Genomic DNA, 72089 nt, shown 5'->3' with positions numbered 1-72089 from the left:
AATCCTGGATGGGAAAGGACCATGGGCTCAAGCAGGGGATTATCGCCGCCCGCAATGGGAAATAGAAGAGTCGAGAGCTGAGTGGCACTGGTACGAAGAGAGGGAGTGCAACGAGCCCGAGAGGCAGCCCCAAAACATTTTTTTTTGGGGGGGGGGGCACACGGGGAGTGTGGCGGAACCAGGAAGGAATTCTGGGCCAACTCCCCGTGCTTACAGAAGGCAACGTAGTACTGGTCAGGCACCGTGTTATGCAGTACAGCGCACGGTGTCCCCAGTACGCGTGGAGAGCCCGGTGCGTTACATCCCAGCTCCTAACATCTGCCGGGGGAGATTGGGCATTGAGCCAGGACGGGTTGTGCAGGCCGTGCGCTCTAGACCTCCAGTGTGTCTTCACAGCCCGGTTTATCCTGTGCCTCCTCCTCGGACCAGGCCTCCAGTGGGTCTCCCCATCCTAGTTAAGCCTGTGCCTCCTCCACGGACCAGGCTTCCAGTGGGTCTCCCCATCCTGGTCAGTCCTGTGCCTGCTCCACGGACCAGGCCTCCAGTGGGTCTCCCCATCCTGGTCTCTCCTGTGCCGCCTCCTAGGACTAGGCCTCCAGTGGGTCTCGCCAGTCCAGAGCCACCAGAGCTGCCCGCCAGTCCGGAGCCGCCAGAGCCGCCCGCCAGTCCGGAGCCGCCAGAGCCGCCCACCAGTCCGGAGCCGCCAAAGCCACCCGCCAGTCCGGAGCCGCCAGAGCCGCCCGCCAGTCAGGAGCCACCAGAGCCACCCGCCAGTCAGGAGCCGCCCGCCTGTCCGGAGCCGCCAGAGCCGCCCGCCTGTCCGGAGCCGCCAGAGCCGCCCGCCTGTCCGGAGCCGCCAGAGCCGCCCGCCTGTCCAGAGCCGCCCACCTGTCCAGAGCAGTCAGAGCCGCCCGCCAGCCCGGTGAGTCCTGCGCCTAGGGCCAGGCCTCTTACATGTCTCCTCAGCCTGGTGAATCCTGGGTCATTGCCGCCGGAGCCGCCAGGGACGCCCGCCAGCCAGGGGCGCAGCCATCACCGCCCGCCAGCCGGGCGCAACCAGGGTCACCTGCCAGCCGGGCGTAACCATCACCACCCGCCAGCCGGGCGCAACCAGGGTCGCCTGCCAGCCGGGCGCAGCCATCGCCGCCCGCCAGCCGGGCGCAGTCAGGGTCACTCACCAGACCTTCGGCGCGGCCAGGTGCGCCACCTAAGAGGGCGACGCCGAGGGTGGAGCAGAGGCGACGTCCCGCACCTGAGCCGCCACCGTAAGAAGGCCCACCCGGACCCTCCCCTTCAGTGTCAGGTTTTGCGGCCGGAGTCCGCACCTTGGGGGGGGGGGGGGGGGGGGGGTTACTGTAACGCCCTGGCCATAGAGAGGGTTTTTTTGTTCTTTATTTTATGTTAGGCCAGGGTGTTACATTGGGTGGGCGTTCTATGTTCGTTTTCTAGGTTTTTTGTATTTCTTTGTTTTGGGCCGTGTGTGGCTCCCAATCAGGCACAGCTGAAGTTCGTTGTTGCTGATTGGGAGTCACACATAAGGAGCATGTTTTTCCTTTGGGTTTTGTGGGTAATTGTTTCTGTTTAGTGTTTTGCACCTGACAGGACTGTTTGGCTGTCGGTTTTCTTGTTTTGTTTTGTGTAGTGTGTAGTAAATTAAACTTCTATGATGAACACTAACTCCGCTGCGTATTGGTCCACTTTCTCAGATGATGACATCTCTGTTTCTTCTGACGACAAAGACAGCCGTTACAGTTCCTCAATAAATCTACACACAATACCCCATAACAACATCACAATACCCCATAATAGCATCACAATACCCAATGATGACAAAGCAAAAAGCAGGTTTTTAGACATTTTATTTACCTTTATTTACAAAAGTATTCAGACCCTTTGCTATGAGACTCTAAATTGAGCTCGGGTGCATCCTGTTTCCATGGATCATCCTTGAGATGTTTCTACAACTTGATTGGAGTCCACCTGTGGTAAAATCAATTTATTGGACATGATTTGGAAAGGCACCCACCTGTCTATATAAGGTCCCACAGTTGACAGTACACGTCAGAGCAATAACCAAGCCATGAGGAACAAGGAATTGTCCTTAGAGCTCAGAGACATGATTGTGTCGAGGCACAGATCTGGGGAAAGGTACCAAAACATTTATGTAACATTGAAGGTCCCCAAGAACAAAGTGGCCTCCATCATTCTTAAAAGGAAGAAGTTTGAACCACCAAGACTCTTCCTAGAGCTGGCCGCCCTGCCAAACTGAGCAACCGGGTGAGAAGGGCCTTGGCAAGGGAGGTGACCAAGAACCCGATGGTCACTCTGACAGAGCTCCAGAGTTCCTCTGTGGAGATGGGAGAACCTTTCAGAAGGACAACCATCTCTGCAGCACTCCACCAATCAGGCCTTTATGGTAGAGTGGCCAGACGGAAGACACTCCTCATTAAAAGGCACATGACAGCCCACTTGGAGTTTGCCTAAAGGCACCTAAAGGACTCTCAGACCATGAGAAACAAGATTCTCTCGTCTGATGAAACCAAGATTGAACTCTTTGGCCTGGATGCCAAGCGTCACGTCTGGAGGAAACCTGGCACCTTCCCTACGGTGAAGCATGGTGGTGGCAGCATCATGCTGTGGCAATGTTTTTCAGTGGCAGGGACTGGGAGACTAGTCAGAATGGAGGGAAAGATGAACGGAGCAAAGTGCAGAGAGATCCTTGATGAAAACCTGCTGTTGAGCACTCAGCACACAGCCAAGCCAACGCAGTAGTGGCTTCAGGACAAGCCTCTGAATGTCCTTGAGTGGCCCAGCCAGAGCCCGGACTTGAACCCGATCGAACATCTCTGGTGAGACCTGAAAATAACCGTGCGGCAACACTCCCCATCCAACCTGACAGAGTTTGAGAGGATCTGCAGAAAATATCTAGGCTACATTCAAATTAAACTCATAAAACTACAAAGCTCAGCACTAAATCACAATAGCATGCATGGTATGGTGTACTTTGAAAAGTTTGAATGAAAGACTCATGACTGACAACTAAAACAGTTATTTCAATCATTTAGATTTTTTTGCTGAAATAACTTGGTCCATTGTTGAATTGTGTCATGGGATCAAATCAAATCAAATTTATTTATATAGCCCTTCGTACATCAGCTGAAATCTCAAAGTGCTGTACAGAAACCCAGCCTAAAACCCCAAACAGCAAGCAATGCATGTGAAAGAAGCACGGTGGCTGGGAAAAACTCCCTAGGAAAAACTCCTGAGAAAGGCCAAAAACCTAGGAAGAAACCTAGAGAGGAACCAGGCTATGAGGGGTGGCCAGTCCTCTTCTGGCTGTGCCAGGTGGATATTATAACAGAACATGGTCAAGATGTTAAAATGTTCGTAAATGACCAGCATGGTCAAATAATAATAATCATAGTAGTTGTCGAGGGTGCAACAAGCACGTCCGGTGAACAGGTCAGGGTTCCGTAGCCGCAGGCAGAACAGTTGAAACTGGAGCAGCAGCATGGCCAGGTGGACTGGGGACAGCAAGGAGTCATCATGCCAGGTAGTCCTGAGGCATGGTCCTAGGGCTCAGGTCCTCCGAGAGAAAGAAAGAAAGACAGAATTAGAGAGAGCATATTTACATTCACACAGGACACCGAATTAGACAAGAGAGTACTCCAGATGTAACAGACTGACCCTAGCCCCCCGACACATAAACTACTGCAGCATAAATACTGGAGGCTGAGACAGGAGGGATCAGAAGACACTGTGGCCCCATCCGATGATACCCCCGGACAGGGCCAAACAGGCAGGATATAACCCCACCCACTTTGCCAAAGCACAGCCCCCACACCACTAGAGGGATATCTACAACCATCAACTTACCGTCCGAAGACAAGGCCGAGTATAGCCCACAAAGATCTCCGCCACGGCACAACCCAAGGGGGGGCGCCAACCCAGACAGGAAGACCACGTCAGTGGCTCAACCTACTCAAGTGCCGCACCCCTCCCATGGACGGCATGGAAGAACACCAGTAAGTCAGTGACTCAGCCCCTGTAAAAGGGTTAGAGGCAGAGAATCCCAGTGGGAAGAGGGGAACCGACAAGGCAGAGACAGCAAGGGCGGTTCGTTGCTCCAGCCTTTCCGTTCACCTTCACACTCCTGGGCCAGACTATACTTAATCATAGGACCTACTGAAGAGATAAGTCTTCAGTAAAGACTTAAAGGTTGAGACTGAGTCTGCGTCTCTCACATGGGTAGGCAGACCATTCCATAAAAATGGAGCTCTATAGGAGAAAGCCCTACCTCCAGCCGTTTGCTTAGAAATTCTAGGGACAATTAGGAGGCCTGCGTCTTGTGACCGTAGCGTACGTGTAGGTATGTACGGCAGGACCAAATCGGAAAGATAGGTAGGAGCAAGCCCATGTAATGCTTTGTAGGTTAGCAGTAAAACCTTGAAATCAGCCCTTGCCTTAACAGGAAGCCAGTGTAGGGAGGCTAGCACTGGAGTAATATGATCACATTTTTTGGTTCTAGTCAGGATTCTAGCAGCCGTATTTAGCACTAACTGAAGTTTGTTTAGTGCTTTATCCGGGTAGCCGGAAAGTAGAGCATTGCAGTAGTCGAGCCTAAAAGTAACAAAAGCATGGATTAATTTTTCTGCGTCATTTTTGGACAGAAAGTTTCTGATTTTTGCAATGTTACGTAGATGGAAAAAAGCTGTCCTTGAAGCAGTCTTGATATGTTCTTCAAAAGAGAGATCAGGGTCCAGAGTAACGCCGAGGTCCTTCACAGTTTTATTTGAGACGACTGTACAACCATCCAGATTAATTGTCAGATTCAACAGAAGATCTCTTTGTTTCTTGGGACCTAGGACAAGCATCTCTGTTTTGTCCGAGTTTAAAAGTAGAAAATTTGCAGCCATCCACTTCCTTATGTCTGAAACACAGGCTTCTAGCGAGGGCAATTTTGGGGCTTCACCATGTTTCATTGAAATGTACAGCTGTGTGTCGTCCGCATAGCAGTGAAATTTAACATTATGTTTTCGAATGACATCCCCAAGAGGTAAAATATATAGTGAAAACAATAGTGGTCCTAGAACGGAACCTTGAGGAACACCGAAATTTACAATTGATTTGTCAGAGGACGAACCATTCACAGAGACAAACTGATATCTTTCCGACAGATAAGATCTAAACCAGGCCAGAACTTGTCCATGTAGACCAATTTGGGTTTCCAATCTCTCCAAAAGAATGTGGTGATCGATGGTATCAAAAGCGGCACTAAGATCTAGGAGCATGAGGACAGATGCAGAGCCTCGGTCTGACGTCATTAAAAGGTCATTTACCACCTTCACAAGTGCAGTCTCAGTGCTATGATGGGGTCTAAAACCAGACTGAAGCGTTTCGTATACATTGTTTGTCTTCAGGAAGGCAGTGAGTTGCTGCGCAACAACTTTTTCTAAAATTTTTGAGAGGAATGGAAGATTCGATATAGGCCGATAGTTTTTTATAATTTCTGGGTCAAGATTCGGCTTTTTCAAGAGAGGCTTTATTACTGCCACTTTTAGTGAGCTTGGTACACATCCGGTGGATAGAGAGCCGTTTATTATGTTCAACATAGGAGGGCCAAGCACAGGAAGCAGCTCTTTCAGTAGTTTAGTTGGAATAGGGTCCAGTATGCAGCTTGAGGGTTTGGAGGCCATGATTATTTTCATCATTATGTCAAGAGATATAGTACTAAAACACTTTAGTATCTCCCTTGATCCTAGGTCCTGGCAGAGTTGTGCAGACTCAGGACAATGGAGCCCTGGAGGAATACCCAGATTTAAAGAGGAGTCCGTAATTTGCTTTCTAATGATCATGATCTTTTCCTCAAAGAAGTTCATAAATTTATTACTGCTGAAGTGAAAGCCATCCTCCATTTGCGAATGCTGCTTTTTAGTTAGCTTTGCGACAGTGTCAAAAAGAAATTTCGGATTGTTCTTATTTTCCTCAATTAAGTTGGAAAAATAGGATGATCGTGCAGCAGTGAGGGCTCTTCGATACTGCACGGTACTGTCTTTCCAAGCTAGTCGGAAGACTTCCAGTTTAGTGTGGCGCCATTTCCGTTCCAATTTTCTGGAAGCTTGTTCCAATGTTTTTAATTTTTAGGGGTGCAACTGCATCTAGGGTATTGCGCAAGGTTAAATTGAGTTCCTCGGTTAGGTGGTTAACTGATTCTTGTCCTCTGACGTCCTTGGGTAGGCAGAGGGAGTCTGGAAGGGCATCAAGGAATCTTTGGGTTGTCTGAGAATTTATAGCACGACTTTTAATCTTCCTTGGTTGGAGTCTGAGCAGATTATTTGTTGCAATTGTAAACGCAATAAAATGGTGGTCCGATAATCCAGGATTATGAGGAAAAACATTAAGATCCACAACATTTATTCCATGGGACAAAACTAGGTCCAGAGTATGACTGTGGCAGTGAGTAGGTCCAGAGACATGTTGGACAAAACCCACTGAGTCGATGATGGCTCCGAAAGCCTTTTGGAGTGGGTCTGTGGACTTTTCCATGTGAATGTTAAAGTCACCAAAAATTAGAATATTATCTGCTATGACTACAAGATCCGATAGGAATTCAGGGAACTCAGTAAGGAACACTGCATATGGCCCAGGAGGCCTGTAAACAGTAGCTATAAAAAGTGATTGAGTAGGCTGCATAGATTTCATGACTAGAAGCTCAAAAGACGAAAACGTCATTGTTTTTTTTTTGTAAATTGAAATTTGCTATCGTAAATGTTAGCAACACCTCCGCCTTTGCCGGATGCACGGGGGGTATGGTCACTAGTGTAACCAGGGGGTGAGGCCTCATTTAACACAGTAAATTCATCAGGCTTAAGCCATGTTTCAGTCAGGCCAATCACATCAAGATTATGATCAGTGATTAGTTCATTGACTATAACTGCCTTGGAAGTGAGGGATCTAACATTAAGTAACCCAATTTTGAGATGTGAAGTATCACAATCTCTTTCAATAATGGCAGGAATGGAGGAGGTCTTTATACTAGTAAGATTACTGAAGCGAACACCGCCATTTTTAATTTTGCCCAACTCGCGGAAAAAGAAGATTATGAGAAGATTGCTTTACTGTCTATCATTATCACAGCGGTCTAAGGCACTGCATTTCAGTGCAAGAGGCGTCACTGCAGTCGCTGGTCCGAATCCCGGCTGTATCACATCCGGCCGTGATTGGGAGTCCCATAGGGCCCAGCGTCGTCCGGGTTTAGCCGGGGTAGGCCGTCATTGTAAATAAGAATTTGTTCTGAACTGACTAGTTAAATAAAGGATAAATAAATACAAGTCGTCACTTTGTTTATCCTTCTGGAGACACAGTCAGCTGCTCTGCAGTGCTCCAGGAGCAGTTTGAAGGGCCTTCCTCAAGGGCACAACAACATGAGATGGTATCTGACTTATCATCATTATTGGGCCTTTACAGTACCAGAACCTGGCAGCAAATTGGGCCTTTACAGTACATGAACCTGGCAGCAAATTGGGCCTTTACAGTACCAGAACCTGGCAGCAAATTGTGCCTTTACAGTACCAGAACATGGCAGCAAATTGCTATTACCAATATTACCTCTCTCGGTTTCCCCCAAGCAGTACAAGCCTGGAGACGTTAATCGCCGAACACACACACACACGCAGTCACACACAGACCTCTCTTTAGGAACTTCGCATTAGACCCCCTAACCACACAGTGACTCAGAACAACCCACAGACTAGACACACCTCTACTGAAGTTATTGCTATAGAAATACAACTGTTAGAATGGAAAATCCTTGTTCAAGCAATGTACTGTAACAAATTGATGTCAATTTACAGCATTTGTTTTTACCAGTTCTATATTACAGTACAGTTCTGTAAAGAACAATGCATTATGGGGGTTCAATGGCATTCTACTAGGTGGCTGATTGCCTTGTTTCAGAGGATCTTTTACCCATTCTAGGAAATCTGTTTCTATACCTTTCCCAATATGAAGCTGGGTCAAAACCCCAATCAGTTGGTTATTAGAGCACGTGTTGATTGAAGAGTTCCCCGGGCCTTTTCCATTCGGTCTAAACAAGTGAATAGATGCTTCATTGTCCAAGACCCCATTAAGACATGAAAATGAACCAGAGGATATGAGTCAGGTATTAATCATATGGTACGGTTAGTAGAGATGGATGTTGTCATAGGCCAGGGAATTTACATGATCGCTTTAATTAGAAGAAAACATACCTCTGTCTGTGTGTGTGTGTGTGTGTGACTGCGTGTGTGTGTGTCTGTGTGTGTAAACTGCAGGTGGTCTAATCTAGCTCATGTAGGTAGTCGTGCTTGGTTTTAGTCATTTTCAGTCATTTAGTAGTCTCTCTTTCGAACACACTCGACACACACACACGCACACACGCACACACACACACACACACACACACACACACACACACACACACACACACACACACACACACACTTGTATGCTTCCCTGTCATTATATTTGCCCTTTTAGAGATGCTGGGAGCAGGACATACATGAAAACAAATCTATAAAACAGTCAAGGTCCTTCAACTAACATATCATTCAGTCATGTTTAATCTAACTAACCATATTGAGTTGGATGCTGAGCATTGTTCAGTCTGTCAGTGACCTCACAAAGCAGGGCTGTTGTTTGGGATCGTTTAGAACAGGGATTGTTTAGAACAGGGATTGTTTACTTGTTTAGAACAGGGATTGTTTAGAACAGGGATTGTTTAGAACAGGGATTGTATAGTTGTTTAGAACAGGAATTGTTTAATTGTTTAGAACAGAGATTGTTTAGAACTGGAATTGTTTAGTTGTTTAGAATAGGGATTGTTTAGAACAGGGATTATTTAGAACAGGGATTGTTTAGAACAAATACTCAGCAGTCTCTTAGTAATGCAACATGCAGGATTGAGATATCACTCCAGACTGGTCAATTCAAACAACATATTCATTGGATATCATTCCAAAAGGAAGAGACATTATGGATGAGAACAATTATGTTAAGTTGTTAATTGGGATGCAGGAATAAGCAGTTAATACAGTGTGTAAGTTTTTATGTTTCTATAGGCAATTGTTGTTTGTCCATTGTGGATCTGTATCTATTTTAATTGGGAAATGAATTGATTCCTCCATTAGTATGATTCTGTCAATCAATCTGCATGCTGCAACAAAAAAGAAAAATCAGGAAAACTGATTTCACAAGACCAATTCCACACACACACGCACGCACGCACACACACTCACACACCAACACACACACCCACACCTCAGTCAACTCAATGCTCGTGATCAGAAACTAAGGGTCTGGTTGGACTGAAAAGGAAGGTATTCTTATTTAACCATATGAGCAGGATAATGATGTTTGTTTTGGCTCAATCGGGTTAGAGATGAAAGAATACTGTGGAGAGTATATGGGGGCCCACGAGGAGGGAAGGAGGGAGAGAGAGAGAAGGGAGCGGGAGCGGGAGCCAGGAGGAGGGAAGGAGGGAGAGAGAGAGAGAAGGGAGCGGGGGCCAGAAGGAGGGAAGGAAGGAGGGAGGGAGAGAAGAAGAAGGAGGGAAGGGAGCAGGGGCCAGAAGGAGGGAAGGAAGGAGGGAGAGAAGAAGGAGGGAAGGGAGCGGGGGCCAGAAAGAGGGAAGGAGGGAGAGAGAGAAGAAGAAGGAGGGAAGGGAGCAAGGAGAGAAGGCGGAGAGAAAGGAAATGAGAGGACAGATGGAGGGCCGGAGGTGAGGGGGGTGCAGGAGGTGAGGGGGGTGCAGGAGGGTGTATGAGCTACAGTGAAGGGGCCAGTAGCCCATAGAGGGGGTGGACTTGGTCTCTATGGAAACGGCTTAGGCCTACACTGTGCCGCAGAGGCTTCTACACAGAGAGAGGGTGCCTAGTCCTGTAAGACAAGTCAAAAAATAAAAAATAAAAAAAATAGCTGTGTTCTTTTAAAACGACACAGATGCTCCTCATCTGGAATCACATCTACGGTCTAGTCAGTTTATTGCTCACACCGTCTATGAAAATGGAAGACATTATTTTGCGAACAGACATGTGTTTGGAAGTTTTAAGTGGACTTTCACAAGACAGCTCCTGCTTGTGTACATGTGCCCCCCTGGTCAACAATTTCTATGTGTTTTAATAGAAGCCACATTTAAAAGGTTAAACCCGGTGCCAGAGAATTAGATATTTTCCAAATTAATTTGAAAAGTTCCCCTCTAGTCATTTCTAAAAGATAATGCCACACAAAGAGATAATATTTAACAACTCATAATGCCAAATTGCTTCACATTTTATTACCCCCTAATACATAACGTATGATTCAGTGGAAAATAACTAACTAAAGTTATAGACCAAGGTCTTATGGTAAAACTAAACTATACAGTGTAAAACTAAATCCTGTTGTTCTTACAGTATACTGGCAGCCAGTTACTTGTAAGTTACAGTAAAAAAAGTACAGTTTACAGTAATGTACTGTTAAACCAACATTTCTTTGGATTTTACGGTAACATACTGTACGCTGTCTTTCAAAACTATCTTACAAGCCTTGGAAAGTTGTTATATGGTCAACACATTGGGGTGATGTTGTAAATTACCCTCTGACAATCAGAATAACGATACATATTTGTAAAGGATGGTCAGCCTAAATCATTTCAACATTATATGTCTTCAAGCTCTTCAAAAACAAATAAAGAGCGATCAGCACAACATTCCTCCTGCACGGAGATACACAAACGGAGGAAGCAGACACGCTGTGGTGTGAAGAACCTGAACGCTTTGTTATAAGCAGAGTCAAATAAACAGAGAGACTAACAGTTACAACACGTTCAGATAAAAGATACAACCCCACAGGAATACTACAGGAAAACACTCAGGGGGGGGAAATGTGATGCTTCATTAAATAATTCAGTACCCAATGAAACACACTGGCTGGCTGCAACTCCAAACCAGGCCTGAGCACACGCAGTCTGAAACACACTGGCTGATTCCCACCAGGCCTGAGCACACCTGATTCCCTGGCTGATTCCCACCAGGCCTGAGCACACCTGATTCCCTGGCTGATTCCCACCAGGCCCATGCAGTCTGAACTGTTTTACAGGTATAGGATCACCACATCCAAGCTTTCAGTACCCCCACATCCTGTGTGTGTCTGTCAGTGTGTTGACACAGTCTTGAGGCAGGATCTACAGCTGCAATGAAACCAAGTGTATAGGGGTATGGCTGATGCCTGGGTTGGACCAGGATTAAGCTGATGACAGTCCAGTTGAGTTTCTCCCCAAGTAACTCTCTCTAAAACCAGCCATGGAAAGAGTCTCTCTCTCCCTCTCTCCTCTCTCTCTCGCTCCCTCTGTGTTTAGTCAGTCTCTTAATGGTTTAGTGAGGACAGCTCTTTCATAACCAGAGTCCTGTAAGCGTTTAGTGATGACAGCTCTTTCACAACCAGCGTCCTGTAAGCGTTTAGTGACGACAGCTCTTTCACAACCAGCGTCATGTAAGGGTTTAGTGAGGACAGCTCTTTCACAACCAGAGTCCTGTAAGGGTTTAGTGAGGACAGCTCTTTCATAACCAGAGTCCTGTAAGGGTTTAGTGAGGACAGCTCTTTCATAACCAGAGTCCTGTAAGGGTTTAGTGAGGACAGCTCTTTCACAACCAGAGTCCTGTAAGGGTTTAGTGAGGACAGCTCTTTCATAACCAGAGTCCTGTAAGGGTTTAGTGAGGACAGCTCTTTCATAACCAGAGTCCTGTAAGGGTTTAGTGAGGACAGCTCTTTCATAACCAGAGTCCTGTAAGGGTTTAGTGAGGACAGCTCTTTCATAACCAGAGTCCTGTAAGGGTTTAGTGAGGACAGCTCTTTCATAACCAGAGTCCTATAAGGGTTTAGTGAGGACAGCTCTTTCATAACCAGAGTCCTGTAAGGGTTTAGTGAGGACAGCTCTTTCATAACCAGAGTCCTGTAAGGGTTTAGTGAGGACAGCTCTTTCATAACCAGAGTCCTGTAAGGGTTTAGTGAGGACAGCTCTTTCATAACCAGAGTCCTGTAAGGGTTTAGTGAGGCCAGCTCTTTCATAACCAGAGTCCTATAAGGGTTTAGTGAGGACAGCTCTTTCATAACCAGAGTCCTATAAGGGTTTAGTGAGGACAGCTCTTTCATAACCAGAGTCCTATAAGGGTTTAGTGAGGACAGCTCTTTCATAACCAGAGTCCTGTAAGGGTTTAGTGAGGACAGCTCTTTCATAACCAGAGTCCTGTAAGGGTTTAGTGAGGACAGCTCTTTCATAACCAGAGTCCTGTAAGGGTTTAGTGAGGACAGCTCTTTCATAACCAGAGTCCTGTAAGGGTTTAGTGAGGACAGCTCTTTCATAACCAGAGTCCTATAAGGGTTTAGTGAGGACAGCTCTTTCATAACCAGAGTCCTATAAGGGTTTAGTGAGGACAGCTCTTTCATAACCAGAGTCCTATAAGGGTTTAGTGAGGACAGCTCTTTCATAACCAGAACATAATGCTTAGACGTGTGACAAACATTGTAGCATCATTTTGAATATGCAAAATGGACCCCAAAACGACTTACACTTTCATCAATGCTAACAGCCCTTTCTTAGTATTTCTCCAGTCAGCCTTGTAAAAGGTGATCACTGTGTTGTTTATGTGATGGAAAATACACAAATATTTCATCATGCCGTTGGGGTACAGCAAAACAAGTGCAGACTAGACTGAATATGACACATTGTGAAGTATTTATCATCTGTGTAAATTCCTTCCTGCCTGTGTGTGTGTGTGTTAATCAAACGGTCATTACCCCATACCAACAGAATCCCGGGGTAGCGTTCCAAATGACTCCCTACACTCTGTGGGGTTTGGCCAAAAGTAGTGCACTAAATAGGGAATAGGGTGCCATTTGGGACAAGGTTGATCTCTATTGTGCTAGTTGCTAGGTTTGGTTACTGTTGGCTCAGATGATGCATACCATGAATACTTACAGTACCTGCCTTCACACTACTCACTCAGATAGGGAGAAAAGGCTAGCACTTCTTTAAACCGTACAATTAAGCTGTTAAAAACTACATCTAAAGCCTCGCCACAGAACGAGAAGCCAAGACATCTAGTTCATTTCTATGCAAAGATCTGTTGAGATTTCATTGCGTGTCAGATTGGTCATTTCTACATGAACTGTTATTGTATTATTCTGGTTTGCCGTAGACAACATGACTTTTAATGGAACATTCTGGAACTAAAACAGTTTCTTTGATGAGAAAGGTAGTTTTCTTCAGCATCAGATTCAGCCGATAGTATGTTATTATCACGTCATAACACAACATTATCATCAATAAGAGTTCAGAAGCACATGGAAAACATGCTGGGGGGGGGAAATGCATGATGTCTTTAGGTGTAAAATGACAAGAGCCACTGCAACCATCTCGGTGAAGAACCAAGAGTTACGGTAACAAAGCAACATTTAATAAACATCATAAAATACCAAGAGACAGACATCTTTCTCTGCCTCTGGCTTTCATACATTTCAAATCAATTCATTAATTTGACATTTATTTAAAAATCAGGCCAGTCAATTAAGAACACATTCTTATTTACAAAGGCAGCCTGGAACGATTGGTTGCCTTGTATAACGATCCGAATTATATGATCTGTTAATTTACATTCTAATATAAACACACACTATTATATACAGAACAGAGCAGCAGCACTTTGGGCACTGGACATTCCTTTTGGTTGTATAAGGTGGAGATGAGACCCCACTCTCTCTGTGTATTGGACTGGTGGAGATGAGACCCCACTCTCTCTGTGTATTGGACTGGTGGAGATGAGACCCCACTCTCTCTGTGTATTGGACTGGTGGAGATGAGACCCCACTCTCTCTGTGTATTGGACTGGTGGAGATGAGACCCCAATCTCTCGGTGTATTGGACTGGTAGAGATGAGACCCCACTCTCTCTGTGTATTGGACTGGTGGAGATGAGACCCACTCTCTCTGTGTATTGGACTGGTGGAGATGAGACCCACTCTCTCTGTGTATTGGACTGGTAGAGATGAGACCCACTCTCTCTGTGTATTGGACTGGTGGAGATGAGACCCCAATCTCTCGGTGTATTGGACTGGTAGAGATGAGACCCCACTCTCTCTGTGTATTGGACTGGTAGAGATGAGACCCCACTCTCTCTGTGTATTGGACTGGTGGAGATGAGACCCACTCTCTCTGTGTATTGGACTGGTGGAGATGAGACCCACTCTCTCTGTGTATTGGACTGGTAGAGATGAGACCCACTCTCTCTGTGTATTGGACTGGTAGAGATGAGACCCCACTCTCTCTGTGTATTGGACTGGTGGAGATGAGACCCCACTCTCTCTGTGTATTGGACTGGTAGAGATGAGACCCCACTCTCTCTGTGTATTGGACTGGTGGAGATGAGACCCCACTCTGTGTATTGGACTGGTGGAGATGAGACCCCACTCTGTGTATTGGACTGGTAGAGATGAGACCCCACTCTCTCTGTGTATTGGACTGGTAGAGATGACACCCCACTCTCTCTGTGTATTGGACTGGTAGAGATGAGACACCACTCTCTCTGTGTATTGGACTGGTAGAGATGAGACCCCACTCTCTCTGTGTATTGGACTGGTAGAGATGAGACCCCACTCTCTCTGTGTATTGGACTGGTAGAGATGAGACCCCACTCTCTCTGTGTAGTGGACTGGTAGAGATGAGACCCCACCCTCTCTGTGTATTGGACTGGTAGAGATGAGACCCCACTCTCTCTGTGTATTGGACTGGTAGAGATGAGACCCACTCTCTCAATGTATTGGACTGGTAGAGATGAGACCCCACTCTCTCGGTGTATTGGACTGGTAGAGATGAGACCCCAATCTCTCGGTGTATTGGACTGGTAGAGATGAGACCCCACTCTCTCTGTGTATTGGACTGGTAGAGATGAGACCCCACTCTCTCTGTGTATTGGACTGGTAGAGATGAGACCCCACTCTCTCTGTGTATTGGACTGGTAGAGGTGAGACCCCACTCTCTCTGTGTATTGGACTGGTAGAGGTGAGACCCCACTCTCTCTGTGTATTGGACTGGTAGAGATGAGACCCCACTCTCTCTGTGTAGTGGACTGGTAGAGATGAGACCCCACTCTCTCTGTGTATTGCACTGGTAGAGGTGAGACCCCACTCTCTCTGTGTATTGGACTGGTAGAGGTGAGACCCCACTCTCTCTGTGTAGTGGACTGGTAGAGGTGAGACCCCACTCTCTCTGTGTATTGGACTGGTAGAGATGAGACCCCACTCTCTCTGTGTATTGGACTGGTAGAGGTGAGACCCCACTCTCTCTGTGTATTGGACTGGCAGGGAAGGCAGAGGCCCACCTGCTGTTCCCAAAATCGAACCATGTACGACCTGTTCACTTCCCATTATGATCTGGTACAAGACACATGGTACTAGACACTGTCTAACCCATGCTTACACCAATCCAATGTTTTTAACATGTGTGTGGGGAGGAGAGCACAAGTGCACAACTTTGGGATAAAGGAGAAATTATTGGGACGTATGGCCATTCCCTGTCAGCGTGGAACCACCGTTACAGTCTCTCAGTGCAGAGGTGGGAGGTCAGAGGTCACAGGTGGGAGGTCAGAGGTCAGGGGTTATCCTATCAGTCTATTGGCTAACTGTCCAGCTCAAAGTCTGTGTTGTCGTTGTTGTTGTGTTGTTGTGGACGAGGAGAATATTTCCTCCGGGAGAACTTCAGACACAAATCATCTCCTAACTCGTTCAGATCAAACAACACCTGGGGAGGAGGAAAATATACTGTTAGAGGGGGGGGGGAGAGAGAGAGGGAGAGGGGGAAAGAGAGGGAGAGGAGAGGGGAAGAGAGAGAGGGAGGGAGAGAGAGGGAGAGTGGGAGAGAGAGAGAGAGAGAGGGAGAGGGGGAGAGAGAGGGAGAGGGGGGAGAGCGGAGAGAGCGGACAGAGAGAAATTGAAATGAATTGAGAGAGAAGGAGGGAGAGGAAGAGAGAGACATTGAAACTAATTGAGAGAGAGAGGGGGAGAGGGAGAGGGGGAGAGAGAGAGGGAGAGCGGTAGACAGAGAGAAATTGAAATGAATTGAGAGAGGGAGAGGAAGAGAGAGAAATTGAAACTAATTGAGAGAGAGAGAGAGAGATGGGAAGAGAGGGAGAGAGAGAGGAAAGGAGAGAGGGAGGGAGAGTGGGAGAGAGAGGGGAGAGTGGGAGAGAGAGGGAGAGTGGGAGAGAGAGAGAGAGAGAGAGGAGGGAGAGGGGGGAGAGAGAGAGGGAGAGGGGGGAGAGCGGAGAGAGCGGACAGAGAGAAATTGAAATGAATTGAGAGAGAAGGAGGGAGAGGAAGAGAGAGAAATTGAAACTAATTGAGAGAGAGAGAGAGGGGGAGAGGGAGAGAGAGAGGGAGGGGGGGGAGAGCGGTAGACAGAGAGCAATTGAAATGAATTGAGAGAGAAGGAGGGAGAGGAAGAGAGAGAAATTGAAACTAATTGAGAGAGAGAGAGATGGGGAGAGGGAGAGAGAGAGGAAAGGAGAGGGGAAGAGAGAGAGGGAGGGAGAGTGGGAGAGAGAGGGAGAGTGGGAGAGAGAGAGAGGGAGAGGGGGGAGGAGAGGGAGAGGGGGGAGAGAGAGAGGGAGAGGGGGGAGAGCGGAGAGAGCGGACAGAGAGAAATTGAAATGAATTGAGAAAGAAGGAGGGAGAGGAAGAGAGAGAAATTGAAACTAATTGAGAGAGAGAGAGAGGGGGGGGAGAAAGGGAGAGAGAGAGGGAAGGAGAGGGGAAGAGAGTGAGGGAGGGAGAGTGGGAGAGAGAGGGAGAGAGGGAGAGGGAGGAGAGAGAGAGGGAGAGGGAGAGGGGGAGCGAGAGGGAGGGAGAGAGGGGCGAGAGAGAGAGAGGGAGAGGGGGGAGAGGGAGAGTGGGGAGAGAGGGAGAGAGAAATTGAAATTAATTGAGAGAGAGGGAGGGAGAGAAAGAGGGAGAGAGAGAGGGAGGGAGGGAGAGCGGTAGAGAGAGAGAAATTGAAATGAATTGAGAGAGAGGGAGAGAGAAATTGAAATTAATTGAGAGAGAGAGAGAGAGAGAGAGGGAGAGGGGGAGAGAGGGAGAGAGAAATTGAAATTAATTGAGAGAGAGGGAGGGAGAGAAAGAGGGAGAGAGAGAGGGAGGGAGAGCGGTAGACAGAGAGAAATTTAAATGAATTGAGAGAGGAAGAGAGAGAAATTGAAACTAATTGAGAGAGAGAGAGGGGGAGAGAGGGAGAGAGAGAGGGAAGGAGAGGGGAAGAGAGAGAGAAATTGAAATTAATTGAGAGAGAGAGAGAGAGAGAGGGAGAGAGAAATTGAATTTGATTGAGAGAGAGGCGGAAAGAGAGAGGGAGGAAGGGAGAGCGGTAGAGAGAGAGAAATGTAAATGAATTGAGAGAGAGAGAGGGAGAGAGAGTGGCAGAGGGGGAGAGAGGGAGAGGGAGAGAGAGAAATATAAATTAATTGAGAGGAGAGAGGGGGAGAGAGAGGGAGAGAGAAATTGAAACTAATTGAGAGAGAGGGGGGGAGAGGGGGAGAGAGGGAAGGAGAGGGGAGAGAGTGGGAGAGAGAGAGAAATTGAAATGAATTGAGTGAGCGAGAGAGGGAGAGAAATTTAAATTAATTGAGAGAGAGAGGGAGAGAGAGAGGGAGAGGGGGAGAGAGGGAGAGGGGGAGGGAGAGAGGGAGAGGGGGAGAGAGGGAGAGAGGAAGAGAGGGAGAGCGGTAGAGAGAGATATTGAAATGAATTGAAAGAGAGAGAGAGGGAGAGAAAGAGAGAGGGAGAAAGAGAAATTGAAATTCATTGAGGGAGAGAGGGAGGGAGAAATAGAAACTAATTGAGAGAGAGAGTGAGACAGAGAAATTTAAATGAATTGAGAGAGAGAATTTAATTGAGAGAGAGGGAGAGAGAGAGATGTATGTCTGTATGTATGTGTATGTGTGTGTGTGTGTGTGTGTGTGTGTGTGTGTGTGTGTGTGTGTGCGCTTACCTGGTCAAGCATGGCCTTGGTGTGTGCAGCAGACAGACAGAAGCGTGCCCGTGCCTCGGTGATGGGCGTGGCTGGGAACCCTACAACCACCACTCCTATCTTCCTCTTCAGCATGGCACGAGAGAAAGCCCTGCGACAGCAGAACACAGTCACAGCATGGCATGAAAGAAAGCCCTGCGGCAGCAGAACACAGTCACAGCATGGCACGAGAGAAAGCCCTGCGACAGCAGAACACAGTCACAGCATAGCACGAGAGAAAGCCCTGCGGCAGCAGAACACAGTCACAGCAAGGCACGAGAGAAAGCCCTGCGGCAGCAGAACACAGTCACAGCAAGGCACGAGAGAAAGCCCTGCGGCAGCAGAACACAGTCACAACATGGCACGAGAGAAAGCCCTGCGGCAGCAGAACACAGTCACGGCATGGCACGAGAGAAGGCCTGCGGCAGCAGAACAAACTCACGGCATGGCACGAGAGAATGCCCTGCGGCAGCAGAACACAGTCACAGCATGGCACGAGAGAAAGCCCTGCGGCAGCAGAACACAGTCACAGCAAGGCACGAGAGAAAGCCCTGCGGCAGCAGAACGCAGTCACATCATGGCACGAGAGAAAGCCCTGCGGCAGCAGAACACAGTCACAACATGGCACGAGAGAAAGCCCTGCGGCAGCAGAACACAGTCACAGCATGGCACGAGAGAAAGCCCTGAGGCAGCAGAACACGGTCACAGCATGGCACGAGAGAAAGCCCTGCGGCAGCAGAACACAGTGACAGCATGGCACGAGAGAAAGCCCTGCGGCAGCAGAACGCAGTCACAGCATGGCACGAGAGAAAGCACTGCGGCAGCAGAACACAGTCACAGCATGGCACGAGAGAAAGCCCTGCGGCAGCAGAACACAGTCACAGCATGGCACGAGAGAAAGCCCTGCGGCAGCAGAACACAGTGACAGCATGGCACGAGAGAAAGCCCTGCGGCAGCAGAACACAGTCACAGCATGGCACGAGAGAAAGCCCTGCGGCAGCAGAACACAGTCACAGCATGGCACGAGAGAAAGCCCTGCGGCAGCAGAACACAGTCACAGCATGGCATGAGAGAAAGCCCTGCGGCAGCAGAACACAGTCACAGCATGGCATTGTGAAAGACACGGCGCAGGGATGAATGAACGTACCAATGTATCAATCTTTGTATTTACAGTCCCTTTTACATCCCCAGCTGTCATAAAGGCCTGTTCAGTAACCTGCCTAGACCAACATGAAATACACAACTGAATGTGTTAAACAAAACCACCTTACACTATGACCCTGAACATACACTATGACCCTGAACATACAGTACAACCCTGAACATACACTACGACCCTGAACATACACTACGACCCTGAACATACACTACGACCCTGAACATACACTACGACCCTGAACATACACTACGACCCCGAACATACACTACGACCCCGAACATACACTACGACCCTGAACATACAGTATCACCCTGAACATACACTATGACCCTGAACATACACTACGACCCCGAACATACACTACGACCCCGAACATACACTACGACCCCGAACATAAAGTATCACCCTGAACATACACTATGACCCTGAACATACACTACGACCCCGAACATACACTACGACCCCGAACATACACTACGACCCCGAACATACAGTATCACCCTGAACATACACTATGACCCTGAACATACACTACGACCCCGAACATACACTACGACCCCGAACATACACTACGACCCCGAACATACACTACGACCCCGAACATAAAGTATCACCCTGAACATACACTATGACCCTGAACATACACTATGACCCTGAACATACACTATGACCCTGAACATACACTACGACCCCGAACATACACTACGACCCCGAACATACACTACGACCCTGAACATACACTACGACCCTGAACATACAGTATCACCCTGAACATACACTATGACCCTGAACATACACTATGACCCTGAACATACACTATGACCCTGAACATACACTATGACCCTGAACATACACTATGACCCTGAACATACACTATGACCCTGAACATACACTATGACCCTGAACATACACTATGACCCTGAACATATGACCTTGTTTACTACTGGTTCACATGAACAAACCACATGGCAACATTTGGTCAGCAAATTTTCTGTTATTTGTCCTTGGTGCCACTGAGTGGAATAGATGTCCACTGAGTGGAATAGATGTCCACTGAGTGGAATAGATGTCCACTGAGTGGAATAGATTTCCGCTGAGTGGAATAGATTTCCGCTGAGTGGAATAGATTTCCGCTGAGTGGAATAGATTTCCGCTGAGTGGAATAGTGAAGACATGAACCTAGTTTTCCACCAGGGTCCAGGACAGCAGCCGACCGGTGAAGCCATCATAGTAGGAAGGAAGCCCAGTATTAAAGGTCTTCCAGCTGCTCACCCGGGTTCATTGTTATCCTGCCAGAAAGCTGTTATCTTTAGATGCATCTGAAAGTGTCTGTACTGTGTGAATACGATCCTCGCCTGCTACATTTTATATGGTCACTGACTGATTCACTGAGCATCTGGACACATTAAACATGGCTGCTGTTCAAAGTCATCTTGAAAAGACACTCAATATTGACCTTTTTGCTGCTGGACTGACCACTAGTAAAATGACCACCTGCTTTCCAAAAACAAGATATAATAGTTGTATCACAATTAGTCAAAGTGAATCGATCAATTGAAACAGTGTGCAAAAGATCATGGGCAATAGCTGAGCTGTTGTAAATACATTCAGACACTGATGTAGCCTCTGGACAGACAGTAACAATACAATTCTACCATATATGCAGTTATACTGTACTGTATATGTCCACAGAAAGGCAACATAAGATAGACACACAAAAAGTGAAAGCAGATTCCACCTTGAGTTATTTTATGTGCCAGGTGATTAGTTGAAAGTGGTCTTGTCAGGGTTGTCGTGTCTCGGTCTGATGGTAGTGGTAGGTCAGACCACAGACTACATACACCCCCCCAGTGGCAAGGGTTATATTCCTAATCAAATATCTGCCATTTAGCAGACACTTTAATTCAAAGCGATTTACACCCATGCGTGCATAAATGTTTACCTACGTCTGGTCCCGGGAATCGAACCCACTACCTTGGCGTTACAAGCACCACGTTCAACCAACTGAGCTACAAAAAGGACCACGTTCTAATCTCTCCTTTCATTCCTTCACAATAAAACATAGAAATGCATGAAAAGGTACTTTTTTGATACATACATCACTTTCCCAGCATGTAGAAGAGAAGGGTTATAAATCAGTGCATTATCCCTGTAAAATAAACCGAGCAAATGAAAGTAACTTACACAACTTTTCCTGGCATGTAGAGCAGTATCGGGACCACGGGAGAATCATCGTTACCATAGATGATGAAGCCCATCTCCTGAAGGCGAGACCTGAAGTAACGTGTGTTCTCTGCTAGCTGGTGCACCCTGGCTTGACCTACAGAGACAGAGATAATATGGGGTTAGGGCCAGTTGTGATGGGTCCAACCCTGGACATAGTTAGTATGGGGTTAGGGCCAGTTGTGATGGGTCCAACCCTGGACATAGTTAGTATGGGGTTAGGGCCAGTTGTGATGGGTCCAACCCTGGACATAGTTAGTATGGGGTTAGGGCCAGTTGTGATGGGTCCAACCCTGGACATAGTTAGTATGGGGTTAGGGCTAGTGGTGAGGGGTCCAACCCTGGACATAGTTAGTATGGGGTTAGGGCTAGTGGTGAGGGGTTCAACCCTGGACATAGTTAGTATGGGGTTAGGGCTAGTGGTGAGGGGTCCAACCCTGGACATAGTTAGTATGGGGTTAGGGCTAGTGGTGAGGGGTTCAACCCTGGACATAGTTAGTATGGGGTTAGGGCTAGTTGTGAGGGGTCCAACCCTGGAGAGAGTTAGTATGGGGTTAGGGCTAGTGGTGAGGGGTCAAACCCTGGACATAGTTAGTATGGGGTTAGGGCTAGTTGTGAGGGGTTCAACCCTGGAGAGAGTTAGTATGGGGTTAGGGCTAGTGGTGAGGGGTCCAACCATGGACATAGTTAGTATGGGGTTAGGGCTAGTTGTGAGGGGTTCAACCCTGGAGAGAGTTAGTATGGGGTTAGGGCTAGTGGTGAGGGGTCCAACCCTGGAGAGAGTTAGTATGGGGTTAGGGCTAGTGGTGAGGGGTTCAACCCTGGACATAGTTAGTATGGGGTTAGGGCTAGTTGTGAGGGGTCCAACCCTGGACATAGTTAGTATGGGGTTAGGGCTAGTGGTGATGGGTCCAACCCTGGACATAGTTAGTATGGGGTTAGGGCTAGTTGTGAGGGGTTCAACCCTGGACATAGTTAGTATGGGGTTAGGGCTAGTTGTGAGGGGTTCAACCCTGGACATAGTTAGTATGGGGTTAGGGCTAGTGGTGAGGGGTTCAACCCTGGACATGGTTAGTATGGGGTTAGGGCTAGTGGTGAGGGGTCCAACCCTGGACATGGTTAGTATGGGGTTAGGGCTAGTGGTGAGGGGTCCAACCCTGGACATAGTTAGTATGGGGTTAGGGCTAGTGGTGAGGGGTTCAACCCTGGACATAGTTAGTATGGGGTTAGGGCTAGTGGTGAGGGGTCCAACCCTGGACATAGTTAGTATGGGGTTAGGGCTAGTGGTGAGGGGTTCAACCCTGGACATAGTTAGTATGGGGTTAGGGCTAGTTGTGAGGGGTTCAACCCTGGACATAGTATGGGGTTAGGGCTAGTGGTGAGGGGTTCAAGTTGGACATAGTTAGTATGGGGTTAGGGCTAGTTGTGAGGGGTTCAACCCTGGACATAGTTAGTATGGGGTTAGGGCTAGTTGTGAGGGGTTCAACCCTGGACATAGTTAGTATGGGGTTAGGGCTAGTGGTGAGGGGTTCAACCCTGGACATAGTTAGTATGGGGTTAGGGCTAGTTGTGAGGGGTTCAACCCTGGACATAGTTAGTATGGGGTTAGGGCTAGTTGTGAGGGGTTCAACCCTGGACATGGTTAGTATGGGGTTAGGGCTAGTTGTGAGGGGTTCAAGCCTGGACATAGTTAGTATGGGGTTAGGGCTAGTTGTGAGGGGTTCAACCCTGGACAGAGTTAGTATGGGGTTAGGGCTAGTGTTGAGGGGTTCAACCCTGGAGAGAGTTAGTATGGGGTTAGGGCTAGTGGTGAGGGGTCCAACCCTGGAAATAGTTAGTATGGGGTTAGGGCTAGTGGTGAGGGGTTCAACCCTGGCCCAGAGTCAGGAGAAAAACATAAGGTGTATTTATTCATTCATTTGTTATCTAGCATCCAGAATAAATCACAGTGCCGCAACCCTGGATCAGTTACGTGTTGATTTGTATGATACCTAGAATCCCAACTTTTCCCTGTCAGCCTTGGGATTCAAACCGGCAACGCTTTGGTAGCAGTTCTACCTCCCTAACCTTTAGGCTAACTGCCACCCCCAGAAGATGAGCCACTGTGGTGTACGGAACCATAATGGGGGAATAATACTTCATAGCACTGGAGCCGCAGAATACATTAAAACACTGTCTCTTCTACATTGTTTTAGTCAGGTTTAAACTGGACACTTTAATGTGCTCCACCATACCATCTGGCCAGTTAACATGAAACAGGGATGGAGAGATGGAGAGAGGGGGGAGGTGGTCACAGTGTTGGCAGATAGAACCTCTAAAGCCTCCATTCCTCAGCCACAGACCACAGCCAGGAATGCTGACCCACCAGGAATGGCCATTCGTTCGGAGTTATGAGAACCTTCCAGGAATATCCACTGTAGTGTAGTGATAGTTTAGTGTAGTGATAGTTTAGTGTAGTGATAGTGATAGTTTAGTGATCGTGATAGTTTAGTGATCGTAATAGTTTAGTGATCGTAATAGTTTAGTGATAGTTTAGTGATAGTGATAGTTTAGTGTGGTGATAGTGATAGTTTAGTGTAGTGATAGTTCAGTGTAGTGATAGTTTAGTGTAGTGATAGTTTAGTGATAGTGATAGTTTAGTGATAGTGATAGTTTAGTGTGGTGATAGTGATAGTTTAGTGTAGTGATAGTGATAGTTTAGTGTAGTGATAGTTTAGTGATAGTGATAGTTTAGTGATAGTGATAGTTTAGTGTGGTGATAGTTTAGTGTGGTGATAGTGATAGTTTAGTGTAGTGATAGTTTAGTGTAGTGATGGTTTAGTGTAGTGATAGTTTAGTGATAGTGTAGTGATAGTTTAGTGTAGTGATGGTTTAGTGTAGTGATAGTTTAGTGTAGTGATAGTTTAGTGATAGTTTAGTGTAGTGATAGTTTAGTGTAGTGTAGTGATAGTTAAAGTGTAGTGATAGTTTAGTGTAGTGATAGTTTAGTGTAGTGATAGTTTAGTGTAGTGATAGTTTAGTGTAGTGATAGTTTAGTGTAGTGATAGTGTAGTGTAGTGATAGTGTAGTGTAGTGATAGTGTAGTGATAGTGTAGTGTAGTGATATTTCGGTGTAGTGGGAACTCTCCTGGAGTATCCACCCATCTGTTCCTCAGGCCTACCCCTCCGCCTGGACTTCCAGCCTTCATAGCCGGTGATTACTGAAGAGCCCTGCTGCTCTCTCTCCCTAATGTCCACATCTCTCTAGCTCTCTCTCTCTCTCTCCCTCCCCTCGCCCCATTTCTCTCTCTCTGTCCAGCCATCTGGTTCCTACCAACCTCCTGCCATCCATCAAGGACTTTCTCCTTCAGTACATGATTACTGTACAGCATATCAATGCTTCTACACAACCTCCTCTCCAGCTCTCTGTATCCTGCTTCTGCAGCCAGTTGGTTCTGCTTAGTCCATCTGATGAAGGGAGGGCCTGGTGTACTACACACTTACACCTTGCCAAGACCAGAGACACATCACATATGGCACCCTATTCCCTATATAGGGCACTACTTTTGACCAGGACCCTATGGACCACCATTCCCTACTTAGTGCACTACTTTTGACCAGGACCTATAGGGACATGTAGGGAATAGGGTGCTATTTGGCACACACAACAGAGCTCCCTGGCCAATAGGATACAATGCATTTCCTAGAAAACAGTGATGGACCCTGGATGTGCCTCTCTGGTGCTGAGCCACAGGTGAAACACAAACAGAGCTTAAAGATATCACATCTCTTTCAAATACTTATGATCACAGACTAAATCTATAGCAGCAGTCCAACCCCGCTGGGAGAACTAATGATGTGAAGGTTTGGGGAGCCAGAAGCTAAGGGAGAGCCAGGTAAGAGCCAGCCAGGCAACTCTAGGACCAACCAGTAGGGTGTTTACCTCAGAGCTGATTGGCATTGTTTTCAAAGCAACGATAGAACAGAAGACACTTAATAACCTGCCGAAAACACAAGCCCTGTTTTGTGAACTGCTCCCTCCTGATAAAGTAAGACAAATTCTGGACATAATGTTGACCAGCAAGTGACGGTTTCATGGAAGTGCATGACTGTCCATCTTCCTCTATGGCTTGTTGTTTAAGACATACTGAAAACCACAGAGAATGAGAGAGAGCGAGAGAGAGGGATACAACTAACTATTCAGTTCAACAACTGAATGCATTCAACTGAAATGTGTCTTCCGCATTTAACCCAACCCTTCTAAATCAGAGCAAGAGAGATATAGACATATTTTGCATATCCTTCCAGTATTTGTATTCATAATTTGTCCTTTCACCCCAAAGCTGTGTAAACTTTAACCTTTAGTGTGGAGATGTCTGACTTCACCATTCCCTGGTGCGTTGGAAGAGTACACAACTGACAGGCAGGTCAGAGCTTATTTCCTTCCCAACAAACAGCTGTTTTCCTAGGCTACGTCAGACACCAAGCATCCCTCCTCCTACCTCTCAGAGCCTCCAGGGTCAGAGGACAGAGGGTTAGTCACCAGTGAATCATGTAAGCTTAACTCTGACATTTTATTTATATCTACTACACACACGACGAAAGCATTCTACCTTCCAGAGCTTGGCCTCAGGGTTGCCAGGTCAAGCTAAAATTTCTAGCTCAATGACTACTCAAAACCCACCAAAAGGCCTGAAAACTAGCACCAATATATTTTTGTTTACAGCAAGAGAGGAGTTGCCATATTTATACAATAATACTTTTTTCATTAACGTTATCGAGTCAATTATATCATAGTAACGACATTAGAAGCAGCATTTCCCTCAAAATAATCATTATTGCAAGCTACGACATAATAAAGGAATTTGAATGTATGGCAAGAGAAAAAAGTAATTTGCCCTTATTGAACCTCGCCAGATCAAATGCCCAAGGCGGTATGATATATGGCCAATATACCACGGCTAAGGGCTGTTCTTATGCATGACTCAATGCGGCCGTTAGCCGTGGTATATTGGCCATATACCGCAAACCCTAGGAGTGCCGTATTGCTATTATAAACTGGTTAACAATGAAATTACAACAGTAAAAAGTCATGTTTTGTCATACCCATGGTACAGTTGAAGTCGGAAGTTTACATACACCTTAGCCAAATACATTTAAACTCAGTTTTTCACAATTGCTGACATTTATCCTAGTAAAAATCCCTGTCTTAGGTCAGTTAAGATCACCACTTTATTTTAAGAATGTGAAATGTCAGAATAATAGTAGAGAGAATTATTTATTTCAGCTTTGATTTCTTTCATCACATTCCCAGTGGGTCAGAAGTTTATATACACTCAATCAGTATTTGGTAGCATTGCCTTTAAATTGTTTAGCTGGGGTCAAATGTTTCGGTTAGCCTTCCACAAGCTTCCCACAATAAGTTGGGTGAATTTTGTCCCATTCCTCCTGATAGAGCTGGTGTAACTGAGTCTGGTTTGTAGGCCTCCTTGCTTGCACAAGCCTTTTCAGTTCTGCCCACATATTTTCTATGGGATTGAGGTCAGGGCTTTGTGATGGCCACTCCAAAACCTTGACTTTGTTGTCCTTAAGGCATTTTGCCACAACTTTGGAAGTATGCTTGGGGTCATTGTCCATTTGGAAGACCCATTTGCGACCAAGCTTTAACTTCCTGACGGATGTCTTCAGATGTTGCTTCAATACATACACATAATTTTCATTCCTCATGATGCCATCTATTTTGTTAAGTGCACCAGTCCCTCCTGCAGCAAAGCACCACCACAACATGATGCTGCCACCTCCGTGCTTCACGGTTGGGATGGTGTTCTTCGGCTTGCAAGCCTCCCCCTTTATCCTCCAAACATAACGATGGTCATTATGGCCAAACAGTTCTATTTTTGTTTCATCAGACCAGAGGACATTTCTCCAAAAAGTATGATCTTTGTCCCCATGTGCAGTTGCAAATCGTAGTCTGTTTTTGTAGCGGAGGTTTTGTAGCAGTGGCTTCTTCCTTGCTGAGCGGCCTTTCAAGTTATGTCGATATAGGACTCGTTTAACTGTGGATATAGATACTTTTGTACCTGTTTCCTCCAGCATCTTCACAAGGTCCTTTGCTGTTGTTCTGTGATTGATATGCACTTTTTGCACCAAAGTACGTTCATCTCTAGGAGACAGAACGCGTCTCCTTCCTAAGCGGAATGGTACCATGGAATTTATACTTGTGTATTATTGTTTGTACAGATGAACGTGGTATCTTCAGGCGTTTGGAAATTGCTCCCAAGGATGAACCAGACTTGTGGAGGTCTAAAATTTTCTTTCTGAGGTCTTGGCTGATTTGTTTTGATTTTCCCATGATGTCAAGCAAAGATGCACTGAGTTTGAAGGTAGGCCTTGAAATACATCCACAGGTACACCTCCAATTGACTCAAATTATGTCAATTAGCCTAACAGAAGCTTCTAAAGCCATGACATCATTTTCTGGAATTTTCCAAGCTGTTGAAAGGCAGTCAACTTAGTGTATGTAAACTTCTGATCCACTGGAACTGTGATACAGTGAATTATAAGTGAAATAATCTGTCTGTAAACAATTGTTGGAAAAATTACTTGTGTCATGAACAAAGTAGATGTCCTAACCGACTTGCGAAAACTATAGTTTGTTAACAAGAAATTTGTGGAGTGGTTGAAAAACTAGTTTTAATGACAATCTAATTGTATGTAAACTTCCGACTTCAACTGTATATCTCCTAGGCTCTGACCATCTATATCTACTATAGACCCTGGCTCTGACCATCTATATCTACTATAGACCCTGGCTCTGACCATCTATATCTACTATAGACCCTGGCTCTGACCATCTATATCTACTAGACCCTGGATCTGACCATCTATATCTACTAGACCCTGGCTCTGACCATCTATATCTACTAGATCCTGGATCTGACCATCTATATCTACTAGACCCTGGCTCTGACCATCTACATCTACTAGACCCTGGGTCTGACCATCTATATCTACTAGACCCTGGATCTGACCATCTATATCTACTAGACCCTGGATCTGACCATCTATATCTACTAGACCCTGGCTCTGACCATCTATATCTACTAGACCCTGGCTCTGACCATCTATATCTACTAGATCCTGGATCTGACCATCTACAGAGTATGGATGGAGTTTAAGGGCATGAAAGGAACTGCAAAGGCTCAGAGACAGACACAGAGAGAGAGACAGACACAGAAAGAGAGACAGACACAGAGAGAGAGACAGACACAGAGAGAGAGAGAAAGCTGGGAACATTTCTTGGACACATGATAAGGGTTGAGGGACTAAAGGGAGGTTCTGGGAGCTTACCCACAGTGGTTCCATCCAGCCCCATGATGCATTTCATGGCTCTCAGGATCTGTTCTGTGACGGGAGGAGACATGGCCGAGGCGTACACCGCACTGTGGGAGTGGCTACGCAGGTAGTCGACCAGCTCCTAAAAAAATAGGGAGAGAGGGAGAGAAAGAAAGCGAGAGAGAGAGAGAGAAGAGAGAGAAGAGCGAGAGAGTACAGTATATAACAGAACCATGTATACTAGTACTGTATATATGTGATGGGAGGAGACGTGGCCGAGGCGTACACCACAGTGTGGGAGTGGCTACACAGGCACACACTAAAAACAAATGGTTCTAAATAGTGCCAAATAAGGGTTCTTTGGCTTCTATCCATAGCAGAACCCTTTTTGGTGCTATAAAGAACCCTTTCCTAAGGTTCTATAAAGAACCCTTTCCTAAGATTCTATAAAGAACCCTTTCCTAAGGTTCTATAAAGAACCCTTTCCTAGAACCCTTTCCTAAGGTTCTATAAAGAACCCTTTCCTAAGATTCTATAAATAACCCTTTCCTAAGGTTCTATAAATAACCCTTTCCTAAGATTCTAAAAGAACCCTTTCCTAAGATTCTATAAAGAACCCTTTCCTAAGGTTCTATAAAGAACCATTAAGGAGAATGGTTCTATAAATACCCTTCCTAAATCTTAAAGGTTCTCTGTAGATAATTTCGTACTATAGAACCATACAGGGTTTTGATTCTGTTTAACCATAATATTATATAGTTAAACTTCTGTAGGTGTTATTATTGTGTTAATAATTGTCTAGATGAATCAGGTGTGGTAGCTCTGGAACAGCTGGGGGGTCCCTGAGGAGAGAACTGAGACCCACTGCCTTAGTCAACTGTTCTCAAACGACACAAGACCATAATGTGAGTCTTTCAGAAGACACTGTCACCTACCATGGTCATATATAACATGTAACGGCATAACACAACAAGTTAAATAAACTGGTAGGACACTCTCTCGGTTGCACAAAGAGCTGTAAGCAAACCACGTCCCAAAATATTCTAATGAGCTGCCGCCCCCTACATTTTAATTATCACCCTTTTCTAATCTGTAATGGGTTCTTTGAGTCATTATGGTTCCACATAGAACCATCACCCTTCCAAAAGAACACTTGAGGAACCATCTTTTCTTAGTGTGAAGTCCACCAATTGTTGCATGAAGGAACAGTAGAGCTGAACAGTGGACAGTTCATAACAGGTAGGCCTAGTTACTTTAACACACCACTAGAGAGAGCTCATGTGACACAATGTGAGCCTGAACGCCATTTCTGACACTGTTCCACAGCCATCTGAAGACTGAATACAACAGGAAGACTTTCGGATACCAGTGCAGCAAGTGAACTAACTGTAAAAAGACCGTGGCCAAGGCAGGATTTTTAATTTTTTACCTTTATTTAACTAGGCAAGTCAGTTAAGAACAGATTGTTATTTTCAACGACGGCCTAGGAACAGTGGATTAACTGCCTTGTTCAGGGGCAGAACAACAGATTTTTACTTTATCAGCTCGGGGATTCGATCTTGCAACCTTTCGGTTACAAGTCCAACGCTCTAACCACTAGGCTACCCTGCCGCCCCAAAGGATGAGGCCTGTCATGCTCATTGTTCCTAAACGTCAACAGTAGATTAATTCAGCTAGTGGTTGACAGGACCTGGGGGGTAGGGGGAAATGAACCCTGAAACAAGCAGACATCTGGTTCTAGCTAGGGTTGGGTAAATACCTCTGCTTCAGGGCCTTGAAGGGGTTTTGCGCTAACTGAATTAAACTAGTTAAGAGAACATGTCCGAAATACAGCCCACATCTGGGGAGTGGAGTTAGGCCTGTGTCTCCACATCCTAGTCGTTTAACTACACATCTGGGGACTGGAGTTATGCCTGTCTGTCTCAGCATCCTAGTCGTTTAACTACACATCTGGGGAGTGGAGTTAGGCCTGTCTGTCTCCACATCCTAGTCGTTTAACCTGTTTGGGATAGGGGGCAGTATTTTCACGGCCGGATAAAAAACGTATCCCATTTAATCTGGTTACTACTCCTGCCCAGAAACTAGAATATGCATATAATTAGTAGATTTGGACAGAAAACACTCAAGTTTCTAAAACTGTTTGAATGGTGTCTGTGAGTATAACATAACTCATATGGCAGGCCAAAACCTGAGAAGATTCCATACAGGAAGTGCCCTGTCTGACAATTTGTCGTCCTTCTTTAGCATCTCTATCGAAAATACAGCATCTGTGCTGTAACGTGACATTTTCTAAGGCTTCCATTGGCTCTCAGAAGGCGCCATAAAGTGTAATGGGGTGTCTGCAGTCTCTGGGCTAAGTACAGCAGCTCTGTTTGTTAGTGGTCAGGCTGGGAACAGTGACACTGGAGATGCGCGTCCACGAGACTACTCAATTTTTTTCTTTCAGCCTTTGAATGAATACAACGTCGCCCGGTTGGAATATTATCGCTATTTTGCGAGAAAAATAGCATAAAAATTGATTTTAAACAGCGTTTGACATGCTTCTAAGTACGGTAATGAAATATTTTGACATTTTTTGTCACGAAATGCGCTCGCGCTTCACCCTTCGGATTGTGACCTGAACGCACGAACAAAACGGAGCTATTTGAATATAACTATGGATTATTTGGAACCAAAACAACATTTGTTGTTGAAGTAGAAGTCCTGGGAGTGCATTCTGACGAAGAACAGCAAGGTAATCAAATTTTTCTTATAGTAAATCTGAGTTTGGTGAGGGCCACACTTGGTGGGTGTCAAATTAGCTAGTCGTGATGGCCGGGCTATGTACTCAGAATATTGCAAAATGTGCTTTCGCCGAAAAGCTATTTTAAAATCTGACATCGCGATTGCATAAAGGAGTTCTGTATCTATAATTCTTAAAATAATTGTTATGTTTTTTTGTGAACGTTAATCATGAGTAATTTAGTAAATTCACCGGAAGTTTGCGGTGGGTATGCTAGTTCTGAACATCACATGCTAATGTAAAAAGCTGGTTTTTGATATAAATATGAACTTGTTTGAACAAAACATGCATGTATTGTATAACATAATGTCCTAGGAGTGTCATCTGATGAAGATCATCAAAGGTTAGTGCTGCATTTAGCTGTGGTTTGGTTTTTGTGACATATAGGCTTGCTTTGAAAATGGCTGTGTGATTATTTTTGGCAGGGTACTCTCCTGACATAATCTAATGTTTTGCTTTCACTGTAAAGCCTTTTTGAAATCGGACAATGTGGTTAGATTAATGAGAGTCTTGTCTTTAAAATGGTGTAAAATAGTTGATTGTTTGAGAAAATTGAATTGTGGTATTTTAGTTGGTTTTGTATTTTGCGCCGTGCGATGCCATTGGCTGTTGGCTAGGGGTTCTGCAGGCGGAACGGCGTTAGGCCTGTCTGTCTCCACATCCTAGTCGTTTAACTACACATCTGGGGAGTGGAGTTAGGCCTGTCTGTCTCCACATCCTAGTATTTTAACTACACATCTGGGGAGTGGAGTTAGCTTCAAAATATTTTAAAAACTTTCCAAGACGTGTTCTCCTTGCTGAACATGACCCAGGACTAATGACAAGTTCATCTAATTGACTAGGGATGCCCAGGAATGCCCACCTACCTTCTTCCCAGCAATGTATCCTCCTGCAGCCCCGAAACTCTTGGTGAATGTTCCCATCATGACGTCGATGTCTGAGGTGTCCAGACCAAACAGTTCTGTAACACCCCGACCTGTCGGCCCCACCGCCCCAATACTGTGAGCCTCGTCCAAGTACAGGTAGGCCTTGTACTTCTTCTTCAGGGCTACAATGTCCGGCAGACGCACCACAGACCCCTCCATACTAGAATAGGACACAGAGATATACACTGAGTTACATAACCTCTATTACCATCTCTCTCTCTCCCTGATTACATTACCTCTATTACCCATTTCCCTAACTGATTACATTACCTCTAATATTCCATATCTCTCTCCCTGATTAAATAACATCAAATACCCCGTCTCTGTCTCCCTGATTACATTACCTCTATTACCCCATATCTCTCTCCCTGATTACATAACCACTAATACCCCATATCTCTCTCTCTCCCCGACCACAAAAATCTGGAGTATTTCCGCACCGCCAAGTGCCAGGCAGGTGAGATAGGCCCTGCTGTTTACCCGGTTCAACTTTTCCCTCTTCTACTGGCCGGGGTCCAAGAACGTCAAGCCGTATGCCCTGTCTCGCCACTATAACCCCACGGCTACCACCCCGGAGCCCGAGACCATCCTTCCCACGACACTCAGCTGGGGTATCAGAAACAGATCCGGGAGGCCTGGGGGGGAGTGGACCCATTCCTCCAGGCTTGCCTGCCACCCTGGCCTTCGTGCAACAACGCTTTTGGTGGCCTACCATGGTCCGGACGTTGCCGCCTTTGTCGCCACCTGCACGGTCTGTGAACGGAACAAGACCCCTCAACAAGCTCCGGCTGGACTCCTCCAACCTCTGCCTGTCCCTCATCGCCCCTAGTCTCACATCTCCCTGGACTTTGTCATGGGTCTCCCCCCGTCTGATGGCAACAAGGCCATCCTGACTGTGGTGGATCGCTTTTCCAAGGCAGCCCACTTCATTCCTCTCCCCAAGTTACCCTCTGCCAAGAAGACGGCCCAGGTCATGGTGCAGCACGTCTTCCGGATCCATGGACTACCCGTGGACATGGTCTCCGACCATGGCCCTCAGTTCTCGTCCCGGTTCTGGAAGGCGTTCTGCACCCTCATTGGGTCGTCGGCCAGCCTGTCCTCCGGGTTCCACCACTAGTCCAGTCGGAGCGAGCCAACCAGGACCTTGAGGCCACCCTGCGCTGCCTGTTCTCCGCCAACCCAACCTCCTGGAGCCAGCAGCTGGTCTGTGTATTTATAGCTGTGTTCTCTGTTTGTGTGTTGCCAGTTCATTTTGTTTGTTCAAGTCAACCAGCGTTTCGTGTCTCAGCTCCTGCTTTTTCCAGTCTCTCTTTTCTCGCCCTCCTGGTTTTGACCCTTGACTGTCCTGACTCCGAGGCCGCCTGCCTGACCACTCTGCCTGCCCGCCGACCTGTACCGTTGCCCCACCTCTGGTTTTCTTACCCTTGCCTGCCTTGACCTGTCTATTGCCTGCCCCTGTTGGAATATTAAACTATTGATTATTTTGTGGTCTGCATCTGGGTCTTACCTTCATACCTGATAGTTAGCTAATCCAAGTCTATTGCTTTAAATGGCTAATTGATCATTTGAAAACCCTTTTGCAATTCTGTTAGCACAGCTGATAACTGTGGTACTGATTAAAGAAGCAATAAAACTGGCCTTCTTTAGGCTAGTTGAGTATCTGGAGCATCAGCATTTGTGGGTTTGATTACAGGCTCAAAAACAAGAAACAAAGACCTTTCTTCTGAAACAGTCTATTCTTGTTCTGAGAAATTAAGGCTATTCCATGCGAGAAATTGCCAAGAAACTGAAGATCTCGTACAACACTGTGCACTACTCCCTTCACAGAACAGTGCAAAACTGGCTCTAACCAGAATAGAAAGAGGAGTGGGAAGCCCCGATGCACAACTAAGCAGGAGGACAAGTACATTAGAGTTTCTAGTTTGAGAAACAGATGCCTCACAAGTCCTCAACTGGCAGTTTCATTAAATAGTACCCGCAAAACACCAGTCTCAACGTCAACAGTGAAGAGGCGACTCCGGGATGCTGGCCTTCTAGGCAGAGTTGCAAAGAAAAAGCCATATCTCAGATTGGCCAACAAAAATAAAAGATTAAGATGGGCAAAAGAACAGACACTAGATAGAGAAAAGAGCCGTTAAATTCTACAACCACCTAAAATGAAGCGATTCCCAAACCTTCCATAACAAAGCCATCACCTACAGAGAGTTGAACATGGAGAAGAGTCCCCTAAGCAAGCTGGTCATGGGGCTCTGTTCACAAACACAAACAGACCCCACAGAGCCCCAAGACAGCAACACAATTAGACCCAGCCAAATCATGAAAAAAACAGAGAGAGACAGAGAGAGAGAAAGAGAGAGAGACAGAGAGAAAGAGAGAGAGACAGAGAGAGAAAGACAGAGACAGACAGAGAGACAGAGAGAGAGACAGAGAGAGACAGAGAGAGAAAGAGAGAATAATAGGTGTGTGTGTGTGTGTGTGTGTGTGTACTAACCTGTAGATTCCTTCCACCATGATCAGAATCTTCTTCCAGGGCCGGTGGGTCCGAGGCTGCCCACTACACACCGCCTCCCTCAACAGACGCGCCAGGCTCTGCATGTCTTCGACACACACACACACAAATGATTCCCATTCTATTTTCCCTAACCCCTAACCCTAAAACTAACCCCTAACCCTAAAACTAACCCCTAAGCCTAAAACTAACCCCTAACCCTAAAACTAACCCCTAAGCCTAAAACTAACCCCTAACCCTAAAACTAACCCCTAACCCTAAAACTAACCCCTAACCATAAAACTAACCCCTAAGCCTAAAATAGCTTGGCAAAATATCCTCACTTCTCAGAAATGTTGTTGGTTTACTATTCTTGTGAGGACTTTTGGTACTCACAAGTATTGTAAAACGTGCACACACACACACACACACACACACACACACACACACACACACACACACACACACACACACACACACACACACACACAGAGAGGAAGAGAGATAGAGAAACAAGTCAGAAAACAATGCAACCACAAATACGCAATAGAAGAAAATTAGCACCACATAAACTACGGACTCCCCGCGGTGTTGCAACCCATAATAAGCAGGACCCGAACTACAGGGCAGGCAGATCACGTGCAGAGTACAGTGGTTAAACTGCCAGCAACACCTTCTTATGGACCAGAGTACAGTGGTTTAAACTGCCAGCAACACCTTCTTATGGACCAGAGTACAGTGTTTAAACTGCTAGCAACAGTGAAATGCTGAATACAACAGGTGTAGTAGACCTTACAGTGAAATGCTTACTACAACAGGTGTAGACCTCACAGTGAAATGCTTACTACAACAGGTGTAGACCTTACAGTGAAATGCTTACTTACAGGCTCTAACCAATAGTGCAAAAAAGGTATGAACAATAGGTAGGTAAAGAAATAAAACAACAGTAAAAAGACAGGCTATATACAGTAGCGAGGCTGTAAAAGTAGCGAGGCTATAAAAGTAGCGAGGCTAAATACAGACACCGGTTCTACCAGCAACAGTTTCTTATGGACCAGAGTCCAAGGCAACATCTTCTTATGGACCACAACAAGAAATACCAAGACAACATCTTCTTATAGACCACAACAGGAAATACCAAGACAACATCTTCTCATAGACCACAACAGGAAATACCAAGACAACATCTTCTTATAGACCAAAACAGGAAATACCAAGACAACATCTTCTTATGGACCACAACAAGAAATACCAAGACAACATCTTCTCATAGACCACAACAGGAAATACCAAGACAACATCTTCTTATAGACCACAACAGGAAATACCAAGACAACATCTTCTTATAGACCAAAACAGGAAATACCAAGACAACATCTTCTTATGGACCACAACAAGAAATACCAAGACAACATCTTCTCATAGACCACAACAGGAAATACCAAGACAACATCTTCTTATAGACCACAACAGGAAATACCAAGACAACATCTTCTTATGGACCACAACAGGAAATACCAAGACAACATCTTCTTATGGACCACAATAGGAAATACCAAGACAACATCTTCTTATGGACCGCAATAAGAAATACCAAGACAACATCTTCTTATGGACCACAACAGGAAATACCAAGACAACATCTTCTTATAGACCACAACAGGAAATACCAAGACAACATCTTCTTATAGACCAAAACAGGAAATACCAAGACAACATCTTCTTATGAACCACAACAGGAAACACCAAGACAACATGAGGCAAATGAACACCTATAATCTGCAGCAGATACAGTGGGGGAAAAAAGTATTTGATCCCCTGCTGATTTTGTACGTTTGCCCACTTACAAAGAAATTATCAGTCTATAATTTTAATAGTAGGTTTATTTGAACAGAGCGAGACAGATTAACAACAAAACAATCCAGTAAAACGCATGTCAAAAATGTTATAAAATGATTTGCATTTTAATGAGGGAAATAAGTATTTGACCCCTCTGCAAAACATGACTTAGTACTTGGTGGCAAAACCCTTGTTGGCAATCACAGAGGTCAGACATTTCTTGTAGTTGGCCACCAGGTTTGCACACATCTCAGGAGGGATTTTGTCCCACTCCTCTTTGCAGATCTTCTCCAAGTCATTAAGGTATCGAGGCTGACGTTTGGCAACTCGAACCGTCAGCTCCCTCCACAGATTTTCTATGGGATTAAGGTCTGGAGACTGGCTAGGCCACTCCAGGACCTTAATGGGCTTCTTCTTGAGCTACTCCTTTGTTGCCTTGGTTGTGTGTTTTGGGTCATTGTCATGTTGGAATACCCATCCACGACCCATTTTCAATGCCCTGACTGAGGGAAGGTGGTTCTCACCCAAGATTTGACGGTACACGGCCCCGTCCATCGTCCCTTTGATGCGGTGAAGTTGTCCTGTCCCCTTAGCAGAAAAACACCCCCAAAGCATAATGTTTCCACCTCCATGTTTGACGGTGGAGATGGTGTTCTTGGGGTCATAGGCAGCATTCCTCCTCCTCCAAACACGGCGAGTTGAGTTGATGTCAAAGAGCTCCATTTTGGTCTCATCTGACCACAACACTTTCACCCAGTTGTCCTCTGAGTCATTCAGATGTTCATTGGCAAACTTCAGACGGGCATGTATATGTATTCTTGAGCAGGGGGACCTTGCGGACGCTGCAGGATTTCAGACCTTCACGGCGTAGTGTGTTACCAATTATTTTCTTGGTGACTATGGTCCCAGCTGCCTTGTGATCGTTGACAAGATCCTCCCGTGTAGTTCTGGGCTGATTCCTCACCGTTCTCATGATCATTGCAACCCCACGAGGTGAGATCTTGCATGGAGCCCCAGGCCGAGGGAGATTGACAGTTCTTTTGTGTTTCATCCATTTGCGAATAATCGCACCAAATGTTGTCACCTTCTCACCGAGCTGCTTGGCGATGGTCTTGTAGCCCATTCCAGCCTTGTCCCTGACATCCTTGGAAAGCTCTTTGGTCTTGGCCATGGAGAGTTTGGAATCTGATTGATTGCTTCTGTGGACAGGTGTCTTTTTTTACAGGTAACAAGCTGCGGTTAGGAGCACTCCCTTTAAGAGTGTGCTCCTAATCTCAGTTCGTGACCTGTATAAAAGTCACCTGGGAGCCAGAAATCTTTCTGATTGAGTGGGGGTCAAATACTTATTTCCCTCATTAAAATGCAAATCAATTTATAACATTTCTGACATGCATTTTTCTGGATATTTTTGTTGTTATTCTGTCTCTCACTGTTCAAATAAACCTACCATAAAAATTATAGACTGATCCTTTCTTTGCCAGTGGGCAAACGTACAAAATCAGCAGGGGATCAAATACTTTTTCCCCCACTGTACTGATTCCATGTCAAAGAGCACCCTATTCCCTGTATAGTGTTCCCTGTATAGTGTTCCCTACATAGTGTTCCCTGCATAGTGTTCCCTGCATAGTGTTCCCTGCATAGTGTGGACTACATAGTGTGGACTACATAATGTTCCCTTCATTGTGTTCCCTGCATAATGTTCCCTTTATAGTGTTCCCTGTATAATGTACCCTATATAGTGTTCCTTCATAGTGTTCCCTGTATGTGTTCCCTTTATAGTGTTCCCTGTATGTGTTCCCTTTATAGTGTTCCCTGTATAGTGTTCCCTGCATAGTGTTCCCTGTATAGTGTTCCCTGTATAGTGTTCCCTACATAGTGTTCCCTGTATAGTGTTCCCTGTATAGTGTTCCCTACATAGTGGACTACATAGTGTTCCCTGTATAGTGTTCCCTACATAGTGTTCCCTGCATAGTGTTCCCTGCATAGTGTTCCCTGCATAGTGTTCCCTGCATAGTGTTCCCTGCATAGTGTTCCCTGTATAGTGTTCCCTACATAGTGTTCCCTACATAGTGTTCCCTACATAGTGGACTACGTAGTGTGGACTACATAGTGTGGACTACATAGTGTGGACTACATAGTGTTGACTACATAGTGTTCCCTACATAGTGTTCCCTACATAGTGTTCCCTACATAATGTTCCCTACATAGTGTTCCCTACATAGTGTTCCCTACATAGTGTTCCCTACATAGTGTTCCCTACATAGTGTTCCCTACATAGTGTTCCCTGTATAGTGGACTACATAGTGTTCCCTGCATAGTGGACTACATAGTGGACTGCGTAGTGTTCCCTACATAGTGTTCCCTACATAGTGTTCCCTGCATAGTGTTCCCTGCATAGTGTTCCCAGCATAGTGTTCCCTGCATAGTGTTCCCTGCATAGTGTTCCCAGCATAGTGTTCCCTGCATAGTGTTCCCTACATAGTGTTCCCTACATAGTGTTCCCTACATAGTGTTCCCTGCATAGTGTTCCCTGCATAGTGTTCCCTGCATAGTGTTCCCAGCATAGTGTTCCCTGCATAGTGTTCCCTGCATAGTGTTCCCTACATAGTGTTCCCTACATAGTGTTCCCTGCATAGTGTTCCCTGCATAGTGTTCCCTGCATAGTGTTCCCAGCATAGTGTTCCCAGCATAGTGTTCCCTGCATAGTGTTCCCTGCATAGTGTTCCCTATATAGCGTTCCCTACATAGTGTTCCCTACATAGTGGACTACAGTGTTCCCTGCATAGTGTTCCCTATATAGTGTTCCCTACATAGTGTTCCCTACATAGTGGACTACATAGTGTTCCCTGCATAGTGTTCCCTGCATAGTGTTCCCTACATAGTGTTCCCTACATAGTGTTACCTGTATAGTGTTCCCTACATAGAGAAGAATAGGAACACCGTTTCTGAGGGTGACTCAGGGGTAGTTGGGATATGAAGGAAAAAAATAAAAAATTGAAATAGGACAAATATAAGCACTGACCGTGTGAAACTACAGAGCCCTGGTCAAAACCTCGTGTGAAATAGGAAAAATATAAGCACTGACCAAATTCTTCTTATTTGCTGACTGAGCCTAGCGTAGGTCTCTGGGAAATTACCAGCAGTGGATATATAGCTGTGTTGGCAAGAGAAAGGTTGTGGGTTTAATTATACGGGGATCATACGTTGATGCACTGTAAGAGTTTTTGGCATGGTTTCTAGAAGGGATTGATACCGCAGTTAGCACAGATTTACCACTAGATGGCAGTGTTGATCAACTCTATTTGGCTAAAGTGGTAAAACTCACACTGACTACATTTACATCTATAGCAGGACTGTCCAATCCTGCTCCTGGAGGCCCATTTCTGGTTTAAATCCTCTTCTCTCAAATTAGGGGACTGATTTCAGACCTGAGACACCAGGTGAGTGCAATTAACTACCAGGTAGCAACAAAAAACAGAAGTGTTTCGGCCCTCCAGAACTAGGATTGGGCAGCCCTGACCTATAGGAAACCATGACAGCAACAAAACAAACATACATATTATTAACTACAGGCACACAGCTCAGACACCCGTGGATATCCCACAAGACATGCCACCAGAGGTCTGTTCACAGTCCCCAAGTCCAGAACAGACTATGGGAGGCACACAGTACTACATGGAACTCTATTCCACATCAGGTAACTGAATAAAGGTGAATATAAAGGTGAAGGTGACTATAAAGGTGAATATAAAGGTGAAGGTGACTATAAAGGTGAAGGTGAATATAAAGGTGAATAAAGGTGAATATAAAGGTGAAGGTGAATATAAAGGTGAATATAAAGGTGAATATAAAGGTGAAGGTGACTATAAAGGTGAAGGTGAATATAAAGGTGAATAAAGGTGAATATAAAGGTGAAGGTGAATATAAAGGTGAATATAAAGGTGAATATAAAGGTGAAGGTGAATATAAAGGTGAAGGTGAATATAAAGGTGAATAAAGGTGAATATAAAGGTGAAGGTGAATATAAAGGTGAATATAAAGGTGAATATAAAGGTGAAGGTGACTATAAAGGTGAAGGTGAATATAAAGGTGAATAAAGGTGAATATAAAGGTGAAGGTGAATATAAAGGTGAATATAAAGGTGAAGGTGAATATAAAGGTGAATATAAAGGTGAAGGTGACTATAAAGGTGAAGGTGAATATAAAGGTGAAGTTAGATAAATACCAAAAGTCATCTAAATATTAAGAACAGGTACCTGCACCACAGCCTGTTTCTCTGTATATGCGCTCTAAACTATTCAGGAACTCTCTGGAATGCCATCTCCACCCACAAGTAGGTTACACACACAGTTTACTACACACACACACACAGTTTACTACACACACAGAGACACACACACAGTTTACTACACATAGAGAGACACACAGTTTACTACACACACATAGAGAGACACACAGTTTACTACACACACAGAGAGACACACAGTTTACTACACACCCAGAGACACACACACAGTTTACTACACACACAGTTTACTACACACACAGAGAGACACACACAGTTTACTACACACCCAGAGAGACACACACAGTTTACTACACACACAGTTTACTACACACAGTTTACTACACACACAGAGAGACACACACAATTTACGACACACACAGTTTACTACACATGCAGAGACAAACACACAGAGACACACACAGTTTACTACACACACAGAGAGACACACACAGAGAGACACACACAGTTTACTACACACACAGAGAGACACACACAGTTTACTACACATACAGAGACAAACACACAGAGACACACACACACACAGTTTACTACACACACAATTTACAACACACACAGTTTACTACACATACAGAGACAAACACACAGAGAGACACACACAGTTTACTACACACAGAGAGACACACACAGAGAGACACACACAGTTTACTACACACAGAGAGACACAGTTTACGACACACACAGTTTACTACACACAGTTTACTACACACACAGAGAGAGACACAGTTTACTACACACACACACAGAGAGAGACACACAGTTTACAACACATACAGAGACAAACAGACAGAGACAGGCCACCTTCACCCTTGAGTCTAGCCTCTCAGACTAGGTGATGGGCAGGGCTGGAAATGAACACCCGCCACATGCGGGTCGATTTTGTCATTGGCGGATAAGAATGTCTATTTCACCAGCCACGTTGGCGGGTGGTCACACACAGCATTTGGGAACAGGTTGCTTTTATTTATCCGAAGACCACACTGTAGACGTTGGTCGAATTAACCTGAAAGGCTACTACTAAAAATGTGACTTTATTCTTCCTTAGTTGCATCGTTTTGTTCAAACGTTTTGGTTGTTGTTTCAATGTTAGTTTGAGTTGCAGCTAGGAAGTCATCGCAGTCGGAGATTTTCTTTCTTCATCACAGACAAGTGGAGTGTCCAAGTTACCATGGTAACGGCCTGTCCCCTTTTAAAAGGGCCAGCTGAAATGTTTGTCCCAACTAATGATTGTGTTTGATTGAGCATGGATCACTCCCCCCCCCCCAAAAAAAACATTGAGTCATTGTTCGTCTGGATTTATTTGTGTGTTTCTACATTTCCACTTTAGGAGCACATCATGTATTCCTTGTTTTTATTTACTTAGACCTGATCTATAATAAATAAACTGTATCACTCAGCATTTTGTGGCAGGCTGTTGATTCTTGATGTTCAGTTGTAGAACTATTTTATCTGTTTTTACTATTGTATCTAAATTACTCATTTGAACATACATTGGTTAAAATGGCGCAGGAGACAAAAAATAATAATTAAATTCAGCAATATACCCCCATTACTTTGTTCTACACTAAAGGAGGGGATTTATTGTTTTTGAAACAAAAAGCATGCTAATCATTTTTTTTTTTTTAATTATAATAATTATGAAGAAAAAAAATATTTGGACTGGTAAAAATCTGAGTGGCTGGTATATCTTTTATCTACCTGCCGCAGTGGGCAGTGGACCAAAACGTTTACACACCAATTCAATCACATTGTAAACATTGTGGCAAGTATAATAATTTTAAAAAGTCCCATTGCTGAAAGACTGAACTTTAACAAATGGCCACTTCAGTAGTAGACCCATGTGTCAACTGTATCGAATCTCAGCCTGTGTCTCACTCAGACAGTCTAGTGTTGGATGGACAGGGATGAGGGAGAGATATGGTAGTGGAAGGGGGGAGGGGAGGGGGAATCAGCTGGTGCCTGAGGCTTCAGCTCAGTCAGAGTCCTGGGCCCTACGGGGAGTGGTCTGCTGTGAGGCTGCTCTGAGGCCCTGAGGGCAGTTGTGAGGCCCCTTAACTAACTGGTTCTGCTTGTACCAATCAGGGCACATTACAGACAGAGGTTTTACAGCAGACGTCAGATGAGCTCATCTGTCTTGTCTACTGTACTGAGAGGGAGATGATGGCTGAGTCCTGAAAGGCATCCTGTTCCCTACAGAGCCCTGGTCAAAACAATAGGTAATAAAGTCCCAATATCAACCATGTTTCTACCCGACAACATCACGCAGCCAAACAAAGAATACATTGGACGCCTAGGGAGAGAATAGCACTGTTTTCTCTAAGAGAGTAGGTGTCTACAGTAAACCAGAATATAAGCCCAACGTGCAACAATTTCAAAGATTTTCCTACAGTTCATATCAGGAAATCAGTCAATTGAAATAAATTAATTAGGCCCCAATCCATGGATTTCACATGACTGGGCAGGGGTCGCAGCCATGGATGGCCTGGGAGGGCATAGGCCCAGCCACCGGGGAGCCAGGCCCAGCCATTCAGAATGAGTTTTCCCCCACAAAACAGAGAGAGATGCGTTTTGAGCAGAGAGATGCGTTGCGTTTCGAGCAGAGAGATGCGTTGCGTTTCGAGCAGAGAGATGCGTTGCGTTTCGAGCAGAGAGATGCGTTGCGTTTCGAGCAGAGAGATGCGTTGCGTTTCGAGCAGAGAGAGATGCGTTGCGTTTCGAGCAGAGAGAGATGCGTTGCGTTTCGAGCAGAGAGAGATGCGTTGCGTTTCGAGCAGAGAGAGATGCGTTGCGTTTCGAGCAGAGAGAGATGCGTTGCGTTTCGAGCAGAGAGAGATGCGTTTTGAGCAGAGAGAGATGCGTTGTGTTTCGAGCAGAGAGATGCGTTGCGTTTCGAGCAGAGAGATGCGTTGCTGTTTTGAGCAGAGAGATGCGGTGCGTTTCGAGCAGAGAGATTGGTTGCTGTTTTGAGCAGAGAGATGCGGTGCGTTTCGAGCAGAGAGAGATGCGTTGCGTTTCGAGCAGAGAGATGCATTGCGTTTCGAGCAGAGAGATGCGTTGCGTTTTGAGCGGAGAGATGCGGTGCGTTTTGAGCAGAGATGCGTTTTGAGCAGAGAGATGCGGTGCGTTTTGAGTACTTTAGTTTGAGAGTATGTCTACTTACTGTTGTGCTTGAACACCCAGATGGTTGCCCCTGACAACCTGGCCCCCAAGATCAGCGAGGTGTGGTTCAGCTCATCACTCAGAATCAGACAGCCCTGGAAACAAGAACAGGTAACACAGAGATAGATTAGGTGTAGTCTGTTGTCCCAGGTCTGTTGGTGCTGTATAGATTAGGTGTAGTCTGTTGGTGCTGTATAGATTAGGTGTAGTCTGTAGTCACAGGTCTGTTGGTGCTGTATAGATTAGGTGTAGTCTGTTGGTGCTGTATAGATTAGGTGTAGTCTGTAGTCCCAGGTCTGTTGGTGCTGTATAGATTAGGTGTAGTCTGTTGGTGCTGTATAGATTAGGTGTAGTCTGTTGTCCCAGGTCTGTTGGTGCTGTATAGATTAGGTGTAGTCTGTAGTCACAGGTCTGTTGGTGCTGTATAGATTAGGTGTAGTCTGTTGGTGCTGTATAGATTAGGTGTAGTCTGTAGTCCCAGGTCTGTTGGTGCTGTATAGATTAGGTGTAGTCTGTTGGTGCTGTATAGATTAGGTGTAGTCTGTAGTCCCAAGTCTGTTGGTGCTGTATAGATTAGGTGTAGTCTGTTGGTGCTGTATAGATTAGGTGTAGTCTGTAGTCCCAGGTCTGTTGGTGCTGTATAGATTAGGTGTAGTCTGTTGGTGCTGTATAGATTAGGTGTAGTCTGTTGTCCCAGGTCTGTTGGTGCTGTATAGATTAGGTGTAGTCTGTTGTCCCAGGTCTGTTGGTGCTGTATAGATTAGGTGTAGTCTGTTGTCCCAGGTCTGTTGGTGCTGTACAGATTAGGTGTAGTCTGTAGTCACAGGTCTGTTGGTGCTGTATAGATTAGGTGCAGTCTGTTGGTGCTGTATAGATTAGGTGTAGTCTGTAGTCCCAGGTCTGTTGGTGCTGTATAGATTAGGTGTAGTCTGTTGGTGCTGTATAGATTAGGTGTAGTCTGTAGTCCCAAGTCTGTTGGTGCTGTATAGATTAGGTGTAGTCTGTTGGTGCTGTATAGATTAGGTGTAGTCTGTAGTCACAGGTCTGTTGGTGCTGTATAGATTAGGTGTAGTCTGTTGGTGCTGTATAGATTAGGTGTAGTCTGTAGTCCCAAGTCTGTTGGTGCTGTATAGATTAGGTGTAGTCTGTTGGTGCTGTATAGATTAGGTGTAGTCTGTAGTCACAGGTCTGTTGGTGCTGTATAGATTAGGTGTAGGCTGTTCGTGCTGTATAGCCAACTCCTATGCATAAACAAAGATGGTAGGAATTGGCTTAAAAGCACAACAAGATCTGAGATAACAGGGTACATTACTAGATCTGCACACTCAATACAACCAACCTCAAAAACACAACCCCTGTTTATGATGTCCCTAAAGTTTCATTAAACACGAAGACAGAGAGCTGACATGGGTGAACATAAGCATTAGTTTACATATCAGGCTTCTTCAAATCAAATCAAATGTTATTTGTCACATACACATGGTAAGCAGATGTTAATGCGAATGTAGCAAAATGCTTGTGCTTCTAGTTCCGACCGTGCAGTAATACCTAACAAGTAATCTAACAATTTCACAACAACATCCTTATACACACACAAGTGTAAAGGAATGAATAACAATATGTACATAAAAATATATGAATGAGCGATGGCCAAATGGCATAGGCAAGATGCAGTAGATGGTATAGAGTACAGTATATACATATGAGATGAGTAATGTAGGGTATGTAAACATTATATGAAGTGGCATTGTTTAAAGTGGCTAGTGATCCATTTATTACATCAATTTTTCCATTATTAAAGTGGCTGGAGTTGAGTCAGTATGTTGGCAGCAGCCACTCAATGTTAGTGATGGCTGTTTAACAGTCTGATGGCCTTGAGATAGAAGCTGTTTTTCAGTCTCTCGGTTCCCGCTTTGATGCACCTGTACTGACCTCGCCTTCTGGAAGATGGCAGGGTGAACAGGCAGTGGCTCGGGTGGTTGTTGTCCTTGATGATCTTTTTGGCCTTCCTGTGACATCGGGTGGTGTAGGTGTCCTGGAGGGCAGGTAGTTTGGCCCCGGTGATGCGTTGTGCAGACCTCACTACCCTCTGGAGAGCTTTACGGTTATGGGTGGAGCAGTTACCGTACCAGGCGGTGACACAGCCCGACAGAATGCTCTCGATTGTGCATCTGTAAAAGTTTGTGAGTGTTTTTGGTGACAAGCCAAATTTCTTCAGCCTCCTGAGGTTGAAGAGGCGCTGCTTGCCTTCTTCACCACGCTGTCTGTGTGGGTGGACCATTTCAGTTTGTCCGTGATGTGTACACCGAGGAACTTAAAACTTTCCACCCTCTCCACTACTGTCCCGTCGATGTGGATAGGGGGCTGCTCCCTCTGCTGTTTCCTGAAGTCCACGATCATCTCCTTTGTTGTGTTGACATTGAGTGTGAGGTTATTTTCCTGACACCACACTCTGAGGGCCCTCACCTCCTCCCTGTAGGCCGTCTCGTCGATGTTGGTAATCAAGCCTACCACTGTAGTGTCGTCTGCAAACTTCATGATTGAGTTGGAGGCGTGCATGGCCACGCAGTCATGGGTGAACAAGGAGTACAGGAGAGGGCTGAGAACGCACTCTTGTGGGGCCCCAGTGTTGAGGATCAGCGGGGTGGAGATGTTGTTACCTACCCTCACCATCTGGGGGCGGCCCGTCAGGAAGTCCTGGACCCAGTTGCACAGGGCGTGGTCGAGACCCAGGGTCTCGAGCTTAATGACGAGTTTGGAGGGTACTATGGTGTTAAATGCTGAGCTGTATTCTTACATAGGTATTCCTCTTGTCCAGATGGGTTAGGGCAGTGTGCAGTGTAATTGCGTCATCTGTGGACCTATTGGGGCGGTAAGCAAATTGGAGTAGATCTAGGGTGTCAGGTAGGGTGGAGGTGATATGATCCTTGACTAGTCTCTCAAAGCACTTCATGATGACGGAAGTGAGTGCTACAGGGCGGTAGTCATTTAGCTCAGTTACCTTAGCTTTCTTGGGAACAGGAACAATGGTGGCCCCCTTGAAGCATGTGGGGACAGCAGACTGGGATAAGGATTGATTGAATATGTCTGTAAACACACCAGCCAGCATGTCTGCGCATGCTCTGAGCACGCGGCCGGGGATGCCGTCTGGGCCTGCAGCCTTGCGAGGGTTAACACGTTTAAATGTTTTACTCACGTTGGCTACAGTGAAGGAGAGCCCACAGGTTTTGGTAGCGGGCCGTGTCAGTGGCACTGTATTGTCCTCAAAACGAGCAAAGAAGTTGTTTAGTCTGTCTGGGAGCAAGACATCGTGGTCTGCGACAGGGCTGGTTTTTCTTTTGTAGTCCGTGATTGACTGTAGACCCTGCCACATACCTCTCGTGTCTGAGCCGTTGAATTGCAACTCTACTTTGTCTCTATACTGACACTTAGCTTGTTTGATTGCCTTGCGGAGGGAATAGCTACACTGTTTGTATTCGGTCATGTTTCCGGTCACCTCGCCCTGATTAAAAGCAGTGGTTCGCGCTTTCAGTTTTGGGCGAATGCTGCCATCAATCCATGGTTTCTGGTTAGGGAATGTTTTAATAGACGCTGTGGGTACAACATCACCGATGCACTTGCTAATAAACTCGCTCACCGAATCAGCGTATTCATCAATGTTGTTGTCCGACGCTATGCGGAACATATCCCAGTCCACGTGATCGAAGCAATCTTGAAGCGTGGAATCCGATTGGCCGGACCAGTGTTGAACAGACCTGAGCGCGGGTGCTTCCTGTTTTAGTTTCTGTCTATAGGCTGGGAGCAACAAAATGGAGTAGTGGTCAGCTTTTCCAAAAGGAGGGTGTGGGAGGGCTTTATATGCATCGCGGAAGTTAGAATAACAATGATCCAGGGTTTTGCCAGCCCGGGTCGTGCAATCGATATGCTGATAGAATTTAGGGAGCCTTGTTTTCAGATTAGCCTTGTTAAAATCCCCAGCTACAATAAATGCAGCCTCAGGATATGTGGTTTCCAGTTTAAATAGAGTCCTATGAAGTTCTTTCAGGGCCGTCGATGTGTCTGCTTGGGGGGGATAAACACGACTGTGATTATGATCAAAGAAAATTCTCTTGGTAGATAATGCGGTCGGCATTTGATTGTGAGGAATTGTAAATCAGGTGAACAAAACCTCTTAAATGTAAAGACCCCATATTTAGAGACCCTATGTGATTTTTTTTATTCTGTTCAGTCTGGTATGAGAACGGCAGCCCTTATCTGCAAAAGCATTGTGTCTACAGAAAGTTGAGTATCTTGGGTATTGATCGGTGCCTTTTGGTGTGTGTCTTTGGTGTGACTTACTACCATATATGGGCATACAAATTTATAAGGACAGGCCGAGCCGGTGACCTCATTTCAAGATGTCTGCTACCTACGTTCCGGTTAGCGTTGTGAAGCATAAACAAAATAAACATGGAATACGTCGATACACACCGAAAGGCGGGACTCCACAGATCACGAGGATGTCTTATTTGTCTGTCTGTGACCTACCGTTATTGATCACCAGCCCCGAGAGTCTAAATGTTTATTTTACACAACGTTTTCACCAAACATCTTACAAGGTAAGCTTCGATTTGGTCTGTGTTTGAGATATAGCTACATGGGGGGGTAATCAAATTAATCCTTAGGTTGGTAGGCACAAATCTAGCCAATGTTATCTGATGATGTATGACTTAATAGCAACATTGAATGTTCACCGAGTGACTATATCGTTGCGCTTCAAAAAATATGTTACCTTCTTACTATGTAGGCATCCATTATGCTGGGGATTGGCTACTATGGCACCTTGACAGTCTTGTAGCCAATGAGATAAGCTTTCCAGGGATATGCAGTTGACCCGGGTGGGACAAAGTAAGGCCTAGAACCTATTAATGTGTAACTATTGCTACCTGGCTCAGAGAATTGGAAACGTCCCCGTGACCACACCTGACAACACTTACTAAAACATCTACCCATTTCTAGTTGTTAGGTCTATCCAACCCATTTTTTACTGAAATTGTTGACATGTTGTGGAAGCCATCTGATGTGTTTCCAGCTCTGGGAATCAATAATTCACTTATAGCTTGTCAATGAAAGATGACTTTCAAAATATATATATATTTTTAAAAATATGGTTATTTTGTGTGTGCTTGATCTTGTGTATTCTGAACTATGTAACTCCTATTTATCTTCTGATCATTTCCTCATCATTTCCCAGATATCTTCTTTCCAAATATACCAAGTTTTTGCATGTCAGAATCATGTAATTACACATGAATAGCAGTTACTTTTTGGAGTATGTCTATTTAGGCGGAAATCTACATTTTAACTTGGGTTCATCGTCCTTTATAAAATGTGTTGTTTGAACCCTGGATGCTGATTGGTTGATAGCAGGGAGTTATTCACCACAATCCCGGGGTAATGCCTGTTTACAGGTCCATTTGATTTATCAACGCGCATTCACTGACCCACAACCCAGCCAGACAATTTATAAACTGAATCTCCCCTAAACATTTAGACAATATTTCCCCATGCTACTACCCTAGCATTGGTTTGCAACAGTTGGGGTTTGTCTAAACGTTGCGGTCTGCCTCTCCGACCTGTGCAACATATTTATTTGTTTGTAATCTCTCCACCGTACCATGCATATGAACGTAACGAGTGACAGCTTCTCTGAGCAAGGCAAACTTAATTTATCAGGATCATTATAATAGGATATATCCAAGGAAATGGCAATAGAAAATAAGGGGGGAAAAAAACAAGTGAAAATACACAGTTTGCCGTCATTTCATCTGCTTCATGTGATTGTGTGTTAGCTTTAGCTAGCAAAGGGAGAAGTAGCCTCGATAGCTATCATATGGACTCGCTAATCATCTGGTTGTTGCCTATTTATAAATCATTATTTATTATTTCTTGTCTCTCCTCATCATTTTACCTCTGCTAGCTAGCTACACGTTGATGATTTGTTTAGCATAGCAACTACCGACCAGCCTGTTTGGCTAGCAACTACAGACCAGCCTGTTTAGCATAGCAACTACCGACCAGCCTGTTTAGCATATCAACTACCGACCAGCCTGTTTAGCATAGCAACTACCGACCGGCCTGTTTAGCATAGCAACTACCGACCGGCCTGTTTAGCATAGCAACTACCGACCGGCCTGTTTGGCATAGCAACTACCGACCAGCCTGTTTGGCATAGCAACTACCGACCAGCCTGTTTGGCTAGCAACTTCAGAAATAACTGGCTTTTGCCCAAACTATATAAACTGGTGGCAGGATGAAATAAAACTAATTTACTCAGTAAAATAACATTAATGGAAACCTGTTGTTAATCTTTTTTTAATATGTTGGCAGCCATTTTATAGAAGCAGTAAGGCCATCGGAATCCGGATTTATCGTGACAGACACCCTCCTTAGTTTCACCTCAGGCCTAAGAACAGCCCTTAAATCAGGAGTTATTCACACGATAGTTCCCGGGTTCTCATGCCTTATTGATTAAACATTAGTCTGTCTGTCTCAACTCGGGATTTTGATGAATGTGTCTTAGTGGCATCCAGGGATACATAGGTAGGTCAGAGAGGCTTCCATGGCTTGGCATGGAGGACCAGTTCAGCAGGCCTGTCCCTGGTACAACAGCTGCCACTCTAGTTTGGTGACCAGACCTAGTTCGGTGCTGATGGGTACTGTGGTCAGACCTGTCTAGTTTGGTGCTGCTGGGTACGGTAGTCAGACCTGTCTAGTTTGGTGCTGCTGGGTACTGTAGTCAGACCTGTCTAGTTTGGTGCTGCTGGGTACTGTAGTCAGACCTGTCTTGCCTGGTGTTGCTGGGTACTGTGGTCAGACCTGTCTAGTTTGGTGCTGGTGGGTACTGTAGTCAGACCTGTCTAGTTTGGTGCTGGTGGGTACTGTAGTCAGACCTGTCTAGCCTGGTGCTGCTGGGTACTGTGGTCAGACCTGTCTAGTTTGGTGCTGGTAGGTACTGTAGTCAGACCTGTCTAGCCTGGTGCTGCTGGGTACTGTGGTCAGACCTGTCTAGCCTGGTGCTGCTGGGTACTGTAGTCAGACCTGTCTAGCCTGGTGCTGCTGGGTTCTGTAGTCAGACCTGTCTAGCCTGGTGCTGCTGGGTACTGTAGTCAGACCTGTCTAGCCTGGTGCTGCTGGGTACTGTAGTCAGACCTGTCTAGCCTGGTGCTGCTGGGTTCTGTAGTCAGACCTGTCTAGCCTGGTGCTGCTGGGTTCTGTAGTCAGACCTGTCTAGCCTGGTGCTGCTGGGTTCTGTAGTCAGACCTGTCTAGCCTGGTGCTGCTGGGTTCTGTAGTCAGACCTGTCTAGCCTGGTGCTGCTGGGTACTGTAGTCAGACCTGTCTAGCCTGGTGCTGCTGGGTACTGTTGTCAGACCTGTCTAGCCTGGTAGCTGATGAATGTGTCTCAGTAGCAGCCAGGACTACACAGCTACAGAGTCACAGTTGGTCTGTCCCTGATATACCAGCAGCTGTCATACTGGCTCTGCCTTGGCGAGGCCTAGCCTGGTGATATAGCCAGTCCCTGTGGACAGAAACCTAGCCTGGTGATATAGCCAGTCCCTGTGGACAGAAACCTAGCCTGGTGATATAGCCAGTCCCTGTGGACAGAGACCTAGCCTGGTGATATAGCCAGTCCCTGTGGACAGAGACCTAGCCTGGTGATATAGCCAGTCCCTGTGGACAGAGACCTAGCCTGGTAATATAGCCAGTCCCTGTGGACAGAGACCTAGCCTGGTGATATAGCCAGTCCCTGTGGACAGAAACCTAGCCTGGTGATATAGCCAGTCCCTGTGGACAGAAACCTAGCCTGGTGATATAGCCAGTCCCTGTGGACAGAGACCTAGCCTGGTGATATAGCCAGTCCCTGTGGACAGAGACCTAGCCTGGTGATATAGCCAGTCCCTGTGGACAGAGACCTAGCCTGGTGATATAGCCAGTCCCTGTGGACAGAGACCTAGCCTGGTAATATAGCCAGTCCCTGTGGACAGAAACCTAGCCTGGTGATATAGCCAGTCCCTGTGGACAGAAACCTAGCCTGGTGATATAGCCAGTCCCTGTGGACAGAAACCTAGCCTGGTGATATAGCCAGTCCCTGTGGACAGAGACCTAGCCTGGTAATATAGCCAGTCCCTGTGGACAGAAACCTAGCCTGGTGATATAGCCAGTCCCTGTGGACAGAGACCTAGTCTGGTAATATAGCCAGTCCCTGTGGACAGAGACCTAGCCTGGTAATATAGCCATTCCCAGTAGAACACCATGCTTGAGGCCTCCGTACAACCATCCAGTCCCTGCAGGGGAAGCCATGGCCGTCTATGCCTGCCTCCTAGGGCTACTCAACCACTTGAGATGTACAAACCACCCCGATGACCTCGTCCTTGTCACTAATACCCCCAAACCGCCTCCTCCCATCCAGTCCAATCAGAGACAGCTGTACTGCTACGCTTCCCACGGTAACCCCTGGCCATTCCGTGTTAGCTGGGCTGGTGCCACACACCATCGCTCCAAAAGCAATGCATTTATTAATTAAATAAATTAGCTGGGTTTGTGTGCCAGCAGAGCAGAGCATGGCAGAGCATGGGGGTAATCAGGCCCTGGAGTGGTCCCCTGCCCTCCTCCGCCAATCACGCCTTTGACAGTGTGTCTGCGTGTGTGTGTGCCCAGACAGCGCTTAGCCTTCCTGTGCCCCTGGCTACTGTTATGTTTAATTAAGATGTGAATTAATTGGGTTACGGGGGTTATTACTGTAAGGGGGTTATTACTATACTGTACGGGGGTTATTACTATACTGTACGGAGGTTTATTACTGTATGGGAGGTTATTACTGCACAGGAGGTTATTACCGACCGGGGGTTATTACTATACCGGGGTTATTACTACACCGTTCGGGGGGTTATTACTGTACCGTACGGGGGCTATTACTGTACTGTACGGGGGCTATTACTGTACCGTACGGGGGGTTATTACTATACCGTACGGGGGTTATTACTATACTGAACGGGGGTTATTACTGTACTGAACGGGGGTTATTACTGTACTGAACGGGGGTTATTACTATACTGAACGGGGGTTATTACTATACTGCACGGGGGGTTATTACTATACTGCACGGGGGGTTATTATTATACTGTACGGGGGTTATTACTATACGGGGTTATTACTATACTGGGGATATTACTGTACTGTACGGCGGTTATTACTGTACGGGGGTTATTACTGTACCGTACGGAGGGTTATTACTGTACCGAACGGGGGGTTATTACTATACCGTACGGGGGATATTACTATACCGTACGGGGGATATTACTATAACGTACGTGGGTTAGTACTACACCGCACGGGGGTTATTACTATACCATACGGGGGTTATTACTATACCGTAGGGGGGTTATTACTATACCGTACGGGGATTATTACTATACCGTACGGGGGTTATTACTATACTGTACGTGGGTTATTACTACAGCGCACGGGGGTTATTACTATACCGTACGGGGATATTACTATAATGTACATGGGTTATTACTACACCGTATGGGGAGTTATTACTATACCGTATCGAGGGTTATTACTATACCGTACGGGGGTTATTACTGTACTGCACAGGGGGGTTATTACTATACCGTACGGGGGTTAATACTGTACCATATGGGGGTTAATACTATACCGTACGGGAGGTTATTACTATACGAGGGTTATTACTATACTGTACGGGGGGTTACTACTATACTGTACGGGGGGTTACTACTATACTGTACGGGGGGTTACTACTGTACGGGGGTTATTACTGTACGGGGGTTATTACTGTACAGGGGTTGTTACTGTACCGTACGGGGGCTATTACTGTACCGTACGGGGGTTATTACTATACCGTACGGGGGTTATTACTATAGCGCACGGGGGTTATTACTGTACGGGGGTTATTACTGCACTGTACGGGGGTTAGTACTATACCGTACGGGGGTTAATACTATACCGTACGGGAGTTATTACTATACCATACAGGGGTATTACTATACTGTACGGGGGTTATTACTATACGGGGGTTACTAATATACTGTACGGGGGGTTATTACTATACTATACGGGGGGTTATTACTATACTGTACGGGGGGTTATTACTATACTGTACGGGGGTTATTACTGTATGGGGGTTATTACTGTACTGTATGGGGGTCATTACTGTACTGTATGGGGTCATTATTGTACTGTACAGGGGTTACTGTACGGGGATTACTGTACAGGGGTTATTACTATACTGTATGGGGGTTATCACTATACTGTACGGGGGCTATTACTATACTGTACGGGGGCTTCTACTATACCGTACGGGGGTTATTACAATACCGTACGGGGGTTATTACTATACCATACGGTGGTTATTACTATACCATACGGGGGTTATTACTCTACCATACAGGGGATATTACTATAACGTACGTGGGTTATTACTACACCGTATGGCGAGTTATTACTATACCGTATCGGGGGTTATTACTATACCGTACTGGGGTTATTACTATACCATACCGGGGGTTATTACTATCCTGTACGGGGGTTATTACTGTATGGGGATTATTACTATACTGCACGGGGGTTATTACTAAACTGTACGGGTTTATTACTATACGGGGGGTTATTACTGTACGGGGCTATTACTGTACCGTACAGGGGTTATTACTATACCGTACGGGGGTTATTACTGTACTGCACGGGGATATTACTGTACTGTACGGGGATATTACTGTACGGGGTTATTACTATACCGTACGGGGGTTATTACTGTACTGCACGGGGGATATTACTGTACGGGGGATATTACTGTACTGTACGGGGGTTATTACAGTACGGGGTTATTACTATACTGTACAGGGGTTATTACTATACTGTACAGGGGTTATTACTATACCGTACGGGGGTTATTACTATACCGTACGGGGGTTATTACTATACCGTACGGGGGTATTACTATACTGTACGGGGGTTATTACTATACTGTACGGGGGTTATTACTATACTGTACGGGGGTTATTACTGTACAGGGGTTATTACTGTACTGCCTACATAGTCTACTACTGTAGACCAGGGTCTATAGGGTAGTGGACTACTGTAGACCAGGGTAGTGGACTACTGTAGACCAGGGTCTATAGATGTTGAGTTTAGTTGCCAGTTTTATAATGTGGATGGAATTGTATTTACATTTAAAACATTACAACATGAATTCAGTCATTCTGATCAGGCCATGTATAAAGTAAAGTTCATCTGGTTCAAACTAAATCACACAGAGCTCTCAGTGTAGCCTGTTAACCCTGCTGAAAGGACCACCAGTCAGGTGTTGACCCTGCTGAAAGGACCACCAGTCAGGTGTTAACCCTGCTGAAAGGACCACCAGTCAGGTGTTAACCCTGCTGAAAGGACCACCAGTCAGGTGTTAACCCTGCTGAAAGGACCACCAGTCAGGTGTTAACCCTGCTGAAAGGACCACCAGTCAGGTGTTGACCCTGCTGAAAGGACCACCAGTCAGGTATTAACCCTGCTGAAAGGACCACCAGTCAGGTGTTGACCCTAGGATAGATGGAGTACAACTACCAGACACACATCAGCAGAACAGACTGACTAGAGGGAAGCCTGTTGGCCAGTGGAGACTAGAGGGTAGCCTGTTGGCAGTAGAGACTAGAGGGTAGCCAGATGGCCAGTGGAGACTAGAGGGTAGCCTGTTGGCCAGATAGCCAGTGGAGACTAGAGGGTAGCCTGTTGGCCAGACAGCCAGTAGAGACTAGAGAGTAGCCTGTTGGCCAGTGGAGACTAGAGGGTAGCCAGATGGCCAGTGGAGACTAGAGGGTAGCCTGTTGGCCAGTGGAGACTAGAGGGTAGCCAGATGGCCAGTGGAGACTAGAGGGTAGGCTGTTGGCCAGATAGCCAGTGGAGACTAGAGGGTAGCCTGTTGGCCAGACAGCCAGTGGAGACTAGAGGGTAGCCTGTTGGCCAGATAGCCAGTGGAGACTAGAGGGTAGCCTGTTGGCCAGATAGCAGTGGAGAGAAAAGATAAGACACACCATATAAAACACACGTCACAGCACAGGGGTAACCCAACCAATAATACAGTGAGGGAAAAAAGTATTTGATCCCCTGCTGATTTTGTACATTTGCCCACTGACAAATAAATGATCAGTCTATACTTTTAATGGTTTAAGACACTATTTAATAGATAGCTAGTAGAGACTAGAGTGTAGCCTGTTGGCCAGTGGAGACTAAAGGGTAGGCTGTTGGCCAGTGGAGACTAGAGGGTAGGCTGTTGGCCAGTGGAGACTAGAGGGTAGGCTGTTGGCCAGTGGAGACTAGAGGGTAGGCTGTTGGCCAGTGGAGACTAGAGTGTAGGCTGTTGGCCAGTGGAGACTAGAGGGTAGGCTGTTGGCCAGTGGAGACTAGAGTGTAGCCTGTTGGCCAGTAGAGACTAGAGTGTAGCCTGTTGGCCAGTGGAGACTAGAGTGTAGCCTGTTGGCCAGTGGAGACTAGAGGGTAGGCTGTTGGCCAGTGGAGACTAGAGGGTAGCCTGTTGGCCAGTGGAGACTAGAGTGAGCCTGTTGGCCAGTGGAGACTAGAGGGTAGCCTGTTGACCAGTGGAGACTAGCGGGTCGCCAGATAGCCAGTGGAGACTAGAGGGTAGCCTGTTGGCCAGATAGCCAGTGGAGACTAGAGAGTAGCCTGTTGGCAGTGGAGACTAGAGGGTAGCCTGTTGGCCAGTGGAGACTAGAGGGTAGCCTGTTGGCCAGTGGAGACTAGAGGGTAGCCTGTTGGCAGTAGAGACTAGAGAGTAGCCTGTTGGCCAGATGGCCAGTGGAGACTAGAGGGTGGCCTGTTGCCCAGTGGAGACTAGAGAGTAGCCTGTTGTCTAGATGGCCAGTAGAGAGAGAAGATAAGACACACCCTTTAATATATAGCCAGTGGAGACTAGACAGTAGCCTGTTGGCCAGTGGAGACTAGAGGATGGCCTGTTGGCCAGTGGAGACTAGAGGGTAGCCTGTTGGCCAGTGGAGACTAGAGTGAGCCTGTTGGCCAGTGGAGACTAGAGGGTAGCCTGTTGACCAGTGGAGACTAGCGGGTCGCCAGATAGCCAGTGGAGACTAGAGGGTAGCCTGTTGGCCAGATAGCCAGTGGAGACTAGAGAGTAGCCTGTTGGCAGTGGAGACTAGAGGGTAGCCTGTTGGCCAGTGGAGACTAGAGGGTAGCCTGTTGGCCAGTGGAGACTAGAGGGTAGCCTGTTGGCAGTAGAGACTAGAGAGTAGCCTGTTGGCCAGATGGCCAGTGGAGACTAGAGGGTGGCCTGTTGGCCAGTGGAGACTAGAGAGTAGCCTGTTGTCTAGATGGCCAGTAGAGAGAGAAGATAAGACACACCCTTTAATATATAGCCAGTGGAGACTAGACAGTAGCCTGTTGGCCAGTGGAGACTAGAGGGTAGCCTGTTGGCCAGTGGAGATTATAGGGTAGCCTGTTGGCCAGATAGCCAGTGGAGACTAGAGAGTAGCCTGTGGGCAGTAGAGACTAGAGAGTAGCCTGTTGGCAGTAGAGACTAGAGGGTAGCCTGTTGGCCAGTGGAGACTAGAGGGTAGCCTGTTGGCAGTAAAGACTAGAGAGTAGCCTGTTGGCAGTAGAGACTAGAGGGTAGCCAGATAGCCAGTGGAGACTAGAGGGTAGCCTGTTGGCCAGATAGCCAGTGGAGACTAGAGGGTAGGCTGTTGGCCAGTGGAGACTAGAGGGTAGAATCTTGGCCAGTGGAGACTAGAGGGTAGCCTGTTGGCCAGATAGCCAGTGGAGAGAAAAGATAAGACACACCATATAAAACACACGTCACAGCACAGGGGTAACCCAACCAATAATACAGTGAGGGTGTCACGGTTGTCGTCTTCGTCTTCCGACGATAGTGCGAAATCGTCATCAGAAAAGGTAGACCAATATGCAGCAGGTACGTGAATGCTCATCTTGACTTTTATTTACTATAAGAATGAACATACAAAATAACAAAATACGAAGACGAACAAATAACAGTCTGTCAAAGCATAGGGCTTTACACAGAACAATCACCCACAAATCACAAACACAAACACACCCTGATATATGAGACTCTCAATCAAAGGCAGATAGACAACACCTGCCTTCAACTGAGAGTCCCAATCCCAATTAACCAACATAGAAACACACTCACCAGACTAGACATAGAAATACATAAACAGACTATAAACCAAAACCCCGGAAATACTAAATCAAACACCCTTAATCAAATACACCACCCTGAACCACATAAAACAAATACCCTCTGTCACGCCCTGACCAAACTACAAACAATTAACCTTATATACTGGCCAGGACGTGACAGTACCCCCCCCTTAAAAGGTGCTACCCCGGAAGCACCTTAACACAAAAAAATAAATAAATACCCCCAAACAATACCCAAAAGAAAAATTCCCCCTTACTAAAGGGAGGGAAGGGAGGGTGGCTGCCGTCAACGACGGCACTGTGCTACACCCCCCCTCCCCAACCCACCTATATTGGAGGCGGCTCAGGTTCTGGCCGTTCCAGGCAGTCTGGGCAGTCTGGCAGTTCGGGACAGTCAGGGCAGTCTGGCAGTTCGGGACAGTCTGGTAGCTCGGGGCAGTCTGGGCAGTCTGGCAGCTCGGGGCAGTCTGGGCAGTCTGGCAGCTCGGGGCAGTCTGGCAGCTCGGGACAGTATGGCCACTCGGGACGTTCAGCGCAGTCTGGCCACTCCGGCAGTTCAGCGCAGTCTGGCCACTCCGGCAGTTCAGCGCAGTCTGGCCACTCCGGCAGTTCAGCGCAGTCTGGCCACTCCGGCAGTTCAGCGCAGTCTGGCCACTCCGGCAGTTCAGCGCAGTCTGGCCACTCCGGCGACTGTTGACTGACGGGCAGCTCCGACGACTGTTGACTGGCGGGCAGCTCCGACGACTGTTGACTGGCGGGCAGCTCCGACGACTGTTGACTGGCGGGCAGCTCCGACGACTGTTGACTGGCGGGCAGCTCCGACGACTGTTGACTGGCGAGGCTGGGTTTACGCACTTGCCGTTTAGTGCGGGGAGCGGGAACAGGACGAGTCGGACTGGGTGGACGCACTTCCGGGTCCGCACGAGAGACAGGAGCTGGAAACCCAGGGCTATGGAGGCGCACAGCCGGTCTAGATCTTACCTCCTGCACAACCCGCCTTGGCTCGATGGAACTAGTAGCCCTGCACGAGCGGAGTGCTCGTACAGGGCAGACTGGGCTGTGCAGGGGCTTGATGGTAGCCGTGCGTAGAGCGGGAGTTGGGTAGCCTGGTCCTCGGAGGCGTACCGGCGACCAGATGCGCTGCGCAGGCATCCTCCTACCAGGCTGGATGCCCGCTCTAGCACGGCACCTGCGAGGGGCTGGAATAACTCGCACCGGACTGTGCGTGCGTATGGGTGAGATATTGCGCTTCTCAGCGGAACATGGCGCTCCCCACCTCATACGCTCCTCCATATAACCACGGGTAGCTGGCTTCCGGCTCTTCCCTCGCCTAGCCAAACTACCCGTGTGCCCCCCCAAAAAAATGTCTTGGGGGTGCCTCTCGTGCTTCTCCCTCAGCGCGTCTCTGGCCTCGTACCACCGCCTCTCTGCCTTGGCTGCTTCTATTTCCCACTGCGGGCGGCGATACTCCCCAGCCTGATGCCAAGGTCCGGCCCCGTCCAGAACTTCCTCCCAAGTCCACTTCTCCCGCCAGTCCAACTCGTAATTCCTCCGCTCCTTCCTCTGCTGCTTGGTCCTTTGGTGGTGGGTGATTCTGTCACGGTTGTCGTCTTCGTCTTCCGACGATAGTGCGAAATCGTCATCAGAAAAGGTAGACCAATATGCAGCAGGTACGTGAATGCTCATCTTGACTTTTATTTACTATAAGAATGAACATACAAAATAACAAAATACGAAGACGAACAAATAACAGTCTGTCAAAGCATAGGGCTTTACACAGAACAATCACCCACAAATCACAAACACAAACACACCCTGAAATATGAGACTCTCAATCATAGGCAGATAGACAACACCTGCCTTCAACTGAGAGTCCCAATCCCAATTAACCAACATAGAAACACACTCACCAGACTAGACATAGAAATACATAAACAGACTATAAACCAAAACCCCGGAAATACTAAATCAAACACCCTTAATCAAATACACCACCCTGAACCACATAAAACAAATACCCTCTGTCACGCCCTGACCAAACTACAAACAATTAACCTTATATACTGGCCAGGACGTGACAGAGGGAAAAAAGTATTTGATCCCCTGCTGATTTTGTACATTTGCCCACTGACAAAGAAATGACCAGTCTATAATTTTAATGGTAGGTTTATTTGAACAGTGAGAGACAGAATAACAACCAAAAAAATCCAGAAAAACGCGTCAAACGCGTCAAAACATGTCAAAAATGTTATAAATTGATTTGCATTTTAATGAGGGAAATAAGTATTTGACCCCTCTGCAAAACATGACTTAGTACTTGGCAAAACCTTTGTTGGCAATCACAGAGGTCAGATGTTTCTTGTAGTTGGCCACCAGGTTTGCACACATCTCAGGAGTGATTTTGTCCCACTCCTCTTTGCAGATCTTCTCCAAGTCATTAAGGTTTCAAGGCTGACGTTTGGCAACTCGAACCTTCAGCTCCCTCCACAGATTTTCTATGGAATTAAGGTCTGTAGACTGGCAAGGCCACTCCTGGACCTTAATGTGCTTCTTCTTCTTGAGCCACTCCATTGTTGCCTTGGCCGTGTGTTTTGGGTCATTGTCATGCTGGAATACCCATCCACGACCCATTTTCAATGCCCTGGCTGAGGGAAGGAGGTTCTCACCCAAGATTTGACGGTACATGGCCCCGTCCATCGTCCCTTTGATGCGGTGAAGTTGTCCTGTCCTCTTAGCAGAAAAACACCCCCAAAGCATAATGTTTCCACCTCCATGTTTGACGGTGGGGATGGTGTTCTTGGGGTCATAGGCAGCATTCCTCCTCCTCCAAACACGGCGAGTTGAGTTGATGCCAAAGAGCTCTATATTGGTCTCATCTGACCACAACACTTTCACCAGTTGTCTTCTGAGTCATTCAGATGTTCATTGGCAAAATTCAGACGGGCATGTATATGTATTCTTGAGCAGGGGGACCTTGCGGGCGCTGCAGGATTTCAGTCCTTCACGGCGTAGTGTGTTACCAATTGTTTTCTTGGTGACTATGGTCCCAGCTGCCTTGAGATCATTGACAAGATCCTCCCGTGTAGTTCTGGGCTGATTCCTCACCATTCTCATGATCATTGCAACTCCACAAGGTGAGATCTTGCATGGAGCCCCAGGCCGAGGGAGATTGACAGTTCTTTTGTGTTTCTTCCATTTGCGAATAATCGCACCAACTGTTGTCACCTTCTCACCAAGCTGCTTGGCGATGGTCTTGTAGCCCATTCCAGCCTTGTGTAGGTCTACAATCTTGTCCCTGCCATCCTTGGAGAGCTCTTTGTTCTTGGCCATGGTGGAGAGTTTGGAATCTGATTGATTGATTGCTTCTGTGGACAGGTGTCTTTTATACAGGTAAAAAACTGAGATTAGGAGCACTCCCTTTAAGAGTGTGCTCCTAATCTCTGCTCGTTAGCTGTATAAAAGACACCTGGGAGCCAAAAATCTTTCTGATTGAGAGGGGGTCAAATACTTGCAAAACAATTTATAACATTTTTGACATGCGTTTTTCTGGATTTTTTTGTTGTTGTTCTGTCTCTCACTGTTTATATAAACCTACCATTAAAATTATAGACTGATCATTTCTTTGTCAGTGGACAAACGTACAAAATCAGCAGGGGACAAATACTTTTTCCCCCTCATTGTATCTCATACAATAATGGCAGAGCAATTTAACGGCAACTTCATAGAAACAATTGACAAGAAAGAACCCAGTCATCAACATCAGAGGATTTGAAATAATCTGTATTACCTCCCAGTGGAGGAGTGCAGAGGGTATGAATGGGTGTGGGGAGGGTTTGTTCATACACAAAACAAAGACCTTAAAATGTCCAAAAACTGCTTGCAGTTGCATTGTCTGTCCGTCTGAGACACCTGATGGTTTGTTGGTTTGTTTTTCAAAGCTTTGCAACAATGTTGCTATTACTCCATGCAAACAATGACAGGAGCGGACCCAAAAGATTACAACCACGACTTATCGCCGGTAACACCGCCGATCGACTTAAAAACACTTTACAACTAAGCACGCTGAAAATAAACAAGACTTCTGCAGAGTTGCACATACTGTCCAACTGCCACGCCAAACGAGAGCTCCACGCTCCACACAGAGATCAGCAAGAGCTCTTAATCTCCTCCTTCCTGACTGCTGATGCGCTCTTAAAGTTGCAGCGCACGCTGAAGGTTCCGTGCAGGATTTCGTCACACTGAACATTGTTTCAATCTGGTTTAGCCAGGCTAGATGATAAAGTGTGTGTGTGTGTGTGTGTTTAAAAGACCCACCTTGCCGACCAGTGCCGGTATGTTCATAGAGTTGGTAGCAAAGCCCATGCCGAAGATCATGGAGGACTCCACCCCCAGGAAGGTGGCTACAAGCTGCTCCAACTCCTCATGGATAGCCAGGTTACCTGGACAGAGAAATGTGAAAGAGAAACAAAATGAAAATTCACATCATGTCCTGTCGCTGTTTGCTGCTGTTTTAAGTGATCAATCTGATTGCTCTTACAGTCAGTCCGACACTAAGAAAAAAGGGTTCCAAATGGGTTCTTCAGAACGACCCCGTAAGATAACCTTTTTTTGGTCCAGGTAGAACCTTTTTGGGGTCCAGGTAGAACCCTTTTTGGGGTCCAGGTAAAACCCTGGAAACAAAAAAGGTTATTCAAAGGGTTATCATAAGGGGATAGCCAAAGAACCCCTTTAAGCTTCTGAATAATACCTTCCCCCCCCCCCTAAGAGTGTACTTCCCTCCTTACCCCTTCCCCTTGGCCCAAGTCCCTAATGTCAGAAGGGCCTGGACAGGAGGAAGCACTGTAGTAGTGAAGCTTCTAACATAATTGTTTCCACCTTGCAGATCTGCTAACATCTAAGCGTTTTGGGGAGAAGAGGTCGGGAGAGGGGACCGGCGGGTACAAGCATTATGGTGTTTACCACATGCTCTTGGACAAGGTGAGTGGCAGTTCAATAACTTGTTCATTCAAATGCAGAGGATGATCCCGTTCGATATCTATGGAATATGGTCCATGCACCATACAGGGAGCTTGACGGACTTCTCAAATAGCTCCTCAAATATATGGCTGTGTGTCTGCCACATGTTTTGGACAAACTGATTGGCAGTTCACTAATGTCCCCTTCATTTCTGCATACAATTACAGTGCCTTCATAAAAGTATTCATACCATGTGACTTATTATACACTTTTGTGTTACAGCCTGAATTCAAAATGGATGAAATCAATTTAAAAGAAATTCACCCATCTATACACATTCCCCATAATGACAAAATAAAACGTTTTTAAAAATGTTAAAACATTTGTTGCAAATAAAAAAATATGAAAATCTAAATTTACATAAGTATTCACACACAAGTCAATACATGTTAGAATTACACCTTTGGCAGCAATTACAGCTGTGAGTCTTTCTGGTGAGTCTTTTAAGAGATTTGCACAGCTGGATTCTACAAAATGTGCACTTTATTCTTTAAAAAAATTCAAGTTGGTTGTTGATCATATTAACCATTTTTCAATTCTTGCCAATCGACAGAGGGACCTTACAGATAATTGTATGTGTGAGGTACATTGCCGAGATGAGGTAGTCATTAAAAAAATCATGTTAAACACTATTATTGAAAACAGAGTGAGTCCATACAACTTATTATGTGACTTGTTAAGCAAATGTTTACTCCTGAACTTATTTAGGCTAAGTGATTGAATATGTATTGACTCTATAGACATTTCAGCTTTTCATTTCTTATTACATTTTCTATAATATCTAAAAATATAATTCCACTTTGACATTATGGTGCACTGTTTGTAGGCCAGTGACACAACATCTACATTTAAATTAGTTTTAAATTCAGGCTGTAACAACAAAATGTGGATTAAGTTAAGGGTAAGGGGTTTGAACACTTTCTGAAGGCACTCGATGTACACTACTAGTCAAAAGTTTGGACACATCTACTCATTCAAGGGTTTCTCTTTATTTTTACTTTTTTCTACATTGTAGAATAATAGTGAAGACATCAAAACTATGAAATAACACATATGGAATCATGTAGTAACCAAAAAAGGGTTCATCAAATCAAAATATATATTTGAGATTCTTCAAAGTAGCCACCCCTTTGACTTGATGACAGCTTTGCACACTCTTGGCATTCTCTCAACCAGCTTCATGAGGTAGTCACCTGGAATGCATTTCAATTAACAGGTGTGCCTTGTTAATTTGTGGACTTTCGTTCCTTCTTAATGCATTTGAGCCAATCAGTTGTGTTGTGACAAGGTAGGGGTGGAATACAGAAGATAGCCCTATTTGGTAAAAGACCAAGTCCATATTATGGCAAGAACAGCTCAAATAAGCACAGAGAAACGACAGTTCATCATTACTTTAAGACATGAAGGTCAGTCAATCCGGAAAATGTCAAGAACTTTGGAAGTTTCTTCAAGTGCAGTCGCAAAATCCATCAAGCGCTATGATGAAACTGGCTCTCATGAGAACCGCAGCAGGAAAGGAAGACCCAGAGTTACCTCTGCTGCAGAGGATAAGTTCATTAGTTAACAGCCTCAGAAATTGCAGCCCAAATAAATGCTACACAAAGTTCAAGTAAAAGACACATATCAACATCAACTGTACAGAGGAGACTGCGTGAATCAGGCTTGCATGGTCGAATTACTGCAAAGAAACCACTACTAAAGGACACCAATAAGAATAAGAGACTTGCCTGGGCCAAGAAACATGAGCAATAGGCATTTGTTTGTTTTTCAACAAGACAATGACCCAACACACCTCCAGGCTGTGTAAAGGCTATTTGATCAAGGAGGAGAGTGATGGAGTGCTGCATCAGATGACCTTGCCTCCACAAGCACCCAACCTTTTGGGGCGGTAGCGTAGCCTAGTGGTTAGAGCGTTGGACTAGCAACCGAAAGGTTGCAAGTTCGAATCCCTAAGCTGACAAGGTACAAACCTGTCATTCTTCCCCTGAACAAGGCAGTTAACCCACTGCCTAGGCTGTTATTGAAAATAAGAATTTGTTCTTAACTGACTTGCCCAATTGAGATGGTTTGGGACCACAGAGTGAAGGAAAAGCAGCCAACAGGTGCTCAGCATATGTGGGAATAACAGTATTGTGATCAACATCAACTCCATACAAGCTCCTGCACTTAACTATCACCAGGTGCTGATTCATCTATTTTGACATGATGAATTCCGCTTGAACTGCAGTGAACAGAGCATAGGAGTACATGCCAATTAATTAATAACTGAACAAAATACACACAGAGATTTTCTTTTACCAGAGCAACATACAGTTAATCTTAAAATAGCTAGGTGGGACTACATGCAAGTACATTTTGTGCTAATTCACGAAAGGTATTTTATTTTATAGGTCTTTCCCAATGATTGAACGTTTCAGACAGGAGGGGAGGATGGGGGAAGGATTGTGGTATTGAGCACCAAGTAGGGCTGGGCGATATGGCCTAAAAATCATACGTTGTTCTTATGGGCGATTCACAATGTATATCTCGATTTTTATTTTTATGTTTTCTCTAAATAAGCTATGTTGTACAATTTAAATACACTGCATTTGAGCCTCTCGAGTGGCGCAGCGGTCTAAGGGTGTCACTACAGACCCGGGTTCGATTCCGGGCTGTATCACAACTGTCCGTGATCGTGAGTCCCATACGGCCGACGCACAATTGGCCCAGCGTTGTCGGGGTTAGGGGAGGGTTTGGCCGGGGCGGGCTTTACTTGGCTCATCGCGCTCTAGCGACTCCTTGTGGCGGGACGGGCATCTGCAGGCTGACCTCGTTCACCAGGTGTTTCCTCCAATACATTGGTGAGGCTATGCTTCCGGGTTAAGCGGGCGGGTGTTAAGAAGCGCGGTTTGGCAGATCATGTTTCGGACAACGCATGACTCGACCTTCGGCTTGTCCCGCGCCCGTTGGGGAGTTGCAACGATGAGACCAGATCGAAATACACACACATTGCATTTGAAATGGTCAGCAATAATCTAATGAATAGATATCTGGTTAAATACTGGTCTATGGTGATAGGTGGGATGGGCTGATGGGTGGGATTAAAGAGCTTATGTTTGGTAAAGTATTATTGTTATGTGACTGCTTTAAATAAAAGTACCATGTGTGTAAAACGTATATATATATGTAGCAGAAAAGCTGTAAAAAAAACAAGTAAAGGTATTTGTCCTCAGAGGGTTAATAAAAATAGAAAATAAAAAATAAATAAATAAAAACTAGACAATTACACAAACGGTCAATAGTTTTAGAACACCTACTGACTCAAGGAATTTTTTTTTTATACAATTTTCTACATTGTAGAATAATAGTGAAGACATCAAAACTATGAATTAAACACATATGGAATCATGTTGTAACCAAAAAAGTGATAAACAAATCAAAATATATTTTATATTTGAGATTCTTCAAATAGCAATCCTTTGCTTTGATGACACTGCACACTCTTGGCATTCACTCAACCAGCTTCACCTGGAATGCTTTTCCAACAGTCTTGAAGGAGCTCCCACATATGCTGAGCACTTGTTGGTTGCTTTTCCTTCACTCTGCGGTGACTTTAGTTGAGGTCGGGGGATTCCCCCGAATTGAGATGGTTTGGGATGAGTCGGACAGCAGAGAGAAGAAAAAGCAGCCAACAATTGCTCAGCATATGTGGGAACTCCTTCAAGACTGTTGGAAAAGCATTGGTCAGGGAGGTGACCAACACCAAGAACTTCAGAGTTCCACTGTGGAGATGGGAGAACCTTTCAGAAGGACAACCACCTCTGCAGCACTCCACAAATCAGGCCTTTATGGTAGAGTAGCCAGACGAAAGACACTCCTCAGTAAAAGGCACATGACAACCAGCTTGGAGTTTGCCAAAAGGCATCTAAAGGACTCTCAGACCATGATAAACAAAATTCTCTGGTCTGTTGAAACCAAGATTGAACTCTTTGGCCTGAATGCCAAGCGTCACGTCTGGAAGAAACCTGTCACCATCCCTACGGTGAAGTATGGTGGTGGCAGCATCATATTGTGGGGATGGTTTTCAGTGGCAGGGACTGGGAGACTAGTCAGGATGGAGGGCAAGATGTACATAGAAAAGTACAGAGACCCTTGACAAAAACCTGCTCCAGAGCGCTCAGGACCTCAGACACTGGGCAAAGGTTCACTTTCCAACAGGACAATGACCATAAGCATACAGCCATGACAACACAGGAGTGGCTTTGGGACAAGTCTCTGAATGTTCTTGAGTGGCCTCGCCAGAGCCCGGACTTGAACGCGAACGAGCATTTCTGGAGAGACCTGAAAATAGCTGTGCAGCAACACTCCCCATCCAACCTGACAGAGCTTTAGAGGATCTGCAGAGAAGAATGGGAGAAACTCCCCAAATACAGGTGTGCTAAGCTTGTAGCATCATACCCAAGAAGACTCAAGGCTGTAATCGCTGCCAAAAGGTGCTTCAACAAAGTACTGAGTAAAGGGTCTGAAGACTTATGTAAATGTTATTTCAGTTTTTTATTTTTTAATACATCTTCAAAAATATCTAAAAACCTGTTTTCTCTTTGTCATTATGGGGTATTGTGTGTAGATTGATGAGGGGGGGAAAAGCCATTGAATCCATTTTAGAATAAGGCTGTAACGTAACAAAATATGGGAAAAGTCAAGGGGTGTGAATACTGTCTGAATGGACTGTATGGGATGATCAGATGATGATATTTTGTCCTTTCACACCGAAGTGATTATGGAGGGGGAGATTGTTCAAATATAACCCAATAGTTACTCACAGTCTCATTTGCAATGGATGTAATTTATTTATTTTTTAAATACAGACTTCATTGACTTGTGATGTGAATAAAAACTACTGAGTAGGTCAGTTTACTATTCCTGGTCAAGGTGAGTTAAAACAATCAGAAATCGAAAGATCCCCAAAATGGACACTCTCCTACATTTGCGTGCAGCAGTTATGCTACTTCTGAGTGCTCAGGCACGACGCTCCCTGAACATTAACAGGAAACCAGACCCATGCTCATTGATCACATGGAGAACTTCACAACAAAACACAATGATGGTTATGAAATAAACCAAAAACTTGTTTCTCACAAGTGTAGCAGGTTGTGAACTCAACAAACAACGTTTCCACTCCGAGAATGAGAAACGGTAAGTGAATGTAGGCCTAATTAGTAATACAATGCATTAGCAGAAATGTATGTAACCAAATGACGGGGATTAAAAGTACAATTACTACTGGTGACATATGTCATGGGGAATTGATCAAAATAAACTATCAAAGGGAAAACAATTCACACAATGAAAGCATGTGTTCTGGAGAGCAGAGAGCACGCGTTCTGGAGAGCAGAGAGCAGGCGTTCTGAAGAGCAGAGAGCAGGCGTTCTGGAGAGCAGAGAGCAGGTGTTCTGGAGAGCAGAGAGCAGGTGTTCTGGAGAGCAGAGAGCAGGTGTTCTGGAGAGCAGAGAGCGGGCGTTCTGAAGAGCAGAGAGCAGGCGTTCTGGAGAGCAGAGAGCAGGTGTTCTGGAGAGCAGAGAGCAGGTGTTCTGGAGAGCAGAGAGCCGGTGTTCTGGAGAGCAGAGAGCGGGCGTTCTGGAGAGCAGAGAGCGGGCGTTCTGGAGAGCAGAGAGCGGGCGTTCTGAAGAGCAGAGAGCGGGCGTTCTGGAGAGCAGAGAGCGGGCGTTCTAGAGAGCAGAGAGCACGCGTTCTGGAGAGCAGAGAGCACGCGTTCTGGAGAGCAGAGAGCACGCGTTCTGGAAAGCAGAGAGCAGGTGTTCTGGAGAGAGAGGTGACTATAAGCCATCTTCGCCACACACCCTTACCCTTCTTCTAGTCTGAACATTTAAAAGATACTCTTCACAAATACTTTAGATGCTTTTCACTGACAGCCGCAACTCAACAGTCAGCTAGGCCTTTTGCCGCGCACGCTGCCTACGACTTCCATCATATGCCACTTCACTCCTGCCCTACTGGTTTTTTCCTATCAACTTTCTTTCGTTGTCCAGAAGCCAAATCCACAATCTTAGTCATATTAGCAACGCATCATAGGAATCCCCTTTCCCTTTTAAACAAGGTAGAACAGCTGAATTGTTGTGAACACACCCTTCTGTTCATTCCAACCGTTTGAAAAGCAAGCCCAGCCTTTTGTTCGGCTGTTGAAATCAATTGGCCTAGCTTATCTCAGAATGAGCACGAGTTGCCAATTCCTTTATGTAAAATTGTGTTTTATACTCATTGCACATTTTATAAAAAGAAAGACTAGACAGCTAGTATAACAGTCTGGCTACAATGCTGCTAGTGGTACGTTGTATTATAAAACACAGACTAGACAGCTAGTATAACAGTCTGGTTACAATGCTGCTAGTGGTACGTTATATTATAAAACACAGACTAGACAGCTAGTATAACAGTCTGGTTACAATGCTGCTAGTGGTACGTTGTATTATAAAACACAGACTAGACAGCTAGTATAACAGTCTGGCTACAATGCTGCTAGTGGTACGTTGTATTATAAAACACAGACTAGACAGCTAGTATAACAGTCTGGTTACAATGCTGCTAGTGGTACGTTGTATTATAAAACACAGACTAGACAGCTAGTATAACAGTCTGGTTACAATGCTGCTAGTGGTACGTTGTATTATAAAACACAGACTAGACAGCTAGTATAACAGTCTGGTTACAATGCTGCTAGTGGTACGTTGTATTATAAAACACAGACTAGACAGCTAGTATAACAGTCTGGTTACAATGCTGCTAGTGGTACGTTGTATTATAAAACACAGACTAGACAGCTAGTATAACAGTCTGGTTACAATGCTGCTAGTGGTACGTTGTATTATAAAACACAGACTAGACAGCTAGTATAACAGTCTGGTTACAATGCTGCTAGTGGTACGTTGTATTATAAAACACATACTAGCTGTCTAGTCTAACAGTCTGGTTACAATGCTGCTAGTGGTACGTTGTATTATACAACACAGTCTAGACAGCTAGTATAACAGTCTGGTTACAATGCTGCTGGTGGTACGTTGTATTGTAAAACACAGACTAGACAGCTAGTATAACAGTCTGGTTACAATGCTGCTGGTGGTACGTTGTATTATAAAACACAGACTAGAAAGCTAGTATAACAGTCTGGTTACAATGCTGCTAGTGGTACGTTGTATTATAAAACACAGACTAGACAGCTAGTATAACAGTCTGGTTACAATGCTGCTAGTGGTACGTTGTATTATAAAACACAGACTAGACAGCTAGTATAACAGTCTGGTTACAATGCTGCTAGTGGTACGTTGTATTATAAAACACAGACTAGACAGCTAGTATAACAGTCTGGTTACAATGCTGCTAGTGGTACGTTGTATTATAAAACACAGACTAGACAGCTAGTATAACAGTCTGGTTACAATGCTGCTAGTGGTACGTTGTATTATAAAACACAGACTAGACAGCTAGTATAACAGTCTGGTTACAATGCTGCTAGTGGTACGTTGTATTATAAAACACATACTAGCTGTCTAGTCTAACAGTCTGGTTACAATGCTGCTAGTGGTACGTTGTATTATACAACACAGTCTAGACAGCTAGTATAACAGTCTGGTTACAATGCTGCTGGTGGTACGTTGTATTGTAAAACACAGACTAGACAGCTAGTATAACAGTCTGGTTACAATGCTGCTGGTGGTACGTTGTATTATAAAACACAGACTAGAAAGCTAGTATAACAGTCTGGTTACAATGCTGCTAGTGGTACGTTGTATTATAAAACACAGACTAGACAGCTAGTATAACAGTCTGGCTACAATGCTGCTGGTGGTACGTTGTATTATAAAACACAGACTAGACAGCTGGTATAACAGCCTGGTTACAATGCTGCTAGTGGTACGTTGTATTATAAAACACAGACTAGACAGCTAGTATAACAGCCTGGTTACAATGCTGCTAGTGGTACGTTGTATTATAAAACACAGACTAGACAGCTAGTATAACAGCCTGGTTACAATGCTGCTAGTGGTACGTTGTATTATAAAACACAGACTAGACAGCTAGTATAACAGTCTGGTTACAATGCTGCTAGTGGTACGTTGTATTATAAAACACAGACTAGACAGCTAGTATAACAGTCTGGCTACAATGCTGCTGGTGGTACGTTGTATTATAAAACACAGACTAGACAGCTAGTATAACAGTCTGGTTACAATGCTGCTAGTGGTACGTTGTATTATAAAACACAGACTAGACAGCTAGTATAACAGTCTGGTTACAATGCTGCTAGTGGTACGTTGTATTATAAAACACAGACTAGACAGCTAGTATAACAGTCTGGTTACAATGCTGCTAGTGGTACGTTGTATTATAAAACACAGACTAGACAGCTAGTATAACAGTCTGGTTACAATGCTGCTAGTGGTACGTTGTATTATAAAACACAGACTAGACAGCTAGTATAACAGTCTGGTTACAATGCTGCTGGTGGTACGTTGTATTATAAAACACAGACTAGACAGCTAGTATAACAGTCTGGTTACA

The 72089-nt window shown here is 45.6% G+C and overlaps 2 protein-coding genes across 2 annotated transcripts; both read right to left on the bottom strand.

The window, feature by feature from the left end:
* Positions 1 to 13453: 13453 nt before the first annotated feature.
* Positions 13454 to 15415, bottom strand: LOC115163104 (uncharacterized). The gene is made up of 3 exons (XM_029714722.1): positions 15392 to 15415; positions 14498 to 14819; positions 13454 to 14429 (listed from the first exon to the last, which is right to left on the bottom strand). Exons 1-3 carry the CDS (start codon positions 15413 to 15415, stop codon positions 13666 to 13668), a joined length of 1110 nt encoding a protein of 369 aa, XP_029570582.1. The 3' UTR covers positions 13454 to 13665.
* sptlc3 (serine palmitoyltransferase, long chain base subunit 3) lies at positions 13454 to 63481 on the bottom strand. The gene is made up of 10 exons (XM_029714711.1): positions 63477 to 63481; positions 63120 to 63187; positions 62832 to 62956; positions 44270 to 44363; positions 34968 to 35073; positions 32417 to 32636; positions 28784 to 28910; positions 21416 to 21551; positions 18055 to 18184; positions 13454 to 15810 (listed from the first exon to the last, which is right to left on the bottom strand). The coding sequence occupies exons 1-10, from the start codon at positions 63479 to 63481 to the stop codon at positions 15688 to 15690; spliced, it is 1134 nt and encodes a 377-aa protein (XP_029570571.1). The 3' UTR covers positions 13454 to 15687.
* Positions 63482 to 72089: the final 8608 nt, after the last annotated feature.

Source organism: Salmo trutta, chromosome 2 (genome assembly GCF_901001165.1).
Source record: "Salmo trutta chromosome 2, fSalTru1.1, whole genome shotgun sequence".
Taxonomy (NCBI): Eukaryota; Metazoa; Chordata; class Actinopteri; order Salmoniformes; family Salmonidae; genus Salmo; species Salmo trutta.
Note: the sequence above shows the minus strand (reverse complement) of the source record. Positions and strands in the feature narration are given on the sequence as shown.

Coding starts and splice junctions, on each gene's coding strand:
- LOC115163104 (XM_029714722.1), bottom strand. CDS start 15,415: ATGGTTCGATTTTGGGAACAGCAG. Junction 14,820..15,391: donor TTCGATTTTGGGAACAGCAG/GTGGGCCTCTGC, acceptor ATACATTGAGAG/AGTGGGTCTCATCTCTACCA. Junction 14,430..14,497: donor GAGTGGGGTCTCATCTCTAC/CAGTCCAATACA, acceptor TCTCATCTCCAC/CAGTCCAATACACAGAGAGA.
- sptlc3 (XM_029714711.1), bottom strand. Junction 35,074..44,269: donor CTGGGTGTTCAAGCACAACA/GTAAGTAGACAT, acceptor TGTGTGTCGAAG/ACATGCAGAGCCTGGCGCGT. Junction 21,552..28,783: donor GCTGGATGGAACCACTGTGG/GTAAGCTCCCAG, acceptor CTGTCTCTGTAG/GTCAAGCCAGGGTGCACCAG.